Source organism: Talpa europaea (assembly GCF_964194135.1).
Source record: "Talpa europaea genome assembly, chromosome: 12".
NCBI lineage: Eukaryota > Metazoa > Chordata > Mammalia > Eulipotyphla > Talpidae > Talpa > Talpa europaea.
In genome coordinates this window covers 17,878,023-17,950,111 of record NC_140079.1, presented here as the reverse complement: position 1 = coordinate 17,950,111, position 72,089 = coordinate 17,878,023, and the positions used below count along the sequence as shown (strand labels likewise).

Here is a 72,089-nt window from a genome sequence, read left to right as displayed (position 1 = left end):
CGCCCAAAATTACCCATCCCCTCATGGGTAAAAGTCCACCCAAGCAGGATTGGCCCAAAGCAAGGCCCCAAAGCCTGCCCCAAGTTTAAAGCATCTTCCAGTGGGGACCCACAGAAAAGGATCAGAAACAACCAGACAATTCTGGAGGGAAAAGAGCAAAATCAAAATCAAGACAAAAACCGCCATTGTCACCTCCCCATGGGTCTGTCACCCACATCTGTTTCAACCAGTCCACGATCAAAAGGCAAGTGTAGTTTTTTCATGTGTCTCTCGGGTCCATGTGCCTCCTCCTGGTCTCCTTCTGGCTCTCCATCCTGCCTCCTTCCTTCCTCAGCCTCCTCTACAGCGTCTTCTCTGTCTGCTCAGCTCTACCCTCCTTTGGGTGGGACAGGAAACCTGGAACCTCCCCCTTTCCTGGGGACCACCCTGTTACAGTATGATTAGCATCAGCTGAGCAATGCACTCGTTATCAACTATCAATCCATTGAGCCTTTAATAAACAAAAGAAAAGTGAACGTAAGGTAATGGAGAAACCCACCCCACCCCCCAAATTTTAAAAACCGTCTCACCTGTGCTCCAATTGCAACAACAAGCACCTGACCAGAAGTTAAGAAAGCTAATTTCTACTGTCCTCTTTTCATCAGAGTAGGGCTCAGTTTGCATGTTTGCAAGATGGGGATAAAAGTGGGCCTCCCCGGTGGCGCAGCGGTTGAGCGCTGGGTTGCGAAGCTGCCCCGCGGCCTCTGCGGCGCCGGTTCGATCCCCGGCTGCTCCCCGGCCACTGGAGGAGGGTCCCACATGGCGCGCAGACCTCTCCTGCCGCCCGCTGCTCCCCTCAGCAGTGTACTTCGGTCCTTCTGCCTGCTCTGCTCCCCGCTCTGGCTCTGGTGAATTCTCTCACCCTCCCGCGCTTCTGACTGTACCCAGTGCATGTATAAACAAAACAAACAAACCAGCAAACAAATAAATAAAGCATGCCTCTATAAAAAAAAAAAAAAAAAAAAAAAAAAAAAAAAGATGGGGATAAAAGTGTCTGTCACAACTATTTCAAAGAAGTTGTTTAAGAAGAGAATGTGGGGCCTCCCTGTTGGCACAAGGGGTTAATACGCAGCCTATGAACCTATCCACAGCCTCTACAGAATGAGTTCGATCCCCAGCCAGGGAGCAACCCACATGGTGTTGCAGACCTCCTCTGACTCGCCCGCTGCTCCCCTCAGCAGTGTACTTTGGTCAATCTGCCTGTTCTGTTCCCCACTCTGTCTCTTGTGAGTCCTCTCACCCGCCACACCTCTGGCCTGTACCCCAGCTCTTGTATGCATAAATAAATCTTTTTAAAAAAAGAAGAAAGTGATAGCATGTAGCCCCTTTCAGCCCCTCCATACGCTTTGTCTAGCAGAAAGGTTGCTACTAATATAAATTCAAAGACTTGAGCTTTGCTTAAACAGAGGGCAACTCTTTCTTTCTCATGTCCTCAACCTCTTTTCTCTAAGAGAGAAGTTAAGAAGGGCAAAGATAACTGTGGCCATCACATCAATGGGGAAGACCAAAAGTGAAGAACTTTGCTAGTTGAAGGGAAGAATGGAGCACCTGGGGCAGCTCCTGATAAGTTCTGTTGTGGAGTGTATCTGGCTCAAACTAACTCTCCAAACTAGCCTCCAAACCAGTCCACCCAGGAACTGACCCCACAATGAGGAATGCAGGTCCTGAAGATCTCAAACCAGATATCCACAATGCATTTCTCATGTTTAACTTCAAATCTTTGTGTGTCAGTTCTGCCTATACTTCCTTTAGTATGCCCACAGAAGACAAATCATCACGCCCCCTTCCTCTCCACTCAGAAGTCTCACAGAGGGCCAGAGGGATTACTAGGTAGGGTCTCTAAGGGAAGTTCGTCCCCCACCCCCACCCAGACCTTGCGAGAGCAGAGATTCAAAGAACCATTTGGAGACTTGGTCTCTATAGCCCAAGAACTTACAATCAATCTGTGAATTTAATTGTCATCAAAATTCTTTTGTCCCTTTTCTCTTATGGAGTTAATTAATTAAGAGTAACTGTGGAATTAGTGGAATTACTCCACACAAATAAACAATTTGCATTTTATCCGGTTTCCTGTAGGTGTTTACTCAGAAGTAAAAACCAACTTACAAAATGCCCTTAGGCAAACATAATTTAGAAAGTGATTTTTGAGGAAAAAAATAACAAAAATGACATACCAATTGATAGGTCAGTAATATACCCGATGAGTAAAGCAGAGAGATTGAGAATTTTACACATTGTAGGTTATCTTCTATAGTTAGGGATGAATATTTAGAAGTGATTTTTTAAAGCGGGAAGGGGGAGGGATAGGAAAAAAATCAATCATAGATTTTATGTCCTGTTATTGGGACCATGACTATTCATTTGGAAGGAAAGAAAATTCAACCCCTTTGGTTCCAAGTAGGGCATAAAATTCTGCTGTTGGAACTTTTTCTTCTTTTATACTTCATACAGAAAATTACCCTCATAATAAGATACTGTTTTTAAAGTATATAAAGATATAAAATATTCCATTATTCTTTCAATCCACCCTATTTAAAATTGCAAACTGCACTTCTATCTCCCTTCTGTTTTATTTTTCCCCACAGCACATATCAACATCTAAAATTCTACATATTTTAGTTTTTTTATTGTCTGTCTCCCTGTATTAGAATATGAGCTGTATAAGGACAAGAATTTTGTTTATTTTATTCATTGCAGTAACCTCAATGCCTAAAACAGTGGTTAGCATACCACTGCGGCACTCAACATACATTTGCGAAATGAATGAATGAATGAGTAAACTGTAGGAAGGAATGAATCCCACACTTCAGAGGAAACTCCTGTCAACATTTTGGTTCCTGTCTTCCAGACTTTTTAGTGCTTATGCAGATGTAAGTTTATATAAATGCAATATGTGTATGCTTTTTAATTTTTATACAAATTAAATAATGCACATTTTGTCTTACAAAGTCTTAAGCATTAATATGTCTTAAGCATTTATCAATTAATATGTGTTAAGCATTTCTTATGATGAGTTCATTGAAAGGCTCTTTTTTTTAAAGATTTATTTATGCATACAAGAGCTGGGGTTTAGGCCAGAGGTGGTGGGGTGTGGGATGAGAGGATTCACCAGAGACAGAGTCCAGAGTCGGGAGCAGAATAGGCAGATCTACTGAAAATACACTGCTGGGGGGAGCAGTGGGCGAGACAGGAGAGGTCTGCTGCTGCGCCATGTGGGTCGCCTCCCTGGCCAGGGATTGAACTTGTGCTGCAGAGGCTGCCGATAGCTTCATAGTGCTATGACTTAACCCGTTGCACCACCACAGAGGCCCCCTCTCCATTATTTATAATAGTTTTATAGGACTCCATTGAATGAATGTCCCTTTCCCCTGTTGATAATCACATATTTTGTTTCCAAAGTTTTGATATTGTATATAATGCTGAAATACTGGTGTGGTGTTTTGTTTTGTTTTTTTTGGATAGGAATCTAGAAGTGACATTGCTCTAAGAGTTCACATTTTTTTTTACATTGTAATAGACATTGTCAAATTTCTGTCTAAAATGGAATGATTTACCATCCAACCAACACCTTGCCAATACCTAATGTTACCATTGTGAGAGGCAATAACATAATGATAATGGTATCTAAAGATCATTTTCATTGTATTCTTTCACTCTTAATGAAGTTGAACTTTTTTCATGTGTTTATTGACAATTTGAATTTCTTCCATAATTAATTACCTGTTCATATTCTTTATTCATTTTTCTACAAGGTTATTGGAGGTTTTATTGACTTGTAGAGATTCTTCGTATATTAGAGACATTAACCTTTTGCCTCTATTGTATGACAAATGTTGATTCCTTAACTAATCTATGACTTATCTTTCAACTTTGTGAATACCATTTTTCTCAGTACTTACAGTAGTAATACTAATAGTTAACCTTTATTGAGCATTCACAACATGAAAGGCATTATTCTATGTGCTTTACATGGATTAGTTCATTTAATTCTTACATTATGGGGTCATTATCCACTTTTGTTTTTAAAGATTTATTTATTTATTTGTACAAGAACCGGGGTACAGGCCAGATGTGCGGGAAGGTGAGAAGATTCACCAGAAACAGAGTGGGGAGCAGAACAGGCAGACTGACGAAATACACTGCTGAGGGGAGCAGCTGGCGAGACAGGAGAGGTCTGCCGCGCCACGCCATGTGGGACCCTGGCTGGCCGGCTGGGATCGAACCAGTGCTGCAGAGGCTGCGGACAGCCTCACAGAGTGGTGCTCAACTGCCTGTGCCACCAGGGGAGGCCCACATTATCCACTTTTACAAGTGAGAAAGATGAGACATAGAAAGGATAAGTAACTAGCATGGGCTCTCTTGGTTAAGTGACAGAACCAGAATTGGAATACTAGAAGCCTGATACTAGAGAAGTTTTAAAAATTTAAGTTCTTAAGAGTGTTCCGGATTTTGTTAGAGATAACTTTTTAACATAGGATTGTTAACATTCTTCTATTTTTTCTTGTAGTTTTATTTTTAAAATTAATGATCTAGAGTTTATTTTTAGGTAAGGTGGGGACTTAATTTCCTTTCCTTCCAAATGTGTAGCCAATCTTCCCAACAACAGTTATTGAATAATGCTTCTATTTCCCTTTGAATGGCATCTTTACCATACACAAATTCCTATAACATATAGTGCTTTGTTGATTTTGATTTTTTATTGTTTAACTTGTATTAAATCACCTAATTGGTTAAAATTTTCTACCCATATAATAGAATCTAAAATAGTGATTCCTTTGCTTTCCACTATTTGTAGCACATGTTCCAATCTCTCACCTTATACCTTATTAAACTAGCTAGAATGATCTAAACTATGTGGGGTAAAGGGAGTGATGACTTTTCCCTTCCTTAACCTGGCTTTAATGGAAATAACTTTAGCCTGTTACTACTATATTTTCTATGATTTTCTGTTGTCTTGTTTTAGGCATTTCGCCTTAATTTTTATCACAAGTAATAAATTTTACCAACAGCTTTCAACATCTGATAAATATGTTAATACAATCACGTGGCTTTTCTCCTTTGAAGTTATCAGAAACTAATGCTTTTGTTTTTAAGCTCTTACCAGTTAATACAGATTCTTCATAGGTGACAACGCTTTAGACTTGATAACAGCCATTTATCCTTGGTCTAACTGACAGAACAGAAATCAGGAGGGTCTTCAAGATTCACAGCATCTAGAGTGGAGGTGAGAGCAGGAAGAGCATCAAAGGCACAAAAAGATTCAGAGAGAAAAGATTCAACTGGTGCTCACCTGCCCCCCGATTGCAGGCTCCAGTGAGGACTGACTGGCCCTGCATTTTCCCTTTTGGACGTTGCTTATGCAGTTGGACCCCTAGAAGGCCTTTCCATCCCCTTTATTCTTGCTCCCCAATCTCTGCTCATGGAATTTCTAACCATTCTTGAGGGCTTAAATTAAATACCAGATTGAGTCTTCCTAGATCCCCCAGATGTGTCTCAAATCCCTACTCCTTAATGTCACATCATTGTCTATGGTGCCTGTGCATTTTATTTCTCTCTGGAGCACCAGTGACTAGCAGAATGCCTGACATACAGTGTACAGAATAAAAGAGCGACAGAATGAGAGGTCGGCCACCACTCTATCCCTATGGCCCTTCCCGCCCTGCAGAGCCCAGGAAACCTTTCCTGCCAGGATGCTGCAGGGTGGACTCCGTCTCGGCAGAGGGCATCGCAGACCCCTCACCAGCCCCGGAAGCTGGGCTGCCTGCCATGGGAAGACTACACTTCCCAGCGATCCCAGGGAAAAGTGAAAACCCTTTGGCTTTGACAGCAGCCGCCACAAGTCTTTCCGCCTCCCCAGCCTGCCTGGGAGCTGGGAGCTGGATTATGGTGGCCTGACCAGCAAACGCAGCCGCAGGAGCCCGGAGCCCCAGCCCCTGCCCCCTGCCGATTTGCCGGGAGGATCGGGACACCGGCTGACCTGCCATGCCTGCCCCTCCCAGCCCTGGGGAGGCTCTGAGTCGGCCTCTTCCAGAACGCTGCTGAGGCTGGTCGCTAGCGGCCAGATGTAGCCCGGCTTCGGATTCCTCTCTTCACCTTCTCTCTCTGCGGATTTCTCCTGCCTGCTACCCACAGCCAGAACAGGGGCTGGCCGAGGGGCCTGCAGGCTCTGGAGCCCTGATGCCTCGCAGCTCACTCCCCTGAGAAGCTACCACCAGCACCAGAGTTGGGGGCAGGCAACAGGACGGACGTGGGCCAGAGGGCTTAAAGGCCGGGGCCCACCATGGCCCAAGCACTGCCCTGGCTCCTGCTGTGGATGGGCTCCGGCATGCTGCCTGCCCACTGCACCCAGCCTGGCATCCGACTGCCCCTGCGAAGCGGGCTTGGGGGGGCCCTCCTGGGGCTGCGACTACCCCGGGAGACCGACGAGGAGCAGGAGGAGCCCAGCCGGAGAGGCAGCTTTGTGGAGATGGTGGACAACCTGAGGGGCAAGTCCGGCCAGGGCTACTATGTGGAGATGACCGTGGGCAGCCCCCCACAGACGGTAAGGTCACCAGGCCAGCACTACCCTCCTCTGTGCATGAGCAGGGGGGAGACCTGCTGGGGATGCAGTATGCAGGCCCTTGCTACTGTGGGCTAGATGGGGGTGGGGGTGGGAAGAGAGGACTTCCCCACAAACCTTTCCCCTGGGATCATATTGGTGACAGTCAATATGATCCGTTTTCCCTCCTCCCTTCCCCTTTAAATCTTCCCAAAACCTTCCACCCCGCCCCCAGCCTCCCTCCCCTCCTCTCACTCCCACTTTCACAGTTACCCCTCCGTAAGAACTTGGGGCAAAAGAGATACTTCACTGGGGGAGCCCAACCTGGGGAAGGGTCCAAGCCATGGGGCTCTGTGAACAGGTGTCAGCCCTAGGCAAACCTGCATCTCCCAAAGCCCTCCACACCATCTCGGTCACTCAACCCTCACTCCGTTGATGATCCAGAAATCTGGTATCTGACCATCATTCCCAGCACCTTGAGGGATCCCCCACAAGCTGGATCAACCCCTTTCCCCACTGTCTGGGCTCCACAGGGACAGCCCAGCATGGTTTCCCCACAACTTCTGAGCTCTACTCTAGCCAGAAGCCCAGGACAGACTCCTGGCCCCTCCAGGTGCCTCCTCCCCTCCCCCTTGCATTCTGCATGCCGGCCCCTCCCCCACACCATGCCTCCCGCGCTCTGGCCAGGGGGGACTGCCTGGGGGAAAGGAAACCATGAGGGCTAAGGAGACTCCTTCCATGAACTGATAGGTGCTGCTGAGAAGGGGCATATGGCAGCTAAGGAGAAAACAGTACCACTCTCCCCATCCTTCCTAACAGTCCTCCAAGGGACCTCCAAGCTGGCTGGTGGAGTGTACTCTTTGGGCCTCTGGATGGGTGGGAGCATGGGCATGAGCAGCCTTGGGTGGCTGTGCTGACCTCTGCGTATTTCCTCCTCTGTGGGTGAGCCTGGCACGGTGGCAGGACAGTTCTGTAAGTGTTCGTGTATGTCACCTTGAATCTGAGTCTGCACTTCTGGGAGTCCTCCGCACACACCCCCAACTATGCCAATGCATATTTGTCTGGGAGGCCTATCCTTGGGAGGGTCTATGAAGGTGGGAGTGTGTTTATGTGGAGAGGGAACAGTCACACCCAACTTCTCCTTAAGCTATTACACTGGGTCTGGGAGAAACTCAAACCTCCCAACTACCTGACTGAAGCAATCCTGAGATTTGTCTGGCTCAGGCCTATGTCTGGCTGACCCATGACTCTGCTCTCCCTCCCACTTACTCTTCCTCTTCCTGGTGCACTATAACCTCCCCTGAAACAGTCAGAACTGTGTATGAGACAGTGTGGCTCCAACCTCCAGCAGCCTATGCCAGCAGAATGCCACATAACCTCAGGGAGCAGGGGGTATGGATACCTGGGACTTAATGGTTTCTGCTGATGATGTGCACTGCAAGCTGAGCACAGACCCTGTGACAAGGACGAAGAGCAGGGCTGTGGCACCAACAAGGGCTTTGGGGTCAGACAGACCAGGAAGTCTGGCTCTACAGACCAGTTTTTCTTTTTCCCAGCTGTGTGGCATTGGGCAAATTATATAACCTCTCTGAAGCAATTTTCCTGCCTTTAAGATGGGTGAAATGAGGTCTACTTTGGAGGCTAATGGTGAGGAATGAGACTATGTAGGTGAAAAACGTCTGGACACATAATGGGCCTCCAATACATATAAAGTCGCTTTCTCCCAATTTGTCTGGCCATTGCTGCCTCTTCTGTGCTATGCAATTGACCACAAAAAATTGGGTGCCAGGTCCTCTGTATTCGACACATGTAGAACTAGGGGCCAATTACTGTACTTCTCCAGACCCCTGAGAACTATGTGTACACCCCCCAGTCCAAAAATTGCAGAGAAATTGCTCAGTAAATGTTAGTCCCTTCCTAGGAGAAGGGGAAAGTGGGTTTAAAATCATTATGACCCAAAGAACCAGAGAACCAGTCCCAGGGAGGCCATGTTTAGAGTGACCCTGCCAATGGCCCCACAGCTTCCCACCCAAGTGGGCACCAGCCACTCTCAGCTCTGGTGACTTTCTCTCCTGATCATTCTGCAAGAAAGGCCCTCTCTCCCTTCCTGGTAGGGCTGTTGTCAGCACCAAGTGAGAACATAGATAGTAGAGTCCTCTAAATGAATAAAAGTGAAATTTGGGGAGCACTTTATGTGCCAGGCTATCAAATCCTGGCTTTTGGGGGGTGATCCACAAAGAGACAGAAGTAGGTTTTCTGCCCACAAAGACTTAGAAGTGGAAGTATAAGTACTAGTACAAGATAATCCATAGTGGTGGTATCAAAGGGAAGTCTCCAGATCCTTGTCATCAGAGCCTCTTAGACTTGTCAATTCTCTGGCCCTCTCCCAGATCTACTGAGTCAAAATCTCATGAGCTAAGTCCCAGGTTTAAGAAGCACTGATGAGTGAGTGCTATAAAGGAGAAGGTAAAATCAGGGAAGACCTCCAGGAGGAGATGTGCTGTGAGCATGGTACTGAAGGGTGGCTGAGAGGGGAAGCCTACTCCCAGTGGGTGAAATGGCATCTGTCTCACGAAACTGTAATTGCACTTCTTATATGGATGTCCACTCCTTCCCACCCTCTCCCCCTCAGGTTTGGAGAGGCCAGAAAATGAGTTATGTGTGTTGTTGGACTTAAACAGTCTGTTCTGGAGACACCCTAACCATTTCACGTTACAGGTTTGGATAAAGGGTCAAATTTCCCAGAGCCATACCTGCCAAACTATAAGGTTTGGACTTTGGCTTGTAGGAATAAGGAGGAAATTTAATTTATTTGTGCAGTGGCAAGACATAAAGAATGCCATCTTTTAGGAAGAGACATCTGAGATTTAGAAAGAAAGGAGCTGAGAGAGACAGGCAGCAGAGGCTGTCACAACAGCCCAAGTGTGAGGCACTATGACAAGGATGGCATGAGGCTGTGATGAGATGGAAAAGGAAGAGGAAAAACAGGATGCAAGGAATAAGGTGACAAGGCAGACAGACAGGACTTGGTGACACTGGTGTGAAGGGTGAAGAAGAACACATCGAAGATGGTTTTGAGATTCTGATTCTGACTTGGGCTGAACTGGGGGCTAACAGGACCATTTGTGGGTATAGGAAAGTTGGGGGGATGGCTTCGTAGTACAATATACAGGCATAAATGTATATTTATCATTGTAGTTTACATATAGCTTGAAAATACATTCTGCATAAATTACTTTGTTCTTTACAGTCATTCTTGCCATACTAAGGTCTTATCGCTTGCAGCTTCTACCAGAACAAATGGGCACTGAAGGTTTAACAACTGGCCAGGTGGCAAGCCAGGAAGCTTAGGGCCCTGTGTCCCTGCTGTGTCTCCTCCACTCCACCTATGCATATCTGGGGGAGAAGAAGAGAGAGTTTATTGTGAATGTCTCTCTTCCATTTTCCCATGGCACCTTTCATATCTCCTCAATACACTTACTGGAACATATAACTTTTTGTGCGTGTTTCTCTCATAAAACTTCAAGCTCTTAAGAACATTATTTTTTAAAATAATATTTTTGCATGTTATTATTTCTCTTTCTATCTAATATCTCTGACAGAGCCAGATTCAGAACATGCACCTAAAAGTATTGAATAAATAAACTGTGAGACTATGTAATGGAACTGTTGCTGGGCAATTGTAAGTGCGGAACTGGAGCTCGTAGAGAAAATATTTCTATTCTTTTCCCTTAAATAAAAGGATGTCACCTCATTATAGTGGTGTAAGCATCACTGTTCAGACACAGGATAAATTCAATTGTTAAGATCGAAATGTGGTGATAGTTCAATTTAACAAATACTTCTTGACCACCTACTATGTGCAGCAGAGAAAAATAACATCATGATCTTAGCCCATATTAGAGAGTACACAATTTGGTGTGAGACAGACACAGCCACACCTAAATAGCCTACAAGACCATGTGTGTTTGGCACAAAGAGAACAGTGAGTCTTGGAAGTGCAGAGAAAGAAATGACTACTTCTGACAGGGTGTTGGGACAGGCTTGTGGAAAAGGTACCATTGAATATGACCTAGAAAGATGAAAAAACTTAGCTACATGGAGAGTGGTGGGGAGAAACATACCTGGAGAGAGGCAGGTGCTATGCTTAGAAGCAGAAAGTTATGGTAGTGATGCTGAGAGCTGAGTGGCGTTTGGGTTTTATTCTGGTGACATGAGAGTCCTCGCAAGTGTAATAGTAGAAGTGTAATAATAGAAGAAGAATAGTCTAGTGTAATTTGGGTTCTAGGAAAACAATTTCAGTGTGGAGAATAACTTGGGAAGACTAGAGCCTAAGACAAGGATCTACGTTAGAATACAAGGGCCTGAAAGAGGGAGGCGGCACTGAGGAGAGAAAGGAGCAGAGATGCCCAAGCACTATCTTCACTTGTGGTTCAACCAGGTGTTCTCTGCCCCTGTGAGGAAGAGGAGACAGGTTCCCCTCCTTTGAACCTCTCTTTGTTCGTGTCAGGAAACAGCGAAAGGAGCACATTTTAAAAGCACACTATATACAGTTCACCAAGTTCCATGTTGATTATTCTACCTTATACAAGGGATAGGTATCAGCATGCCCATTTGGGGAAATGAGGAAACTGAGTTATAGATTTAGTGGTGTGCCCAAAGTTTCTCAGATAAAGAACAGAGTTCGGATTCAAGTCCAGGTCTTTGGGGTTCTTTCCAGTGCTCCACAGTCTGAGACATGCTGGTTGACTTTTGAGATGCCAGTGGACCAGTCCTGTGGATATATGTAGCAGTCAGCTATGAAGGAGGGATCTAGATACCAGGAGAGAAGTTAGGGCTGGACAAGTCAACTGGTGGGTATGGAAGCCCCATTAGCAAACAGACTTGCTCTTTGAGAGAATGTAGAGCAAAGAGGAAGGGCCTCCCTGGTGGCCTAGGGGTATAGTCTCAGCACTATCACCACCACAGCCTGAGTTTGATCTCCAGCCAGGGAGCTGACCCACATATAATGCGGCAGATCTCTCCTGTCTTGCCCACTGCTCCTACCCTAGCAGTGTATTTCAGTAAATCCACTTGCTCTGCTCCCCTGTCACTGTCTCTGGTGAATTTTTCTCTGCCCCCCCACCCCCACACCTCTAGCCTAAACCCCAGTCCTTCTATGCAAAAATAAAATCTTTCCCAAAAAAAGAGAAAAAAACAATTAGGGGAAGTATTTTGTGTGTAGATGAGGATCGAGGGAATAAGAGAAAATGATCAAAGAAGTAAATAACTATAAGGGTTCAGAGTCTCAAAAGCCAAGGACCAAGTGCTTTCAAACTATGATGTGGGTCATCCTGTAAAGGAACTTCTACACTGAGAGAAAGTGTTAGGAGAGAGTTAAGCAGACAAGACCCTGGTCCTTCCACCTTTTCCATCACCAAGTCCTCTCAGCTCCACCTGCTCCCACATCTCCTGGCCCTCCCAGAATAGCTTTTATTGTTTCCATACAGTGAAATTCAGGGTCTTTAAGAGTTCTGGCATCAAAAATATTGAGGGTGGAATCAAAGAACCACCCTCCTAATTAGGAAAGCTGTGTGAGAAAGGTCCGGGTTCTATATGTTGCCTTCCCAGTCCTAAGGCCACAGCTGCCTGGATTGGGGTTGGGCTTCATGTTGTACCTCAGCCTTTCCTAGAACCCTCATACTGTCATCTCATCCTCCTCTGCCTCCCGGGTCAGTAAAGACAGAGTTCAGCTGGGGGTGGGGGTGGGGAGCTGGTGAGAAAGAGGGTGCCCTCTCATTAAAGTTCTCTTAGGGAAGCCCCTATACCTGACAACTATTTTCACTGTGTTCTGGGAGCCAACTCTCTCCTGGGGTCTGAGCAGTGGAGAGTTCTGGGAAGCAGCCAGACCGTCTTCCTGGTCCTAGAGCTGCACTGAGCTTCCCTGGCAGCATGGACCCAGATGGCTGGGAGTGCTCACTGTTGCCCGTCTGCCACTTCCGTGTGCTGTGTATGGCCAGTGGTTCCTGAGAGGGGGAGGTATATCCTCGGAGAACAAAGAATTAATAGTCTTAGGGGCTGACATGGAGAAGGCACGAGGCCTACCTCTGTTTCCTTACAGACTCTGAGAAAGCCACAGAGCAAACTGGCTCAGCCCCTCCCTGCCTCTCCCACACCAGCCTCTCCTCTTTGAACAGATCTCCTGAACTGTTACCCTGTACCCACTGCCACACACTGTAGCCCCACCATATCCGGGCAGGATGTCTCCCTGATGGGCCTCTAGGCTCAGTGAACACCACCAGTGAGTCTTTCCCAATAGCTGAGGAGTTTTTCCCAAGTAGTACAGGGAGTGAGCCCTGGCATCTCCCAATGACCCTAGCAAACAAGCTGTGTGTGAGCATCACCCAGCTGCCATGGGCATTTTCAACTGAGGACAGACCAGGAGAGGACTGAAGCCACTGTCACCTGTGGGTGGGACAAAGTTAGCTAACAGAAAGGACTCACTGTCTGACAATGAAAAACAGGTAGCTAACAGTGACTGGGTTACGTCCAATAGGTTCCAGGGAGGCTGATGCTGGAGAGATGCCTCTAGAGCCACCACAGGGAAGGCAAAGACAGGATATATTTGGTTTTTTTCCTCTTTGGTACACTGGGTTCCTGCATAAGATTTGAAAAGGGTTCTGTGTGAATACCAGTCTTAGATTTGTTCTTTAAGAACAGACATATGAAATTTTGAGCATTCACACCCATCTCACTTCAATAGGAAGCACTGATAAGTATTCACTGGGCTGGGTTTGAGACTGGGGGGACATGAAGCGCCCGGTCTAAAAGGGGAAGGGTGCATGAGATAAAGTTTGGAGTGGCCCAATTCCCTTGGGATTAAAATTAAAACAACAGCCCAAGATGGAGTAAGTGGCACCAGGGAGCCTGCCTGCTCCCAGGTATTGAGTACCAGCTTCAGCCTGGAGAGTGGAGTGGAAGGCAGAGGACATGCCCAGGGAAAAGGAGGCCATTTTCATTGAGTCAGCTTCTTTGGTGAAGGTGGGAGAGGTGTGGACAGGCCCCAGTCACTGCATCAGTGTGAGGCAGGCTTGGTACACTCTGTTGGCCTCAGCACCTGCCTGCTGATGATTTTAGGCTCCTCATGTCCTTCTTTACCCCATTCTCTCAGCCTTGGGTAAGCTCAGGTCTGGAAATGTAGGGAAGCTTCTGAAGCTGACTCAGAAGGCTCTGGGACCAAGGAGCCCTGAAGCACTACAACTGTTCTATAGACCAAAGGACCCTGTGGGGTATTTGGTCAATGATGCATGGGGCTGGTAGGCGCCATTGTCACTGTCACCATGTACAACGGCCATGAAAATTGCACCTTCAAGGACCCTCAGACTGAGGAGGAATAGCAAGAGTCTGTAGGGTCACAGAGAACCACAGGAGATGAGGCAAATATTGTCACCTTTTTTTTTAACAATCACGTACCAACTCAGAACTAGATGCAAATTAGATAGTAAAAATACAAACATACTCCGTACACTTATGGAGCTCAGTGGGACAAACATTAAATAAGTGATTAAAAGCTTGATGAATGGCATACAAAGAAGCACAGGTGTCATGAGCACCTGCAAGAAGAGGAATTAATCTTGGCTGGGGGTCTCAGGGCAAGACTTTTCAAATGTTTTAACTGTGATTTAAAAGTTGAATAGAAGTTACACAGAAGGAAGAGAATATTTCAGGTAGAGAAAACAGCATACACATAGGTGTAGAGGTGAGAGACTTCACAGAAGCATGGCGAGGAAGAATAGCAACTAGACATTCACTGGCATTGACCAAGGGTTGATTCAATACCGTGAGAGTCAAGGATCCAAGGACTTAATTCAGATAGGTTTGTCATTCGTCTGATGCTATGTAACAAACTGCTCCAAAACACAGTGGCTGAAAATGAGCCTTTTTGTTTTCTAGGATTCTGTTGGTTGGGTATGTTCTTCTACAAGCCTTATCTGGACTCACTGTGTGGTTGCAGTTTAAGGGTCAGCTGGAGCGGGGAATAAGCTGAGCCTCAGAGCAGCATTGCATGAGGGCAACCCCCAATGCACTAGCAGTTATCAAGCCTCTGGTTTGCTTAAGTCATATTAGCCAACACAAGTCATATGGCCAACCCCGTGTCAATATCAGAAAGGATCACACAGGGCTTGAAAAAGGTGGGGGCGAATTTACTAGTGTATCAATCTACCAAATACTTCCCCTCCAAAGGAGAAAAGAAAGTCAAGTAGATAAAAGACTAGACTTGGGGTTATTCAGAACCAATGGCTTCTTGTCCTCACTGAGTGGTTTATTATGTAAGATGAATCGCTTACTTACTCTAGGTCTCAGTTTCCTCTTCTGTGAAATGGAAGAAAGGTTTCTACATCGGTGGCTTAATTAAAAGGCATGTTGTACAAGAATATAAGTGCTTTTCACCCACCAACTCTGAGGCCCACACAGAAACAGACTTCCCCTTTAGTAGGAAGGGTTTGAGGTAAGCCCCCTTCAGGAGACTTGCAAAAGGTTGTAGTAGCTGCCAAGAAAGGTTCTTGCCTTTTATAACGGGAGCTCTTTCAGAATTGGAACGAGCCTCCATCTCTCCAGGCTGATGGATGGATGACCACTGAAGGTTCTTTTCTTCCTGAAGAATCAGAGCTCTCTCTGTCTGCTAGTGACAGTTGGGGCAAGACAGGTGGGCTTTAGGAACAAAGAACTTATCCTAAACTCACCAGTTCCATACCAACCTCATTACCTGCTATAAAATGGAAGCTGAAAGCTCTGGTGGAGCTGTCTGCAGAGTGGAACTGGCAGGTGTGGCTTTCCCTGTGGGGCTTGTTAGCACTTCCCATGAAGCTGCCATCCCTCCAAGGCCACCAGGGGCACATTTGTTTGTTAAGTGATTGGCGCTGACCGAGCCCTGACCCTAGGTTGCCATCCCCTGAGCATCTAAAGGCAATGGCTACAGATACTCCTGAGTCAGCCTGCCACCTGAGAGATGGGGAGGAGGTAAGATGGCGCCAGGTGCCCAGGCTGCCTGAAGACAGAGCCATGCAGTGTCACCCCAGCGGGCCTGGTGAAGGAAAGGCAGGTCTGAGATAGAGCCACCCCACTATCCTGAAAATACCCACAGTTTGGGAGCCACTGCAGAGTCCTTCCCCCCTTCCCTTTCTCTAGCCATTATTAATGAATTAAAGAAATAATTATTACCAGACACTGTGATACCCACTAGGAACACAATAGGGATTTTAAAAAATTATATACACAGGGAAGTAAGATTCAACGTGAGATAAGAGAGTGGCAAGTTCTATGGAAGAATTTTTTTTGGTGGGGAGCAGGGATACAATTTTCACATTTTATTCAGCTTACATTGAAGTTTTACAATTAAATTCTGAGCGTAAGTGTATGTTAACCTTATGTCCAGATAACTGAAATGTAGAGACAAAAGAGCAGATAGCTTAAAGGGTAAGGTGTGATATATTAGGTATTATATAGAGAGTATATTAAGCAAATCTAGAAGCTAGGTGGTGATGAAATTCTATCTCTATATTCTGACATATTTAGTATTATAAGTAAACTCTATAGGGACAGGAGGACATGCAAAACTTCAGGTTGCAATTAGAGAAAAAACCTTTTCAGGACTGAACTGACAGATCCTTGTGGGAGCATTTTAATAAGAGAATATGACCCGGTCTTTCTCCCCTGGGAAGTCCCTTTTGAGCTCGGACTGAAGACTGATAGGGGGTGAGTAGACAAAAATGCAGGTGTTGAGGAGGACTGTCTAGGCAGAGTCACCAATGCAACAGCTTTTGGGGGAGGGACAGGGCTGATCTGAGGACTATAGATGAGGCAGCATGGTTGCTAGGGAGAGGTCTTGAGGGAGAATGGGTTAAGCTAAGCTGGGCGGACCATGAAGGGCCCTTGTCAATCTTAAAGTTTAAATTTTTATTTTTTACATTGTATAAGGACATGTTTATTAGGAAAAGAAGAAAGAAAAAGAAAGGCACCTGCATAGTTACAGGTAGGCAGGAGAGCTAAGTTTTTATTTTAATAGCAAAGGGAAACTACTGACATTGGAGGGTGACATGGTCAACTTTGCACTCAGAACAGATTACTCTAGACACAGTGTAAAACAGGGTGGGGAGCTCAGAGGTGGATGTGCCAAGACCAGTTGAGAAGCTACTGGGATATTCCAGGATGACATGAGGATAGCTTTGCCTAGGGGTGGGGAAGCAGATGACAAGGAAAGACTAAATCCAAGAGACTTTTAAGAAGGCAAATTGACAGGACTTGATGCCTGGGTTAGAGATGTGAAAAAGAGGAAAGTGCTAGGATGTCTCTGAGTGCTTATGGAACAGATGGATGGCGACACCACTCATTAATATAGGGAACACTGGGGAGAGACAGATGGACAAGACCGTGTGAGATCCACTTTGGACACCCTGATTTGAGATATCACTGAGGCAGCTTGCTTCTGGAGCCCCGTGGGGAGAAGGCTGGGCCTACACGCTTAGGAGTCAATGGGATAGAGGTGATGGTGACAGCCACTCTGTGGGTGAGATCTAATGAGAGAGGAGGGGGGCCAAAGGCCAAGCCTTGCAAAGTGAGCCTGCAAAGTAGACAGATAGGGTCTCCCTGGTGGCACAAGGGGTTAAGCACCGCACCATGAAGCAATCCGCAGCCTCTGCAGCATGAGTTCAATCCCCGGCCATCCAGGGAGCTACCCACATGGCGCAGCAGACCTCTCCTGACTCACCCGCTGCTCCTCTCAGTAGCGTATTTCAGTCAATCTGCCTGTTCTATTCCCCACTCTGTCTCTGGTGAATCCTCTCACCCCCCTCATCTCTGGCCTGTACCCCAGCTCTTGTATGCATAAATAAATAAATCTTAAAAAAAAAAAAAAAGTAGACAGATAGGAGCAGAGGTAGGATAGGGTGTCAGGGAAGGGTGTTTCAGGAGGGAGAAGTGTTGACTGCTCCAGAGAAATCAAGTAAGATGAGGACTAATGTGAAAAGTGTCAGTGTATTTGGCAACATGAAATCATTGGTAACAGTAGTAAGAGCTGTTTTATAGTGGAGGGAGGGATAGAAATGAAACTCGGTTTTAGAATGGGTTGAGGGATGAGTGGGAGGTGAAGAAGTGAAGACAGCTTGGCTGAGAACCTTGGTTGTGAAGTAGAGAGTGGGTGGCTGGAGGCAGATGTGAGATTAAGATATTTTTTAATGAAGAGACTCAAGAATTTGTAAATACCAGTAGCAAGAATCCAGATTTGTGGGTGGGGGTATGATGGTTGAATTTACCTGAGGAAAGGGGATCATAAATAAGGTAGAGCAGGCCATTAGCTATTAGCTATTCTGATGAATGAAAATTAAGATAGGTTATAGAACCAAGTTATTTTAAAAGATGAAAACAAATGATACATTACAGCATACACATTCTCAAAGGGATAACATTTATCTACAGGTAGAGAAAGATGTAAAAAAAAAAAAAAAATAGGGTCAGTGTACCTAGGAGGGGAGGAAGGAATTGGCTCTCAAGGTGCGGTGGAGTCCACCCACGCCTGACTTGGAGGTTCAACTGACAGGAAGGACTGGCCGGTACAGCCACAGTTGAAATGGCTGGTGGTGGGAGAGGAGCGTGGTCCCACTTGAGAGCTCCCATTTGGTGAAAAAAGAGTTGAGGGCATCTGCTTAGAAGGTTGGGCTGCGTGCACCCCATTCCCACTTTTTTCCCCCTCATGGGCTGCGCTCCACTATCCTGTTTCATAATGAGTACCTGGCTCAGTTTATGACGCCCCCGGCTCCGGTTCTTTCAGGGAACTAGAAGGGGAGAAAGGCCAAACTGATGGCAGGGGTGGGGGGGAAACAGTGAAAGGCAGGAGCAGAAATCACTCCTCCCAGAAACAAGGTCACAGGCAGAGGGCAAACATACAGACATTTGCTCAGAGGGAATCTTAACTACTTATTTTGGTCCCACTCTTTTTCTGTGGCGGGGCAGGGTGGGGAAAGAGAGAGCAGTGGTGGCCAGAATTCCTGGTAGGGGAGTAGAGTGAGGGAGAAGGGAGTGGAGACATCACGCTACTTGGACTTTGACCCCCTTTGAGGTAGAAGGGGTAGCCACTTCCTCAAGTGATGGGGGACTGGAATCTGAGGCCTCCAGGCTGGGGAGGGAGTGGCTTGCAGCTGAGGGGCGTGGGGAGACTGGCAGGGGCCTGTTATAGGTAGGCCTGGAGATTCCAGATAAAGCCCCATTTCAGTGTATAAGTGGTCACGTTTTTCTACAGCAGCCACGCACGCACATCCCTGGTAGTCCTGTGCCAAGCTCTGGCAACCTGTGGTGTGGAGGAAACTCTTCCTTGGGGTCCAGTGATGACGGGGATCCCTGTAAATAAGAAGCCAGGCTGGGGCTAGGAGCAGAGTCCTGGTGCAAGGGGGAGGGTAGGAGGAAGCAGCCTTTTTAATCATTAACCTGGTTGATTGAAACCTGAACTGCTGTGCTCTGGCTCTATTGATTCACTGAAAGCTCAGCATCTGGAGCTGGTGGCTTCTCAGAGACCCTGGAGAGGACCAGGGAAGTAGAGGGAAATAGGAGCCAGGCCAAGAGTTAGGGCTGGGAAGGAGGGCAGAGGCAGGGTCACAGGGCTGGGGCAGCAGTGGGGAGGCCAGGAGACCAAAGTGGGCCTGGGGCAGGTGCAGTCACAGGGTACTACTAAGCAGAAAGGGCCCCAGGCGGGAAAGAATCTAGCAGAGAGCAGGAAACTGAAGCCCAGAGAAGCAGTGACTGCCCAAGATGATGTCAGAGCCTGCACCAAATCCTGAACCAGCTGACTTCACTGCACTGAAAGAGGCTCTAGAAATGAAGGGTCCTGAGGTCGGGGAGAAGCTGAGGTGGTAGATGTGGTTTTTGCTCACAGATTATCATGAGACGGGGCCTTTCATCATTTAGCCTGTGAGGTTATAATCAGCATCCAAAACATGGTGCTGAACTAAGGGAGGGAGGGTCAGCATCAGAAGGGGGATGAAGGACAAGAAGAGATGCTAGAAGGAGCGGCATAGCAAGGAGCACCAAGAAGATGCCTGCCCACATTCACTAAGCCAAAGGCCAAGAGCCCAGGACATCATACTGGGCTCCTGGCTCCCCACTATTTCTGGCAGGATTCACAGGCCTGTGTCACCTCTGAGGCAGAAGGGGACCCCTGCTTAGGGAGCCACATTCTGGCAGGCAGGGTCAGAAACATGTGGGCCCCATAGGCTGTCGTGGTCCTCACAGTTCCCCTTGCCAGTGCCAGCTCCAAGAATAGCTCTTCTCTGAGCTGGAGGGGAATGAGCCAGCTGCCTGCTGGGTGATATGCAGCCTAGGAGAAACAGCAGAGGAGGGGAAGGGGCAAGAGCTGAGGTGGAATCAAATAGAAACACAAGTAAGGGCAATCAGATGGTAGAGAAAAATAGGAATGAGCGCACACAGACACACACACACACATTCACACACACCCAGATAATGTGGCTGATGGCACAAGAAAACACTGAGATTCTGCAGAGAAGACAGCAGACACAGGCTGCTGAGCCTAGTATGGGCTTGCAATAGGACCCCATGCTCTGTCACCATACTAGCAGGTGTCAGCCTGTCCAATCCTATATCATGGAACCCTAATCCTGGATACTACAGGCGATGTGGCCGGTGGGGTGAAGGACAATGAGGGTGGGGAGTCCAGAGTCTCCAGGGGATAACGTCTCTCTCCCTTTTCTCTTAACAGCTTAACATCCTGGTGGATACAGGCAGCAGTAATTTTGCAGTGGGGGCTGCGCCCCACCCTTTCCTGCATCGCTACTACCAGCGGCAGCTGTGAGTCCCTTCCCCGAGCACACGGGGCCTGGAAGGGCGAGGGGGGAGGGCTGCAGGAGGACTAGCGCTTCAGATCCTTTCTTCCTGCTGGGGACGGGAAGGGCAAAGCAGGTGACAGTGACAGGAGAGGTGAGTGGAGAGGGGGTCTGAGGAGGTACACTCCGGGGAAAGGTAAGTGGAGGGGAGTGGGCTGAGCTTCAGTACTGAGCCAGGGCAGCTTCCCGTGGGAGGGAAAGAAGGAAGAGGAGCGACACCAAAACTCTGAGCAATCTCGGGGTCTCATTCCCTGAGCGGAGAGGCAAGGGGCATTCATCCCACACCTTCTCAGTGATTCTGCTTTCTGACCACAGCAAGTCTCGGTGAGCAGGCAGCAAGGGCAGCTCCCTGCGCGGTGTTCTCACCCAGGGGCTACTGCTGGTGGTTTTGCATAGTTCAAGGAAGTGAAGGAAGAGCCTTATATGAACCTACTACCTGCACCAGTGTCTGGGTCTGAAAGCTAAAATGTCTCCACCCTGTGCCACTCTGGGTTGCAGCAGCTGGATTTCGCTAACTGGTGGAAGGGAGGTTATTTAAGGGAGAAGCAGCAGTGAGGGATAACCTGGGAGCCTCTCAGCATGAAAGCAGGCAATGGTGAGAGGGCATCTCATGTCCAAGGCATCTCCATGTGAGAAAACACAAGTAGAGGTTTAAATCCCATTCTTAGACTTGCAGGCATGTGGAAAGCCACCTCCACCCCTCCCATGTTCTTAGTCCTCTTCTTTTCAACTTTCCTATCAGAAGAAAGCAGTCAGGGGGTAAGCTATGGTCAGGGGCAGAGAAAGAGTTTTCATTCCAGGTCCTTGTCCTGGTTCCACCTCTGCCCCCATCTCACAAGCCCTGGTTGGTTCCTGATTAAATACAGGTGGAGTGTGGTGTGTTGATGAGCGTGTTTCACACCATGTGTACCTACCTGCTCTGCTGAGATGCTTGTGCAACTCCCTCTCTGGAAGAACTTGCTGTGGACGTGCCACATTCACTCCGCCTGGCACTTTCATACTGCTCAGACGGTACCACCAGGTACCAAGGCAGCAAGAGTCAATGGTTTCCTTTTTCTGGGAGCTTGATAGAGCCAGGGGGAGGAAGAGATGCCCGCTAGCTGTCCTGTCGGCAGCGGCAGCAGCAGAAACAGGCACAATGCACAAAGCCTAAGCTTGTTCTTTGTAGGGCCTGAGTGAAGATCTAGGAATATGAGCTATGGAGACAGGAGAGCAAACCCCAGCAACGGCTCCCCTTCTCTATTTGCAAGATCACTTTATATTCTGTTTTGGGTCTAGGGATTTTCTGTCCAGTAACCTGAAAGCCTCTCTTGTAAGATACCCCTGAAATAAGGTCAGGCACTTTTGAGTAGATTTGATGTATCCCTACACTAGTTGCTGTGGTTGTGCAAACACATCTCTCTTCCTCCTTCCACAGGTCCAGCACCTACCGGGACCTGCGAAAGGGCGTGTATGTGCCCTACACCCAGGGCAAGTGGGAGGGGGAGCTGGGCACCGACCTGGTGAGCATCCCCCATGGTCCCAATGTCACCGTGCGTGCCAACATCGCTGCCATCACTGAATCAGACAAGTTCTTCATCAATGGCTCCAACTGGGAGGGCATCCTGGGGTTGGCCTATGCTGAGATCGCCAGGGTGAGAACAAAGCGTAGCCCCCGAGGTGATATGTGCACACTGCACACTGCATGCTACACAGAGACAAAGCTGGGAGAAAGGGGGGAGGGAAATAAGGGGGAGAAACAAATCAGCTTAAAGAATTATTTAACAGGGGGGCAGGGCTGCAGTCTGAATTTCATCTCTATAGAGAACAGAAATACAGACACTGTTAGAGGTACGGGAATAGGCTGTGGTTTCTATTTACTTTCATGAGAATAAGAGGGGGCCTCATAAATCTGAGTAAGATAGTTGCATGGTGATCAAAGATCTTATAGAGCTCTGGATCCATCAGAACTTTCCTACTTACATTGCCAAAGCCACTTGTTAACCTCTCTCCACCAACTCTCTGTACCTTAAGATGGTTTTTCCCAAGGACTATCCCCCAAATTTTTGCTTTTGCCTTCCACTTTAGGCAGGAAGCTGGCCTCCTTCCATTTGGGCCCTCCGTGTGAGTTTTTTTCTCTTTGTCTCTGCCACAGCCTGATGACTCCCTGGAGCCTTTCTTTGACTCCTTGGTAAAGCAGACCCACGTTCCCAACCTCTTCTCCCTGCAGCTCTGTGGTGCTGGCTTTCCCTTCAACCAGTCAGAAGCACTGGCCTCAGTTGGAGGGAGCATGGTGAGTAAGTCCAAGGAGGGGCAATCCTAACATTGATAGAGAGAAGGGAGCCACCTACCTCACCCCCTTAAGCTTATACCATAGTCTTGGGCTCCATATTTAGGATCAAAAGAAAACATCTTCATATTCCCCAACCCCACTTTTCTTTTTCCATCCTTTTCTTCCTTGCATTGTCCCAGAAAGGACTCCAGGTATCTATGATAAACTTGGAAAGAATCAATGATTAGGAAAATATTCAAAGAAATGAAAATAAGCCCTATCAAATTTAGATTATTTAGTCTGATGATCAGAAGGCCAAGATGTAAGGAGTTTAAAAGTCTATTTATTGATTAATCCGGACAACTGGTGAATGATTCTCCATCACCAAAAAGTGGAGAAAATAAAACTTATGAAACAAATAATCACTCATCCAACATTTATTGTGCCAGTTTAGGTTTAAGTAACTTTATATCACGGGGTGTGACTCTGAAACAAATAATTAAAAATCCCGGAAACTCTCTTCTCCTGAACACATTTCAAAAACTAAATCACTTTGGGGCATCATTTGATGAGAAGCAGAAAGATGAGAAAGGCGCTCTGTAGGGGGCCTTGCCACCCTCAGAAGTTAGCACTGCTTGCTCTTTCTGTGCCCGGACACTGGTACCTGCCTTTTTCTCCCTAGATCATTGGGGGCATCGACCACTCGCTGTACACAGGCAGTCTCTGGTACACACCCATCCGGCGGGAGTGGTATTATGAGGTGATCATTGTGCGGGTGGAGATCAACGGACAGGATCTGAAAATGGACTGCAAGGAGGTAACAGATCAAGGAGGAAGGGGGGATGGCTGGTCTGCGGTAGTGACAAAGTGAGGTCAGCCCCTGGGGTATGAGGTTAGGTGAAGGCAGAGACGTAGGACCTGAGGATAGGGGCCAGAGGCTGGCAGAGCACTTTCACAGAGACATGACTTAATGCAATGAAAAAAGCACATCTGGACCCTCGCTGCCTCACTTTATGGCCTTGAGCAAATGGTTTGTAGGGGGATATGAGAAAGTACAAGAGTCTAGCTTGGAATCAGAAAGACCTGGGCCTCTGCTTCTGCCATTTACTATTATGTGTCCTTGGGCAATTTACTTTTTAGCGTTTCAGTTTCCTCAACTGCAAAACAGAGGTAAAGGTAGTTTTTCCAAAGATTATGGTGAAAACAAAGAAAATGAATAAAATGTTTCTCCCAGTGCCTAACACACAGCAATATGCAATAAATGGCAGCTAAGCCATTATTACTAAGGTAGGTCTTCCTACCTACCTAGATTCTGCATGTATTATTATGTTAAATTAGAATCAAGTACTATGAAAAGTTAAAAGCCTTACACAAGATATTTTTAAGATTCAATCCTTGCACGCCCAAGATAATACAAACTTTTACTGAGTGTTCTCTATGTGCTAGACACCATTCTAAGCACTTCAAACATATTAGCTAATCCTTATAGTAACTCTTTGAGGTAGGTAGTGTTGTTATCCTCATTTTAAAGATGAAGAAACTGAGGCACAGTGGTTAAATAACTTGCCCAAGGAAAACCCCTAAGAAATGGCAAATCCAGAATGTCAGTTCAGGCAGGACCCCAAGCAGTCAGACTCACTCCTCCAATTCTGGTCAAGCCCTGGCATCAAAAATGGTTTTTGACAATTTTAACTGTCTCTTCTCCCTCTTAGTACAACTATGACAAGAGCATTGTGGACAGTGGTACCACCAACCTGCGTCTGCCCAAGAAAGTGTTTGAAGCTGCTGTCAAATCCATCAAGGCTGCCTCCTCGGTCAGTGGGACTAAGAACAGGGGTACAGGAGACAACAGAAGGTCCGAGGAAGTCTCTGAAGTCACATTCCTCAACAAGCACCAAGCGATCTACCCTCAGATCTTTCTGCTCAGATCCCTTAAAAACTGTATCACACAATCCCCCTGCTATAAATTTCTGGCCTCTGTTGTCCGCACTCTTCCTCTATCCCTTGGGTTGCACTTCACCTTTTCCCAGTTTGGATATTCCTCAGAAAAGCAAATAGAGGGTCCAGTAAATGTCTTCTGAAAATGGGAGAGGTGGGGTGATGAAAGAGATTGTTTTCTCATTGTGATCCCTTTCTTCCCAACACAGACGGAGAAGTTTCCAGACGGTTTCTGGCTCGGGGAGCAGCTGGTGTGCTGGCAAGCAGGCACCACCCCTTGGAACATTTTCCCAGTCATCTCCCTCTACCTAATGGGTGAAGTCACCAATCAGTCCTTCCGCATCACCATCCTTCCACAGGTATGACTCTAACCTGAGTTGGTGGGATGCCAGGAAGGGAACAAAGTCCATATGGGGAGACAGTGAGCAGGCAAGCCTTTCTAGAAGTTGGAAGACAAAACAGATGAGTGTCCAGTGGTAAAAAGCTCTTAGAAAACCCACTCCTCAGAGCTCAGGATGGCAAAGGGAAGAGTGGTCTAAAAGCATAGAAGGCAGCAATGGGTAAAGGATGGAGTGAGGGAGACATGCTCTCACTCTTCGATTGCTTATCCTTAGCAATACCTTCGGCCAGTGGAAGATGTGGCCACATCCCAAGATGACTGTTACAAATTCGCCATCTCACAGTCCTCCACGGGCACTGTTATGGGAGCTGTTATCATGGAGGGCTTCTACGTGGTCTTTGATCGGGCCCGAAAACGAATTGGCTTTGCCGTCAGCGCTTGCCATGGTGAGAGTACCAGAAATGAGGGTGTGGGGTCAGTCCATGTTCTCCCTGTCCAGCAGTTACCGAGTGGAGGGCGGGGGTGTCAGTCTGGGGAGTAGTAACAGTTGCCTCAACTCAGTCAACATATTGTGCAAAGCTAGGATCAGCACTTGTGCTTTTTTTTTTTTTTTAATAGAGGCATGCTTTATTTATTTGTTTGCTGGCTTGTTTGTTTGTTTTTTTGTTTTATACATGCACTGGGTACAGTCAGAAGCGCGGGAGGGTGAGAGAATTCACCAGAGCCAGAGCGGGGAGCAGAGCAGGCAGAAGGACTGAAGTACACTGCTGAGGGGAGCAGCGGGCGGCAGGAGAGGGCTGCGCGCCATGTGGGACCCTCCTCCGGTGGCCGGGGAGCAGCCGGGGATCGAACCGGCGCCGCAGAGGCCGCGGGCAGCTTCGCAACCCAGCGCTCAACTGCTGCGCCACCGGGGAGGCCCAGCACTTGTGCTTTTTTTGTATTGTCTGAGATGGTGACCCCTGTCTGGACTGCAACCTCTGTTGGAGATCCAGGGCAGCAAGAGCTGCCTTGGCACCTGTGGGAGCTCTATATTCAAGAGCAGGCAGCCAGCTGAGTTTATAGTGACCCTGTCAGCTTCCCTTTGGTTAGGCTGAATGCTACTTCAGAATGGTGGCAGGGTCTTGCAGCTGGATTTCAGCAGTAGCAGGTGAGTTTACTTGGGTTTATGGGGCTGGTTTTTTGGTTAACTCAGAGTGACAGGTATCATTTCTGCTGGACAAGTAGACAGGAAAGAGTTGTTGCTCCCAAATAGCCTGGGAGGAGAGCCATGCCTCCATCTAGCAATGGCTCACTGTCCTGCTCCCAGATATCTCCAAGCAAGGAGACTACAGGCTCCACAGGGGCCAATTTCAAGGACTCACTATCAGGAAGTTCTTTCTGTGGTTTAATCCAAACTGCTAGATGACAATGAGAGTTGCCCATTCACATTTGCCCTTTCCCCAGTACACGATGAATTCAGGACGGCAGCAGTGGAAGGTCCTTTTGTCACTCCGGACATGGAAGACTGTGGCTACAACATTCCCCAGACAGATGAATCCACCCTCATGACCATTGCCTATGTCATGGCTGCCATCTGCGCCCTCTTCATGCTGCCACTCTGCCTCATGGTGTGTCAGTGGCGCTGCCTCCGCTGCCTCCGCCATCAACACGATGACTTTGCTGATGACATCTCCCTGCTGAAGTGAGGAGGCACACAGGCAGAAGATCGAGATTCCCCAGACCACATCTGGGTGGTTCACTTTCACTTTGGTCACAAGTAGGAGACACAGGTGGCACCTGTGACCAAAGCACCTCAAGACCCTCACTCACCTGCCAAATGCCTCTGTCTTGACAGAAATGAAGGAAAGCTGGCAAGGTGGGTTGCAGGGATTGCGCCTGTAGCAAACAGTAGAGGGAAGAAAGCAGCACTCTGGTGGCGGGAATACTCTTAGTCAGTTCAAACTTGAGTTTGGAAATTCTGCTGCTTGAAACTTCAGCCCTGAACCTTTGCCCTCCATCCCTTTAGATTCTCCATCCCAAAGTATTCTTCTTTCCTGAGTTCCAGAAGCAGTGGCATCACACCCAGTGTCTGTCTCTGTAACATGCTGGCAGAGGAAGGGGCCAATCTTGTTTCTCTGCTGGCCAAAGTCAGTGGGAGCAGAGGCCCAGTTTGCTATTTGCTTTAGAGATAGGGGCTGTACAAACGAGCCTAACATTGGTGCAAAGACTGCCTCTTGAACTGAATAACAAATGACTGGATTGAATATTTGTATAAATGGGGGTGACGGGAAGAGGAGAAGGGGAGGAGGACAGAGACAGGGAACCCCTGGATGAAAGCTAGAAGGGCAGAAAAATGACCACTCGCCAGTCCCAGATTTAGATGGCATCTCCAAGACAGAATCCCATCTCAGAAGACGGGTCTTGCTTCCCAGTGCTTTCTTTTCTGTGGTGGGCAGCCTAACCAAAATGAGATGGAAAGAAGGGATTATCTAACCAAAAAGGTTTTTTTAGCTCTCTTAAATTGAAAAGTACCCACTAAGAAATTCCATTTAACAGATGAATTTCTACCTTATTAATTCCACTTATTTGTACCCAAGCCGTTCACTCCACATATGACAGGTAGCACTGAAATGCCCCAACCCTCTGAAAGCCCCAGGAGCCCTATGGGAAAGCAAATAAAGCGGGGCTGGGCTTTGTCTTCCTGGTTTGTGTTCACCTCTTCCCCAAGTTCCCACTCCTCTAGAGCTTTGTAGCTGAGGTGCTAAGAGGAATAGTCAGAAGACCTCTCCTACCTAATTCCTGAAAGCAGAATCCTGAAGATTCATTCAGCAGGTACAGGAGTCATCACCCTATACCTCTACCTGGATTTCTTCCTGTCCGGCTTAAGAACTAATAAGATCTCTGCCTAATACTGAGCAGTGTCATTGCCTTCTCATCCTCCTTATTGTTCCCTCCATTTACTGGGCTAAGACACCCCACAGGGGCACTAGAGTATTATATCAAGAGTGTCGGAAGCACAGGGCTATATGGCTCTAGCATCATCGTCTTCAGTATCAGGGCTGCCCGGAGAAAGGATAGCAGCTTCAGGCCTTCTTTGTTTCTTTCACCACTAGAGCTGCTCACCAGAGGCCGTCCTTTCTCGCTATCCTGTTCTCCCCACTCCTAAAAGTACTTGGGTACCCAGGCTGGTTCTTGGGCTAGATAGTGGGGGCCAAGGTTATTTCCTCCCTATCGGTTCCAGCAGTCAACTCTGACACCAGTGTTAGTAGGAAGAGCTGAATTTTCCTAGTATACCCACCGGATCCTATTCCTATCTGGTCAACACACTGCTTCCAGGCACGGGGCCTGCGGAGTGTCGAACCACCTGATGAGGGAGAGGGAAACACAAGGAGGGCCTCTGGAGATCCTGGCCTCAGCCAGCTGCCCACAAGCCATAAACCAATAAACAAGAATTTTGAGTCACAGTTTTTAATCTGGGTTCTCTTCATTCCCACTGCACTCGGTGCTGCTTTGGCTGACTGGGAACACCCCCTAAACCACAGACTGACAGGAAGAATGGAGACTGTCCACTTCCAGCTCGGAACTGACTGTGTAAATAAACTTCCAGAATTGCTACCGTGAAATGAAAATGCCACATTCTGCTTTATAATTTTACTCATTAGGGAAAACTGGCTTTTCCTAGCTCTTTCCAGAGCATAAAATTTGACCCTTTCATTAGAACATCCCATTGTTTTATTTTTCAAAGAGAAAACTTGTAATTATTTTTCCTTTTACAGTTATTTACTTCCTTTCTGCCCTGAAACTATGAACTCTAAATATAAAAAAGAAAATCTTGACAACAGATTCTTGCTTGTAAAAATATGTATCATATATCTCTATTTTTAAATTCTACTCCATAAAATTGACTGTCCCATCTCTGCTCACTGCATGCAGAGCCTTTCCCATTGGCCTGCCTGGCTTTTACTTACATGGCAGTGGACAAAGTTGGAAAAGGGAGAACAAGGGTGGCCAAAACTGAAGTGTTACTTTGTGACTGATGCTGAACAAGAAAAAGAGCAAAGAGAGGCCCCTGCTCCCATGCACATCTCTTCTAAACACTTGTCCTTCTGCTGTAGTTGGCTTTCCCCCGCTTCTCCTAGGAAGCAGTGAAGCCCCCTTACTTCATCCTCCCTCTCTCTACTCCTTTATTTGCAAAGATTTTGTGGGGGAGGAGGGAGAACCCAGAATACACTTTATACCCATTTCTAATTTCTAAGTTTTCAGGGGACACTGAAAAATTACTGCAAGTAGCCCAAAGGCTGTTGCAAAATTCAGGGGAGAGAAAATCTTAAGATTAAAGGATAAAAAAAATGAATACCCCACCCCAAGGAAAAGAACAAAGGAACTGGTCTTCCACTTTGCCATATTTCCTGTTCAAGACAGCTACCAAACTGGAGATTTTATTTCATTAACCAAAGAAAGCAGACCACGTGACCTCTACAGAAGGGAGGACTCCAGCCATTTCAATTGCCCAACAAGATGCCAAGGAGGGCCAGGAAGTCCAGCTCCTATAACTTACGCTAGTCAATGACCCGCACAAGTGAGACAAGAGAAGAGAAAAGAAAACATCCTGAGCTGGTAGGCAAGGATGAAAAGACAAAGAAGGAAAATAGTAACAAAACAAAACAAACTGGATCTGAAAGGAAAAGTCTTTCCTATCCTGGTAAGTACTGCAGTATTGCTAACACCGGTAAGCATTTTGGGAATGCTCCCAGGTCGGGAAAAGTTCAATTATTAGTAATATGAGTTGTCCTTCCCCTGAAGCTAATTTTTTTTTTTAATTAACACTTAGTTTTCACTTGTTTGATTCCAAAGGAGAAGGGAGTTGAAGCCATTTGCTGCAGGAGTTAGGTAGAATAGAATAGATGCAAAACACTAAAAGAATCACAGCTTTCCCGGATATAAACCTAAAAGCCTGAAGTGCTCAAGAGGCCGAGGTGGAAAATTATCCAACCTCCAGACAGCTATCTATATAAAACAAAATGACTTACAAACTTGAACTCCAACCTCCCCGCTTCCTATCACTATGGTCTCCATTTTTCCCAGGACAGGATACATGTCCCCCAGTTTTCTTGTTTCAAACATTAAAACCCAACATCCCAAGGTCATTCTGAAAGTAACTTTGCACAGACATCTCTTCACCCCAGTGCCTGCCTGGAGCTCACCCAAGGTCACCAAACAACTTGGTTGTGAACCAACTGCCTTAACCTTCAGGGGGGAGGGGGGGTTAGCTAGACTAGGAGACTAGACGTAAAGAAGAGGTGAGGATTTCACAGGGTGGTCTGTCACAGCTTGATCAGAAGCCAAGTCAGTGATGGCAAGGGATGGCTTGGCCCAGGAAAGACCTCAGGTTGTGCTAGGTTCTAAAGAGATGACTATCCAGGATGTAGAGTAGACAGAAGTTTGTGGGGGGTGTGGGGGAAGTGGGACCTGGTTATGTTGTTATTCTTGGACTGTGAATTTTGCCGATGTAAAACAGAATATTCTGTAAACCTAATGTCTATGTACAAACAATGAGTGTTAACACAGTAAAATATTCAATGAAAGTCAAACTGTTAGGGCTACATTTTTTCCCCTCAATCAACCTTATTTTATCCATTTGGAGCACAGTGGCTAAAACAACACTGAGGCTTCTGGAAGCTTTCAGTAAGCAAGGCATCTGGTTTGACAGCAGGTGAGCACCAGGGTTCAAATCTGCATACATGAGCCTTAAGAAAATGGACTAGAGGCTGAGCCAAATCAAAGCATGATGGCCTTAGAGCAACAGCAGCTTCCTAGATGGTTTTTATATTGTATTTAAAAACAGCCCGAGGCAAGAATATCATAACTTCAAGGGCAAACTAAACATCTTACCTACAATCTGTATCCCCCAAAGGAATTGCAAGATGAGGGGGACAGACCATTTCTGCATTATATACATACTTTCATTTACCAACATTTGAATACAGACTTTCTATACACACATTACCTATATAATAGAAATGTACATGGCATGAGTATATGTCACTGTATAAATATAAAGTTTTAGAAATCTTGAACCCGCGCTTCCTGTTCACATCAGTTTCTCCTCTTCCTCCCCAGTCAGGTCCGTCATTTAAGAGTCGGACAAAAAGGACAAGCGTCATTTGTGTTGGTCTGGGCCCAGAATTTGATACACTAGAAAGAAAGAAAGACACATCTCAGGGTTAGCTGGAATGCTGGAGGGAAGAGAGTGTCACGAAGCATTCAATAGGTTTAAGTGTAGACTAAGTCAGGATAGCTCTTACCATGGGCGATTAGAAAGGTTATTTCATTGGCTCTTCAGAGCAGGTAAACCTGTTCCTTTGTATAGGCAACATTAACCACTGGCTAATCAAGACTGTGATGCTTTCTGTTGAGTATCCAGTGCAGCTTGAGTTTCCATTTTTGAATACCCATCACCCTCAAATCTCATTTAGGATTTTCCCTCACCAAGAATTTACATGTAAATTCAGTTTTTACCTCTTGGAAGAACAAAATGAACATAACAAAGACTAAAGAAGAAACCATCCCTGCTGCTAAGTCTTAACTCTGCCTGGTAACATAATAAGACAAATAGGAGTAACCTGGCAGTTGGTGAAGATAATTTCTAATAGGCAGATCTTTAAGCTGTTTTGTTAATGGAGTTACTTATCTCATATTCAGGTTCCCTATTCTCATCTAAGCAAAGTCTCTTGATAATGCTATATTTGAAACAACGGATATATACATCTTATGGTTTATTTTCCAAGAAAGTGACCTATCAGTGTTCTAGTATGTAATGTTTATGTTGCGCCCTACAGGAAATGAGATAAAAGGAAGCTGGGAGATCTCAGCTGCCAGTATTCTGAATTCTGCTGATGTTTTAGCCACAATTTACAGAAGGCCTTCCTTGTTTAGATTTTAATGATGAGCTTCAGCACAGTAAAGCAGCTCAACAAAATTAAATTATCTCAGCTGTAAGAAAAGAGAGTAGAAAATTAGGAAGCTATGTAGCACCAACCTCCTTGTGTAACACATGGGTACATGTCATTGGATGGAGCTCACTGGGCTGGACAAGTTTCTGGCACATTAGACACAGCTTACAGGTGGCTGGAGCCTGCAGAGCAAAGGAAGAAAAGTCAAATGAGTAAGGAACCTCTGTGTCCCCTTGCTTTTCATGCCCATGATTGCATCCACTCATTCCATGTAGCAAAAAGATTTTACACCAAAAGAAATAAAGTTCAAATATAGATCCTTGCCAAAAGTACTTGCATTTTCCCATTTAGGGCTGTCAACAACCCAGCTGATGAGATGACAGTTTCTTCCTGCACCACTTATCAACCCACTCCCTCCTCACCCCCCAGACTCAACGAACATGCCAGTTTTCAAAGAAAAGAAGTCTTACATGTGAAGACCGTCCAGGATATGAAACTTGGGCAGAAGGCAAGAACATTGGAGTGTTGATTTGGGCCAATGGAGCAGGGAACAAGGCCCGGATCCGACCAAGTGGCTGTAGGCAGAAAGACTGTCAGAATAAGGGAAGAGCCAGCATAACAGAATATGTAATACAACGGAATCAATTGTTTCCCAGTCCAGCAAAGGAAAAAAGAGAATAGGCACCTAAACACCCATGGCTGCAATGCTGCTTCCCAGCCCAAATTCTTCTGAAATCTGCCTTTCCCGACATCTCAGCAGGTCTAAGCACCTCCCCCCATACTAAACTCCCCCCACACCTTTTTTTACCTGAGTACTTGCTGCCATCCGCTCATGTTCTGCCAATCGTGCAGCTACCAACTGGATCAGCTCCTCCATGGTTAGGCCTGCCATGGTGGTTCGTGCTGTCTTGATTTGCTGAAGAATATTGGTCATTTGTGCCCTAAGAAAGAAAAATGTTGAGAAAGACTCTGTGCTATACTCATGGGGAATATCCATGGAACCACCCATTTTTAACCCGTATACATTTCAAATGAATATTTTTTTAAATGGATCTTAAAAAATACTTACTTATTGCATTGTGGGAACCGTGTCAGCAGCTTCTCCAGGATTTTCTCCAGTTTGTCTACTGGTTGGGGCCGGGGAGTTTCAGTAGAAGCCTTAACACCGCCCAAGCCTGGGGGAGGCGGGATGGAGGCGGCAGGGGGCACGTGTGGACCATGGGGGCCAACAAGGGAACCCAAGCCAGGGCTATTTCTCCCATGGGTGCCAGGAAGGGGTGGGGAAGGTTGGTTGGGCTGGGAAAGGGAAGGGTTCAGGATTGGGAAAGACAAGGAACGGGGATCTGCACTGGGCATAACCATGGGCATTGTGACCTGCCCAATGGAGAAGGGCATCCGAGGAGCCAGAGAGGGGCTGGGCTGAAACACCTGAAGCATGAAGTCTGTCTGCAGAAGAGAAGAGATGGTGGGCACGAGAAAGGGAGAAAAATCTAAGTTTAGGAAATTGGAGCAGGAATCAATGAGCAACTCTTGCACCAAGTATCCAATATCATTATATAAAGAAGTGAAAGACTCTAGGCTCTTGCCACCACCACAGAAAGGAGTTTCCCCAAAGGTGCCACCTACCTCTGATGGGGGTGGAGGCAAAGTGGGAGTAGGGATTTGAGGAAGACTGCTCAACTTGGCTCCATTCCTTACTAGCTGAATATGACTATTAAATTGGTCCTGAAAAAGAGTGAAAGGAAAGGAATACTATTTACTGCTAAGTTGAATGAGCCGCTCTATAAAGGGAGCACCATCTAGTATCAGGAAACAAGGGAAATAGAAGGACAGGCCCTAAGTGGAAATGTAATAAATTCCTCCTGTCACCACAACTGTTTAAGCACAGATCAACTCTGACTCAATGATTGCCTAGTACCACACTTACCCGAACATTCTTTTTCATTATCCGAACTCCGTTCAGTCTTGTCTCCCACTCCTGTTTTGAACGAACAGTCTCTAGCGTTGGGGGAGTTGACCTTTTAAGAAATGAACAGTAATTGATAGAATTAAAGAAAGCCTAATTTCTAACTCTCTGAAGTAGGAGAACAGTGGTTGGCTAATGGGTCTGGAAAGAAGAGTTGAGAGCAGGTTCAGAAGGCCAAGGTTCTAAGCTTTGCCTCATTTTTTTTTTTTTTTAATAGAGGCATGTTTTATTTATTTATTTGTTTGTTTTGTTTTTGTTTTGTTTATACATGCACTGGGTACAGTCAGAAGCACGGGAGGGTGAGAGAATTCACCAGAGCCAGAGCGGGGAGCAGAGCAGGCAGAAGGACTGAAGTACACTGCTGAGGGGAGCAGCGGGCGGCAGGAGAGGTCTGCGCGCCATGTGGGATCCTCCTCCGGTGGCCGGGGAGCAGCCAGGGATCGAACCGGCGCCGCAGAGGCTGCGGGCAGCTTCGCAACCCAGCGCTCAACCGCTGCGCCACTGGGGAGGCCCGCTTTGCCTCATTTTAATTCCACCATTTTTTAAGTCAAATACTGGAGAAAAAGGACCAATCACAGAGAGAGAGCACGTTCTTGCCTGCCTGAAAATGCCATAGGAGTCCTCCAGATACATGGTAGAAAAAGGTAAAAAACAAATCTCCTAAGATATTTGTTATGCTTTGATACATAAAAGATACTGTTTATACAAATAAGTAGAAAACAATAAACTGTAAAGGGGAAGAGTTAGAGTGAGGAAGTTTAGAATTCAGGAAGAGAAATCACTGAACAATTACTACTGCACAGAGATGGCCCTGAAATTTCTGTGAAGATAAAGTGCCAGACTAGCTAGCCTAGAGTTTCAAAAACCTAAACTAAAACAAACAAAAACCCCACAAAACTGCAAGACCATAAAAAATCTAGAATGGAAATGTACTTACTTAAGGTAAGTAAGGTGCAGTTCTGCCTCTTTTTCTGCTTCTTCTAATTTCAATACCAGCAATTCTTTCCGACTCTCTAGTGATAAGATCTAAAGAAACCACATACATATGCAAATACTTTATTAATTTTACACACATGGAGTTACCCACAGATAAATGTTCTATGGCTATTTGGTATATTTGTATGGCTTAGTTGTATATGAAACCAAAAGTATGTATCATTTGGAAGCCCTAAATCAAGGCCTTCAACATATCAGCTCTTCTCACCTCTGCCTTCCAGGCCCGCTCTGTCTCTTCCATAATGTTCCTATTAATTTCACCATCCTGATTCTTGAGTCTATCCAGTTCCATTTCCCACACTTCTCTGTAAGATAAGAAACCAAGAACAAATCTAAGCGGAGAAAGGAGTTTTCTAAGGGACACCAAGACAAAAGTAAAGCCCAAAATTGGCCTGCCAGTGTGTAATGGGACGTCATAGTCTAAGTGTTCACTTTAGATAGAGACATAATGTTGAAAATCATCAGTAATTACATAAAGACCAATATTTTAAAAATAAAAATGTTTACATCTCCACTTGTTAAAATAAAGTCACCTAGAGCAGGAACCAAAACCTACTAAAGGCAAAATGTTCTTTCTGTGTTGAAGGACAGTTCAGAATCATTACAGTATTCCATTTATTTCCCAACTTGTCTTTTAGTATGGGTATTGAAGAATGCAGGATCAAACATGGAAGTCCATTTAATACTTATCTCTAAAGTAGCTGTCACCAATTCACTACTAAGCACATAGTTTATGGGTTTACAGATTTTCACATTTCCTCAGCTGTAGTAAACAATCTTCAAAAGGAAAAAGTATTCTCTTCACACCTCAGGACTTCTCATTCTCATCAGTTTTCTCCATTCTTATGCCCCACCCTGGTCCTATCCTTAGACTGTAATATACACACACTCAAGATTGGGGTGACCAATTGTCCCAGCTTGCCCAGTACTAGGGGATTCCCCAGGATGTGGGCCAGTCACCTACCTAAGGATTAAAGATGTCAATAAAGGAACAGAACCAGCAAAAGAATTTTCTTGTATTACACTTGATAATAGCAAGTTACCTGGCTGAAAGCAGCATGATTAACCCCAGATCAGTGAGCAGAAGAGTATGAAAGTATTTAAATTCTTTTCACTAGATTTTAAAAAAAAGATTTATTTATTTATGATAAGAACTGGGGTGTAGACCACAGATGCAAGGGGTGAGAGGTTTCACCAGAGAGTGGGGAGCAGAACAGGCAGGCTGAATGGAATACACTGCTGACGGGAGCAGCAGACAAGACGAGAGATCTGCTGCGCCATGTGGGCTAGCTCCCTGGCCAGGCGGGGATCGAACTTGGTGCTGCAGTGGCAGGCGACAGCTTGATAGCACTGTCTTTAATCCCTGCATCACTGGGGAGGCCCTCTTTTCATTCGATTTTTAAAAGCAAAAATAAGAAGAAAAGGTTGGGAAGAGGCCTCTCCGGTGGCACGGGAGTTAAAGTCTTAGTGCTATCAAGCTATTGCCAGCCACTGTGGCATGAGTCTGATCCCCAGCCAGGGAACTAACACACATGGTGCAGCAGCCCTCTCTTGTCTCACCTGCTGCTCCCCTCAGCAGTGTATTTCAGTAGATCTGCCTGTTCTGCCCTCCCTCCTTGTCTCTGGTGAATCCTCTCAACCCTCGCACTTCTGGCCTACACTCCAGTTCTTGTATGCATAAATAAATCTTTAAAAAAAAGGTTGGGAAGATTTGTATCTTAAAATAAATGTTCCCACTTTTCTTCAGTGACAGAAACATTATTGTTTTCTCTCAGTAACTTTACACATATCTGAAAGGGAATGATTCACTTAACATGGCCTTCTTTCATTTGATCCATTTATCCATACATTGCTGTTCTCTAGTTCACAAAGTATAGGTGTGTATGCATGTGACACACACATTCGGTGATTCACTAACATTAGTGTTCTCTATTGACATGGTCTATTTGAGTAACAGAAATGATGAGATGAGCAGGAAGAGCACAAGGGACTATGGTGATGGTGCACAGGTACATTGGTAGTGGAAATTCTATGGGGACTACACCTGAGAAAAGAAAGCAAACACTGTAAAAAAAAAAAATGAACAATGATAAATGTAAAATGTAAAATAAATGTAAATGCAATAAAGTAAAATGTAAAAAATATATAAATAATTTTAAAAAATGATGAGGTAGGCATTTCTTCATTAATCTGTATGTGTTGTCTTCCCAAATTAATTTCCTCCCAGAGGAAGAAGTCTCAAGTAGCTTTTAGACAAAAGTTTTATAGGTAACTGTGTTTTCCTTCTACAACACTGAAAGTGTGTAGAGAGAATTACTGAGTCCCTAAATTAGCTATTGCAAAACAGCTAATTTAAAAAGGAGTCAGAATCCTCTTACCATGAGAATATATTGGATAGCCGTATGGGCTTAATTAATAATCCGTTTAGCCGATGAAGTCAATTTTGACACTGGAATAATTATGAGAAAACATAACAGCTGTCTTCTGTTATCAATGTTATTCCTGAAGACTGTGTATGCTCACTATCTCTAACTTTCTGAAATATAGTTGTCAACTATAGATACACTCTTTTTTTTTTTTTAAAGATTTATTTATACAAGCACTGGGTACAGTCAGAAGCACGGAGGGTAAGAGAATTCACCAGAGCCAGAGCGGGGAGCAAAGCAGGCAGAAGGACCGAAGTACACTGCTGAGGGGAGCAGCGGGCTGCAGGAGAGGTCTGTGCACCATGCAGGACCCTCCTGCAGTGGCCGGGGAGCAGCCGGGGATCGAACCAGTGCCTCAGAGGCCGCGGGCAGCTTCGCAACCCAGCGGTCAACCACTGAGCCACCGGGGAGGCCCTATAGATACACTCTTATACTAGAAAAAGTCTCTCTCCACGCCCATAGGGGACAGTCTATACATTTTCACACAAAGAAATCTTTTCATTTGAGCATTTAATCATATTTATCTCACTGGCATATAACAAAACTCATGGAACTACTTGCAACCACAACAAAAATGGATAAGGAATTCTTAATCATAAAAATGCTAGGCCTTATCATATGCTAATTAACCTGTAACATATATATCATATTTCACTTCATTAAAGAGTAATAGCTGCAATCCATGCTGGAGGAAAAAAGTCAGTTCTCCATAGTAAATGGTCAACAAAAAAAAATCCTTGACAAACTAGAAAACACTCAGTATATTTTAACATTTTCAAATGCTTGGTTTAGTGTCTTTCAAGTCCCATACTTCCGCTGTTTTGCAATAGCTAATTTAGGGACTCAATAATTCAAATTAATAAATCCTATCAGATTGTATCAGTCTGATTTGTTGTAGGTCCCAATATGCTTGCTTAATTTAACATTTTAATTTTGTTTTTGATTATGTAAATATAAATCATAAAAAGTTTAGGAGAAATAAACCAAAAAGTGTTAAATATACAGATGCTAGTTCTTCTACTTAGTGTTTATATTGACCCTAGACAAGTTACTTAATTTTTCTAGGCTTCAGTTTCTTCACTTGAAAAGTGAGTAGGACCCACATCATGGAGCTGATGGGAAAGTTTACCAAGAAAATACACATATAGAATTTAATATAGTACCTAGACCGGGGGAGGCATCCAAAATTTTTAATTGTTTCTTAAATTTGATTTCCTATAGTTGCACTACTCAAAAAGAATCAGTATTAACTTCTAGACTTTTAAAATAAATGTGTATTTATGAATGTATAAGTAACACCCAAACCCATTATATATGCTTTTGAACAAAAACTGGTTTTCTCCTTACTTTTTCAATGTAATGTATTTTCCAGATCATTAAGTAGTCTTCAAAAAGGTGACTTTTATTTATTTATTTTTAAGAGCTTATTAGCCTTATTCAACTATTCATGAATCAAGCAGTATCCATTTTAGCAGTCAGAAAAGAGATGTACAAAATGAAAGATCCTTGATGAGATGCACTAAGTAGGAATAAGGGAGTCAAACTAAGCAAAATACTGGTTATTTACAGTCACTTTCCTTTCGCGGATGGCAGCTTTTATTAAGCCAATTACGTAACTAGTGCTGAACCCTGATTCCAGATCGTTTAAGAAGCCATTTCTAGGAGAGCTGAAACTCTATAAGTTGTCTCCGTTTGGTGCTAATGACCTTAGCATAAGGAACTCCATTTGGGGCCTGTTTCTTGTTTTTAACAATAATATAAATCATATTTGAAACCATCACAAAATTTATAAAGAAAAAATTCATAATCTTACTTCACCCCTTCAAATTCATGTTTAAACGTTAGAAAAAATATTAATAGTTTGCTGTAAAATGTGATTTAAAAATAACTATCCATTGTACATATATGCCATTATTTAAGTTTCTCTTAAATTATTTTCAATTTCATGATTACAAATCACACTACAATGAGCATCCGTGCATATGTACAAAACATAAGTTGATGATAAAAGTAATGTATATTTGAGAGGAAGCTACTTACAGTAGTTAAGAGAACAGCCTCTGGAGCCAAGCTAAGCTCTGATTTCAAATCCAGACTCTTACTCTACGTAACCTTTGGCAAGTTACTTAACCTTTCTGCGCCTTGTTTTCCTAAAGTAAAATGGGGATAATAAAAGAAGCTACCTCACATAGAGCCATTATGCACATTAAATGAGTTATTATCAGTAACACTTAGAATACTCTGGTATATACCAAGAACTTAATAATAAAGTTAGTTATCATATAGATGTTAGAACATTTTCTCTCACAGAAACTAAAATATATGAATACACTTTTTCACCACAAGTGGTGGTGGAAATCAGGTGATATTTAACGGAGAGAAGCAGATGCTACATGTCTTGTGAAATACACTCAACAGTAAAAAACAAACTAAAAGTTATGATATAGAGTTTTCAGTCAACATATCTTCCTTTTAGAATATATTATATTCTAGGCTGGGCAAAAGAAAATAAACCAAACAAGCCAAAAACTATTGCATTAATTTATAGGAGCTTTCTGTCCTGAATTTGGGGTTGGTTATAAAATCTTTTTTCCCTGAACTGAAGAAAATACAAACCAATGTAGACTGAATGAGATCAGACATAAACAGAAAAAATTTACCCTCGGACAAACTGCAAACTTATTATGAGTCTAGAATTCTTCCTTGACTCAATTCAATTCAACAAAATCTGTGGGCTAGGCACCCTGCAGATATAAAGATATCTAGTTCCTACACAAGAAGCTCTAGTAGTTTACCAGGTGAACAAAATGTACAAAGAAATTCTGGGCAGATCAAATAACATGTGCACCAAGTTAAGGAAGTGGTCTGGGTAGGAGAGCAGGCAATGGATGTAAAAGTCAAAAAAAGTCCAACACTTGATAGTGTTGTCAGATGAGAGTACCACAGCATAGAAAAAAAAACTCGAGGCATGGAAGAAGTAATCTAAAACAGCAGTTTACAAAACACAGTCCACTGTCCCCAAATACCTTTGAGGGCCTGCACTATGAGGCAAAAATGAATTTCATATTAACACTAAAATTATTTGCCAAAATCCACTCTCATTCTTTCATGAATCTACAATGGACTTTTCCTAAGGCTACATGACATGTGATAATACCATCACTCTGATGGCTAATGGAATACAATAAGTCTTGACTCAGTGTCATCCATAAGTTCTTGGAAATTGCAGCTTTAAGTAAAATGAACTATATTGAAATCAGGTCCTCAAGTAATGTCATTTTGTTCAAAGTCAACTAGGATTTTTTTTTTCCTGTCAACATTGTAATGAGACCTTATTCTGGGATCTCCTAAATATGCTTTAGTATTCTTATGCTTTCTAGCATTTTCTCAGGTAGGGTATGGGTTATGCTCTCAATGACCTTCCCTCTTGGCACTTGTCCTGTGCACTTGCTAGCTACCTTTACTTATCCTAGTGATAATTTCTATAAACCCATTATTGTCCCATAAACTATTACTGCAAAATTTCAATCTAGGTAAAAACAGGTACTTTTGTTATTTAGTTTTGCAATAAAACTTTTTAAGTTTTTCTCAATTTTTAAGATACATCTAAAATTAGTTTTTGGGTTTTTTTTTTTATGATTCAGAAAGATTTGGGGTTTATTTGGAATAAAAACATACTAGAAAAAATATTTCTCTGATTTCTCTGACTCCAAATTCCCAAACCACCACCAATTTTAGATGGATTTGCTATGCAGGAGAAAATCAAAGGTAAGGCATTAAGAGTATCACAGATGCTTGCTGGTAGAGCACAGTGACTAATCAAATTTGACACTAAATTATCCAAGAAATTTTATTATCCACTTTGTATATATCTGTCTTCTATAGATGAGCATCATTTTAATCTGATATGGTATGCACAGTGCAGAATTGTATTTTGTATTTAAAATTTAAGAAACTATATTTAAAAATTAAGACTTATATTTATATGACTGATTACAAGGAAAATTAGAAACCAAACAGATGGTAATTTATATATTAAAAAAAAACTGTTATTCTGGGAAGGATTTAAAGTTACAAGCCCTTTCCATCTCCTTTGAAAAGCAGGAACATAGAATTACTTTAAGAATAATTCTATTTTTTCCCAATTGCACTCCAGATTATGTCAAAAGAAAAACATTCAGAAATCTTAAGACTTTTACCTCCTCAAATTTTAGATGGATTGTTTTTCAGAATTTTTCTAATCTACATTATATGAACTCTTTTAGCTGATAAAGCATCCTTCTCAAGAGTTGAGTAATACAGATCATATTTCAGTATGTACCACACTGAACAGAAAAGGAATAATTAATTTTCATATACCATACACCATATTTATGATATCCATATACCATACAAATATGCATTAAAACACCGACAGTATTGTAGATTCCATGTTATGATTAAGTCCAAGAACACAAATTTCTGCCTCTTCAGTGAAAGGTGCATTCTTCAGTTGTAACAACATCCTCAATGAGTTTTCAGTTTATCTTTATCTTGTTCCTTTTGACTGCAAAGTGCAAAAGATTCCTGAACAAATTGCCTGCACATTGGGCACTGCTGAAAATACTTAACACAGGCATCACACAAGCACGTGTGTCTACATGGCAAGAGTACCCAGTTCACAGTTTCATTTTGGCAAACAACACAGTCCTTGGTGTTCTCCTCAGGAGGCTCTACCTCACTTTCAGATAGTCCAGCTTTTTCTAACAAACTCTGGTCTATGTTTCTTTCTTCTTGTGAGGAATTGTTGGAGGGAGTGGAATTATTATTTGCAGACATGAAACGTTGCTTAAGGTCATGAAATTGACCTTGAGCCAGGAGTAAATATTGATATAATATTCTGCAGGAAAGTTTGTAAGTCTTATCAGGAATATGAATTACTGACACCATGGAAATAATATCAAATTTCTTGGCCATCCTCATCTGCTAAGGTCAACAGAGCTACCTACCAATGGATAGCGTGATCTGGGCACTGTACCAAAGTCTTCAATTTTAGTATCTCTTGGTAAGTGGCAATATATTTCTTCTTTGCTGTCCTTTTTAATAAAATACTGTTCTTGATAGAGATATTCGCTATATAGCGCATCTTCCAATGCTTGTGGAGTGCTTATTTGGAAGCAATAAAAGTGCTTCTGTAGAGCTTCATATAATTTTTGAACACTGCATCCCCAGTAGGATGTCAGGAAGCTATCTTCAAGGCAATCTGTTGTCAAAGTTATGCCAGTTGTAAGAAGCTGAAGATGGATTAGTGATCTCTAAGCAGAAAGGATTCTTGACTTGTCTCATTTGCTTTTTGAAAACTCTTGTATTGAACTAGATCTCTTCTGAATTTCTCAGAATTACTGGAACATCCCAACCAAATCATCCCAAGACCAGGCCAGTGGTCAGGACAAAGCAAATAAAGATCATTGCGATGCAGAAAAGCGGCAAATACTCATAGAGCGTTACTAGAAACACTGCATCCATCAGGGACTCCCAGGCTGAGCTGGGCTCAGCAGCCCAGCTCAACCTAAGCCTTAAAATAATTTTTTTTTCTAAAAAAAATTTCTTATAATTTTCTCTTATACTTAAGAATGAATTATTGGCTGAAAAAAGGGGGAGATTAGAAGACTCATTTTCTCAACCCAAAGCTGCAATGTATATATATCTAAAGGTACTAAAAAAGATGCAACTGACCTAGAGCTATCTGACCTAGAGCTAAATTATTCATGGAAATAATTTAATCCAAAGAAACTGGGTAGAACTGTAAACAAGAAATCAAAGTATGACAAGAGCCACTTTCTCTTGACTTTATAGATGTTAATAATTTAACTGTCTCTTAAGCAGAGAGTATTTTCTAATTATATTGTGACAGTTAAAATCATTGTGAAATTCTGAGACAACCATTTGGAATTTTTTAAAAAAGGAAGTGAATATTTTAAATGGAGATGTAATAAATTCTTAAAACTTGTTAAAGCCTTTCAAACTAGAAAGGTGAAAGGCAGGGTAAGTTACTATACTACATTAACTTGAGAAACAACCTCATACAGCTGACATAGCCACATGCCCGCCGGATGAAAAGTGTGTAAATCATGGCAGTGCAAATTTCTAATCATATAGTAATTTATCAAGTTAAATATGCTGCAAATCTGAAGACTCAGTTAAGATCTCATCTGTGGAATGATGACTTTACAAATAGATGAATATGTAGAAATGGCTAAACCAGCTATTTTGTATATATTCACCTCTGACACCAACTAAACATCAAAGATGATGCAAAGTGAAATGTTAGCAAAAAAACAAGAAACATTCATATAATCCAAGTTGAATCTCATGGTTTATTGCATAACAACTGTGTTGACATTTATACTGTGCTTATAGCATGAAAACTATAATGGGCAAAAATAATGGCACCAAATCTTAAGATCGTTAAACACGTATATTTTTAATATTCTTTTTGATGAAATGCACATGCCAAAGTACAATGGCTGTCTAAAGGAAAAGCACTTGTGAGAGTGTTTGAGTTGTGAACTGAACTAGTCTCCTTTTGCATGTAACATTTTTACTTAAAGAATAACTAAGAAACTATGGTTATTTGAACTTAAGTATTTAGCAAACACATTCTTAGAATGAATGAGTACTATTATATTAAAAAAAAAGACATGATTTATTGCCAACATAAGACTCAAGCTTTCAAGCAAAAATTAGAATTGAAAATATTTATTGGCCACTGGGAAATTAAAGGCTTCCCATTATTGTAACACTATTTTAATGAGATCAATAGTGATGTGAACAAATAATACTTCTAAATATTATATAATAAAACATCAACATTTGGAAGATTCACATAACTCAGTTGTAGTTTCCAAATTATTAATGCATTGTGTCACCAAATCAACTGTGGGAACCATTTGGAACCCCCGAGTTGGTCTAGAGATTTTTTTTTATTTAAATATTTTATTTTATATAATTCTTCCATCTTTTTTCATCTTTGCACAATGTATGCATTTTCATTTTGGTTATATTCCCCATACAATTGCACCCCCTTATTTTGACTCTAGTCCTTTCTTTCCCCACCCCCCCCACCCCCCTCTCCGCTGGTCTAGAGATTATTTTAAGCTTCAGACATTTAGACTCAACAGATGAGGGGAAAAGCCTGCTCAGAGTTTCCCTTAACTACAGCAGCAACTTCTGGGAATAAAGGACATCACAAATTCCTTTGCAGGGCAAATATACTCCCAGAAGAGAGAATTCAATTAAAACCTAACCTAAATCCTTTCTCCAGGAGAGTTTTATGGGCTTGAAAGAGAAAAAAAAAAGTCATTCAAACCTATACAGATATTTTCACAAACTTTTAATCTCCTTTTTGTTCTCCTGAAAACCCATTTATTTTTAAGAGCCCCATAAGTGCACTTTCTCCTTCCTTCTACGAAGTCATTTGCTTTTTCCTAAGTATTTTTCTCCCCCTCTCCTCTACCTATTTAGATAGAAGTCCAAATTTTAACCACTCCTTTGAGTTACTCATCATTGAATTTGTCCATATAAAAGCACATTATAAATGTAAACTTTGTTTTCCCCTCCAGTTAATCTTACTTTTGTCAGTTTAATTCATAGTTGTAAGACACTGAAACTAATATGGGAAGCAAATATTTTTTAAAAATGAACAATCATGTAAAAAAATTTTTAAAAGTTCATATGGGGCCTCCCCAGTGGCGCAGCGGTTGAGCACTGGGTTGCGAAGCTGCCCGCAGCCTCTGCAGCGCTGGTTTGATCCCCGACTGCCAGGCGAGGGTCCCACATGGCACACAGATCTCTCCTGCCGCCTGCTGCTCCCCTCAGCAGTGTACTTCATCGGTCTCCCTGTTCTGCTCTCCACTCTGGCTCTGGTGAATTCTCTCACCCTCCTGCGCTTCTGACTGTACCCAGTGCTTATATAAATAAATTAATTTTAAAAAATAAATATAAAAAAAAAGATCCATTCATGGTGGTGAATATTTGAGGAGGTATGAACCAATCATACACAGTATTGTAAATCAACATTATTTCAATAAAAATTTAAAAATCCATTCAAAGTGAAAGATAAGCCCATGGATTTTATTTTACTATTTTTTTAAAGATTTATTTTATATGTGCAAGAAAGGACTGGGGTATAGGCCAGAGGTGTGGGGGTGACAGGATTCACCAGAGACAGAGTAGGGAGCAGAACAGGTAGATCTACTGAAATACACGGCTTAGGGGAGCAGCAGGTAAGACAAGAGAGGTCTGCTGTGCCATGTGGATTAGCTCCCTGGCTGATGATCAAACTCATGCAGCTGTGGCTGGCAATAGCTGATAGTGCTGAGACTTTAACCCCTGTGCCACCAGAAAGGCCTATGCCAAAGGATTTTAATGTAACAATTCACTGAAGTGATTTCAAAACCATATTGCAACTAACGTTGAAGAAACTATCATTTGTGAAATTTTAGAGATTTATTAAAAAATATCCACAATTATCTAAAAGGGCTATTAAAATACCCCTTAATTTTTCCAACTACATATTTATATATGTAGTTTTCGGATTTTCCTCACATGTTAATCAAAACAACATACTGCAATAGATTAAATAGAGAAGTAGACAAAATTGTTTCTTTCATTAAAGAGACTTACAAAAATGTAGAGGGTATCATTTTTCTAATTGATTTTTGCTTTGGATTAGGCAAAGATTTCTTGGGACCCAAAATACTTATAAAGAACACAAGAAAAAATACAAACTGGACTTCATCAAAATTTAAACTTTTGCATTTCAAAAGATACTGTTAGAAAATGCAACAGCAAGTTACAGACTGGGAGAAAATATCTGTAAAACATTTATCTGATAAAATAACTTCCACTGAAAATATTCAATAAGAAAACAATGTCCCTTTTAAAAATGGACAAACAGCTATGTTTAAAAATGGACAAACAGCAAATATTCAAACAGCTATGTCACCAGAAAAGATGCTCAACATTACTGGTCATTAAGGAAATGCAATTGAAAACCACCATATTAAAACCATTCTAGTAAGTGTTCAGGTATTACTAAACACTTACTAAATTGGCTAAATCTACAAAGACTGATAATACAGAGTATTGGTGAAGATATGGAGTCATATTACTCAGTAATTAAGAGAAATAAGCTATTGACACAACATGAATCAATCATAAAAAGCTTACCCTACATAAGGAAAAGACCTAAAAGGCTATACATTGAGTGACTCTATGTACATTAAGTTCTGGAAAAGGCAAATGTTGAGTGAGAGAAAACAGACAAGTAGTTGCCAGTGGCTAAGGTGGAAAAGGGAATGGACTCCAGAGTCATGAAGGTACTTCCTGGAGTAATAGGAATATTTTATGATTATGTTGGTGATCAAACAATCATATACGTGTGACAAAACACATCACTTAAAATGGGTGAATTTTATCATACACAGTCATCCCTTGGTCTCTATGGGGGATTGGTTCCAGGACACAACTCCCCATTCCCCTATTGATACCAATATCATAGGATGCTCAAGTCTCTTATATATGTGTATAGGGGCCTCCCTAGTGGTGCAAGGGGTCAAGTCGCAGCACTTGAAGTAATCCACAGCCATTGCAGCCCAAGTTTGATCCCTGGCGAGGGAAGTGACCCACATGGAGCAGCAGACCTGTCCTGTCTCGCCCGCAGCTCCCCTCAGCAGTATATTTCATCAGTCTGCCTGTTCTGTTCTCCGCTCTGTCTCAGGTGAATCCTCTCACCCTCCTGCGAATCTGGCCTGTACCCTGGTTCTTGTATAAATAAATAAATAAATCTTTTAAAAAATTAAAAATCAAAAAAATTTTAAAAAATATGTGTAGTACCTATATAACCTATACATTTCCTCCCATATACTTTATTTTTTTTTAAAGATTTATTTATTTTATTTATACAAGCACTGCATACAGTCAGAAGCGTGGGAGGGTGAGAGAATTTACCAGAGCCGAGCGGGGAACAGAACAGGCAGACTGACGAAATATGTTGCTAAGGGGAGCAGCGGGCACAGCAGGAGAGGTCTGTGCGCCATGTGAGACCCTCGCTGCAGAGGCTGCAGGCAGCTTCACAGCCCAGCGCTCAACCACTGCACCAACAGGGGAGGCCCTCCTCCCATATACTTTAAATCACCTTTAGATTATACCATAGATTATACCATAATGCAATGTAAACATTATATAAATAGTTGTTACACTGTACTATATAGGGACTAATGACAAGAAAAAAAGTCTTATATGTTCACTATAGATACAACCATTGTAAGTCTAACTACATAGTACATATTTTTTCACAGTGATTAGTTGAACATGCAGATACACAACCATGGACATAAAGGACTGACTATGTAAAGTATACCTCCATTAAGAGTTAGCATAAGAAAAGAATTTACAACTTGCACCCCCAAAGCCATAAACCTGCTCTAGTTTCATTATTCTCCATCTCTACCATTCCAAATATCTCTATCCTTACTCTTCTCTTTATAACAGTCCACAAATCTCATTATTCCTGCCTCAGAATACCTCTCATTTCGGTTCCTTTGCCACATAAATCATGCCCTCATTTTATCTTGCTGAAACTATGTCTTACTGACATCAGTTTAGGTTGTAAATTCCGTCTAACTGACCCTTTAGCCCAACTTAATGCAGTCAGCATTATCCTTCTAAATGTTAAAATTCTACTTCCACTAAGGGCAGAGTGACTCCTAACAGATCAAAAACTATAAATTGTAAACACAATGTTAAAAAAAAGAGTGCCTGTTTGAACACTAGAGAACAAACAAGCACCAGACATAAACTGAAAAACCGACAATTGGCAAAAGTGAATATTACTGTTGTTTCCTGTTTTTTTTATGGTTATTAATCTAATGGCAAACGCCAGCCAGCTCTGTGCTGATGGCTAAAACCTAGAGAGAAACACTGCAGCCTTACTAGTCTAAAATCTAAAGGACAAAATTGGGAGCTACCATAACAGCTGGAAAATGAGAAGTAAATCCCCAAAGGGAAAGTGTCACTGATGGGGAACTCCAAACTGCATATAAATCTGCCTAAATCCTTGGATGATCCATGAACCATTTGTGCACAGAAACAACTCTAAGGAGTCCAGCTACAGTTAAATGAAATGAACACAGATGACAGAAGCCACCACCAAACAAGAGAATGATTTTTAAGGCCACCCAGGAAAACTGCCTGATAAAGCAATTAAAAAAAAAAAATCAAGGGGCCTCCCTGGTGGTGCAAGGGGTTAAGCAACGCACAATGAAGCAATCCGCAGCCTCTGCAGCATGAGTTTGATTCCTGGCTGGCCAGGGAGAAACCCACATGGCGAGGAAGACCTCTCCTATCTCACCCGCTGCTCCCCTTAGCAGTGTATTTCAGTCAGTCTGCCTGTTCTGTTCCCCACTGTCTCTGGTGAATCTTTTCACTCCCCGCATCTCTGGTCTGTACCCCAATTCTTGTATGCATAAATAAATAAATCTTAAAAAAAATCAAGACTTTTTGGAGGAATATAACATATAATCTACAATGTATTAATCACAATACTCAGGATTAAGCCCCAAATTACCAACTATGAAGAACATGTTCCATATTGAAGAGGAAGGATTAGCAAACTACAGACTGTGGTTCAAGTTCAGGCAGCCACCTAGTTCTATAAATAAAGTTTTTAAGGAACAAAACCACAATCATTTTGTTTACATAATGTCTATGGCTGCTTCCATTCTACAACAACAGAATTGAGTTGCTGTGACAGAGACTGTATAATTTGCAGGCCTAAAATATTTACTAGTTGTCAGTCAATCCCTTCCCCCTCCACCCTGAGCCACTGGCAACCACTAATTTGTTTTCTCTCACTATAATTTTGGCTTTTCTAGAATTTCATGTAGATAAAAACATGAAATTTTCTACAATGGTTTAACAGCTGAATGGAAATGATACAAGAAAGAGTGAGTGAATTTGAAGATATGTCAATGAAATTATCCAATAAAAAGAAGAGTTTAAAAGGTTGGAAAGGGTGAACAGTCTCCAATAAGCTAGAGGAAATTATCAAAAAGTTAAACAGGTGAAAATAGAGTCCCAGAAGGAAGAAAAATCTTTGAAAATTAAGTTAGAAAATTTCACATTATTGGTGAAAGACATAACTACAGATTAAGAAGCTCAAGAAACCCTAAATAGGGTTTCTTCAAAACCACAGTTGAGTAAATCAAAGTCAAACTGCTGAAAAGCAAAGATAGAGAAAATCTGGAAAGAAGCCATAGGAAAAAAAAAATTACACGCTATAAAGCATGAAACAACAATGTCAACTATCACCAATTTCTTATCAGAAACAACAGGAGTCAGTTTATGTTAGTACAACATCTTCATCTGTGTAAACAAATTGTGAAATATTCATATAATGGACTACTACTCATGATCATGAAGGAATGAATTTCTATATCTATTAAAGAAATTTAATCAGTAAGTAATAATAGCCCAAAATAGAACTCAGAGGTCCAAAATGGATATGATACAAGACACAATTTCTTTGGTAAATTCTACCAAACATTTAAGGAAGAAATTATACCAACTCTCTTTAAATACTTTCAGAAGACAGAAGGAGAACAGAAACAGGCTAATTCAGTACATGAGTCCAATGTTACCCTAATACCTTAACCAGATAAAGAAAATAGAAGAGGCCTCCCTGGTGGTGCAAGAGGTTAAGACGCAACCTATGAAGCAATCCGCAGCCTCTGTAGCACGAGTTTGATCCCGGCCAGGGAGCAACCCACATGGCGCAACAGACCTCTCCTGACTCGCCCCCTGCTCCCCTCAGCAGTGTATTTCAGTAGATCTGCCTGTTCTGCTCCCCACGCTGTCTCTGGTGAATCCTCTCACCCTCCCCATCTCTGGCCTGCACCCAGCTCTTGTATGCATACAAATAAAATAAATCTTAAAAAAAAAATATAGAAGAAAACTACAGACCACTATTATGAAGAGATACAAAAATCCTCACAAAATATTAGTAAATCAAATCCAAATAATTAGAAAAAGATTTACATAATGACCAAGTGAGATTATCCTAGAAATGCTAGGCTAGTTCAGTACTCAAGAAATTAATTAATATAATCCAGGACATCAAGACACTAAAAAAAAAAAAAATCACACAATCATATTAATAGAAGCAGAAAAGGCACTTGACAAAATCCAACATCCATTCATGATAAAAACTTTCAGATAACTAGAAATGGATCAGAACTTTCTCAACTTGATAAAAATCAACTGCAAAAAAGCGCTTAAGGCATCATATTGAATGGTAAAAACCTCAAAGCTTTCACAGCAGGTTTAAGACAAGGAGGTCCCTTCTCACCATTCCTTTTTAACATCATACTGGAAGTCCTTGTTAACGCAGTAAGGCAAAGAAAGGAAATATAAGGTATAAAGATTGGAAAGGAAGATATACCACTGTCTGTTTGCAGATGACATGGTTATATATGTAGAAAATAGGAAAAACAGAGAAAAAGAGTCCTTAAGTAGTAAGAAATTATAGCTAGGATGAAGGATACAAGGTTAAAATATAAAAGTCTACTGCTTTCCTTTTTGTAATTTTTGAAATTAAAAACAAAATACTATTTGCATTAGCACTCAAAAAACGAAACCTGTAGCTACAAATCTAACAAAATATGTACAAGATCTTTATGAGAAAACTTCACAACTCTGCTGAACAAAGAACAACTAAATGAATAGGTATTTCCTGCTCATGGACAGGAAGACTCAATACAGTCAAGATATCAGTTCTTCCCAACATGATCTACACATTCAATGCAATCCCAATTCCAGCAAGTTAATTTACAGATATTAACAACTAATGATCCTAAAGTTTATACGAAAGGCAAAGGACCCAGAACAGCCATCACAATACTGAGGAAAAAAATTGGAGTATTAATGCTACCTGAGTTCAAGACTTACTGTAGAGCTACAGTAATCAAGACAGTGTGGCACTGACAAACAGATCAATGAGAATGGAACAGAGGCCAGAAACAGACCTACATAAATATAGCTAGCTGAATTCTGACAAAGTAGTGAAGGCAATAAAATGGAGCAGAGTCTCTTCAACAAATGGTGCTGGAACAATTGAATATACACATTAAAAAAAAAAAATCTAAATACAGAGCTTCTATTTTTCACAAAAACTAGCTCAAAATGGATCACAGACCTAAATACAAAATGCAAAAAATCCTAGAAGATAACAGGCAAAAACTTAGTTGAACCTGGGTATGGTTATGCCCAAAGACATGATTTATGAAAGTGATTACTGAAAGTCAGACTTCATTAAAATTAAAAATGTCTGCTCTTTGAAAGGCAGTATCAACAGAATTAAAAGACAAGCAAGCCACATAGTGGGATAAAATATTTGTAAAAGACATCTGAGGGAGAACTGTCATCCAAAATATATAAAGAATTCTTAAAACTCAACAGTAACGACCTGATTAATAATGGGTCAAAGACTTTAAAAGACACACCTCACCAAAGAAGATATTATGGCAAATGAAAATATGAAAATACGGTCTACATCATTTGTCATAAGGAAAATTCAAATTAAGACAACAATGAGCTACCACTACATACCTATTAGTACAGCCGAAATCCAGAACACTGGTAACACCAAAGGTTGGTGATAATAACTGGTACATTGCTGGTGGGAATGCAAAGCAGTACAGCCACTTTGGAAGATAGTTTGGTGGTATCTTACAAAACTACACATACTCTTACCGTGCAGTTCAACAACTACACTCTTTGGCATTTATTTGAAGGAATTTAAAACTTAGGTCCACACAAAACCAAGACATGGATGTTTATAGCAGTTTTACTCATAATTGCCAAAACTTGGAAGTAGCCAATATGTCCTTCAGTAGATAAATGGATTAAAAAAACAAACTGTGGTACATCTAAACAATAGGGTATTTATTTAGCACTAAAAAGAAATGAGCTATCAAGTCATGAAAAGATATGGAGAGAGCCTCCCGGGTGGCAGAAAGGGTTAAACACAGCACTTATGGAACAATCTGCAGCCTCTGCAGCACGAGTTGGATCCCCAGCCAGCCAGGGAGGACCACATATGGTGCAGCAGACTCTCCTGTCTCCCCCGCTGCTCCCCTCAGCAATGTATTTCAGTCAGCCTGCCTGTTCTGTTCCCCACTCTGTCTCTGGTGAATCCTCTAACCAACCCCCCCACCTCTGGCCTGTACCCCAGCTCTTGTATGCATAAATAAATAAATCTTAAAAAAAAAAGATATGGAGAAAACTCAAATGTATATTTCTCTTTTTTTTAAGATTTATTTATTTATACACACAAAAACTGGGGTACAGGCCAGAGGTGGGGGGGGTGGAAAGGATTCACCAGAGACAGAGTGGGGAGCAGAACAGGCAGACAGACTGAAATACACTGCTGAGGGAAGCAGCGGGTGAGACAGAAGAGGCCTGCTGCGCCATGTGGGTCACCTCCTTGGCCTGGGATTGAACTCGTGCTGCAGTAGCTGTGGACGGCTTCATAGTGCTGACGCTTAACCCCTTGCGCGAGTCACAGTTCTTGCACTTTTTTTCACATTTAAGTTAACTTTCTCTCTGAACCATCTGAAAGTTACAGACATCATAACACTTCTAAAATATATCTCAAACACAAAAATAACCTTCTACCTATCACACAATATCATAATCACACCCAAAATATTTAACAGTAATACAGTATGACCTTCCAATTATTCTAAAACATTCTTTATAATTTAATTCAGGATCATACACTGTATTGGGTGGTCATGTTCTCCTCTGAGATCCCTCTCTAATTCCCCCTACCCGATCTGGGTTATATGCCTCTTCTATGTTGTTTCATATCAAAACGATCAATGTATCATTATGGTATTTTGTACTTATCTTTTTAATTATCTATTTCCCTATTAAATATAAGTTCCTTAAGGAAGTTTTGTTCTCCAGGCTCATATTGTCTGGCTCAAAGTAGGTAATAAATGTTGGCTGAATGAATGAATGAAAGAGCTATGAACATGAAATATGATCATTAAAGACTGGACTATGTCCCCACAAAATTTCATATGTTGAAGCCCTAACCTGCAATGTCACTACATGTGGCAATAAGGCCCTTAAAGTTTAAGGTCATAAGGACAGGGCTTTACTTCAATAGGACTGGTGTCCTTACAGGAAGAGGAGACACACCATGAGTGCACACTCACAGAGGATAGGCCATGTGAAGACACAGCAAGAAGGCAGCCAAGAGAGGCCTACTAGAAACTGAACCCACCACGGTCTGGATCTTAGACATTCCCTAGAGCTGTGAGAAAATGAATATCTGTTGTACCAAGTCACCCAGTCTGTGGTGCACTACTATGGCTAACTGAACATACTGATACAATGCCCAACATCTTTGTGCCCACGGTTCCTATGGATGATGAAAGGTGAAAAAAAACAAAATACAAAAAAAACAAAAAATATACACAGAAAACATCTTTTCCCCTGCTTCTGGAAAAAATGAAACCTATGTCTAAGAGAAAGTCAGAAAGCCTACTTCTGACACTCACGACAAACCAAAAGAAAAAACAAATTGAGTCTTTAAGACTAAGCAGCAAAATGTTAGTATCAATCACCATTTGTATATCCAATCAAATGGTAAGGAAAATAGAATTAAGAGTGTAAAGAGCACACATCAAAAAGAAATCTTTCGTGGAGCTTAGAATAAAATTCCAGACTCACTTTCCCAATGTCTGCTCATCTGCTCTTTAAGATATCTGCTGCCAAGATGCTTACATGTACACATCTATGCTTCATCTTCCCCACATAGACTCTGAAGATAATGGCAGAGGACATGCTGCTGGGAGGTGGTGGGAGCCATTTTGACGGCTAACAATGCCTGGTAGAGTATTTTACTCCCAGTGGACTCTATAGTTACTAGAGTATTGTAGTCAATTGACACACCTTCTAATCATTATCAATAGATTCTCAACAGAACAACTGATGAGAACAACTGTCTCAAACATTCTTTCACGAGTTGACCTTTCAGTTATCATCTTTCAACCCTCAGAAAATGATTCAGCAAATGAATTTGCTACTTTTTCTTTAGCTCTCTGAAACATTTGCAAGCCAAGATTTTCTTGATAAATAAAAATGCATTTTAGAATTTAAATAAAATCATCCAAACAGCACACATTGAGAAACTTGGAAAACTTAAAAATCTGACCAGATTCTATGCCTTTCATGCTCTTGCTGCAGTACCCAGAGAGAAAGAGATTCACTGAATATTTCTTCTAAAGAGCTTATATCATTAGTATTTAGAATTTGCTCTTGGTGCTAAATAACAGAAATATAGTGAAAGTATTCTTATAATCCATACTTAACAAAAATTCAGTTAAAAAGCAAACAAGAGAGGTGCTTGATGCATATCAAAATCTTGATCACACTTGAGACTCAACAATAAGTTTCTATTATTTCAAGGTAGTAATGAATCTCTGAATTTTTTTTTTAAATTAAATCTCACAATGGATGGTGAAAAAACTAAAATCATTGAAGGATATTTATTTGTGCACTTGGTTTTCAAATGAAAATTAGATCTAAAGAAATCATAAACACAGTTAAGGCTGGCCCTTTTGCACAAACATACATATACACAGGTGGTTTTATTTTTAATAGAATCATTTACCTTCTGCCCTTCTCACAAAGCTTCTCGATTTCGGCTTTCAAATCTTGCTCCTTCTGCAAAAACTCCTTCTTTTCTTTCTCTATCTTCTTCTTTGTTTCTTCTCTCTTTATTGTTACATCCTGGATAGCCTTTAATATTTCCTGAATCCCACACAATTACAATCACACACACAAAAAAAGGAAATTAATTAGTTCTTGTGGTCCAAAGGTTATTTTCCACTATCACAAATTAACATATTGACTTGAGTAAATTAAATTGAATTGAAGGAATCTGGTTGATGAGTAGCTCCAGAAATCAGTATTTAGATACAAGGGAGAAAGTTACAATAAAGCAGATTTTAATTCAATAGGACAAAGAAGTCCTAACAATCACAATGTTCAGAAATGGACCCAACGGCCTTGGGAAGCAAGAAGCTCTCCATTACTGTGTTCCACAGGAAGGACACCTGTCGAGAATGCTGAGAAAGGCATTCTTGCACAGGGTGGGAGTTTCTGCTTCCAACAAATATGGTCTTGTTTTGTTTTGCTATGGTACTAATTTATTATTGGTGAGGTTATTTTTTGCTCTATTTTTTACCACTCACATATATTTGATATATAAATACATACACATATATTTATACTATGAAGTAAAATAATAAAAAATGATAAAGTTAAGTCAACCCCAATTCACACTATCGCCACCCATCAAGGAATCAATGTGTTAACTGTTTTGTACCATCTTTCGCCAACCTCAAACAATGTAAATTCACACATGTATTTCTTTGGTTTTTCTAAATGAGATCATTTTAGACACATTATTCTGCATTCTGTTTTTTTCACGTGACATCAACATACTGTCAGCAAATACAGCTCTTACTCAAAAATAGCTGCATAACATGATATATTATGAATATAAACAATTTATCCAACTATTCTCTATTAAAAGTCCATCAAGTTGATTCCAGTTTTTTTGTAACTATAAACAATATTATAATAAACACTCTTTATTTCTACACTTTCATACAAAAACTTTTATTTCTGTACAAGACACTTATGAATAAGATTGTTAGGTCATAACATACGTATATTTTACATTTTAACTGACAATTCCTAATAACTTTGCCCAAAGTGATGTAATAAGTTCATAACCCTACCAATCTATGAAAAGAGCTCATTTGTCCTCATTCTTGACAACTTATTTCACGTTTGTCAGACTCATAGAGGAGGAAGAGCAACTAATAATTTTAATGAGCTTTCCCCTAAGTCCCATTCTTTACTGTTTTTACTGCCTGGCTCCTCCAACAAGAATGAGCATTCAGTGACAGCAGAGACTATGTTTTATTTGCCACTAAATCTTCAGAGTGCAGACAGAAACTCAAAAAAATATTTGCTGAATGAATGAATACTATGAGGCTGACTTCTTTTCATATATATATTTCCCATTTGCTTTTCCTCTTCTGTGAATTACTATTTTCAATTGTTGTTGATAAAATAATAGCCCCTTCCCCCTAAATTTATCCATTATCTTAACCCCTGGAACCTTCCCATGGAAAAAGGTACTTTGCAGATGCGATGAAAGTAAAGACCTAGAGATGGGGAGATAATCTAGGATTTTCTGAGTGGGTCAAATCCAATTCAATCACAACACAGGTCTTTAAAAGTGGAGACCCGGGGCCTCCCTGGTGGTGCAAGAGGTTAAACACCGCACTATGAAGCAAGCTGCAGCCTCTGCAGCATGAGTTCGATCCCCGGCCTCGATCCCTGGCCTGCCAGGGAGCAACCCACATGACGCAGAAGACCTCTCCTGACTCACCCATTGCTCCCCTCAGCAGTGTATTTCAGTCAGTCTGCCTGTTCTGTTCCCCACTCTGTCTCTGGTGGATCCTCTCACCACCACCACACCACCCGCATCTCTGACCTGTATGTACCCCAGCTCTTGTATGCATAAATATATAAATCTTTAAAAAACAAAAAACAAAATAAAAAAAGTGGAGACCCTGTAGGGTAAAGAAAATGTCAGGCTTTTCTGCCCTTCCGCCATCAGGATAGATGATGGATCCTTGTCCTGAATGCATGCCTGATGGCGGGCACCTGGAATAGGGTGTGGGCATAGGTAGATGGGATTCAGCTGAGCTAAGACTGTGCTTTTTTAAGGGCGGCGTCACGGGGACACCAGGAGCAGCAGTAGAAGCCGAAAGAGAAGCCGAAAGAGAAGCCGAGAAGCAGCAGAACGAACGCTAGAGAGTCCAGATACAGTGAAGACTTGCTGGGGGCTGGGAGGCCTGCCAGCCTCCCAGCCCCCCAGCCAGCACCCCTGCCTGCCATATGCCTGGTGAACCCCAATAAAAAACCTGCAAAACCACTGAGGACTCTGACTCCTCCTTTACCCGGTCTGCATGGGATCAGAGAACCTGCGCTGTGGCCATTCCTGCCTTTACAGACCCTTTCCCAGTTATGCTTAGAGAAGGACAACATTAGAGAAGAATAACCAGAGATGCAATGTTGCTGACTCTGAAAATGGAGAAGGGGGCCACAAGGCAAGCGCTTAGAAGCTGGAAATGCAGATACACATTTTCTTTCCAAAAGTCCCCAGAAAGGAATGCAACTCTGCCAATACCCTGATTTTAGACATTCATGTTGAACTTCTGACCTACAGAACTGTAAGATAGTAAATTTGTGTTGTGTTAAGTCGCTAAATCCACAGTAACTTGTTAAGGTAGCAACAGAAAACTATCACCTTTCCTGAGTTTTCTCCAGTCTGTTTGCTTTTGACATGAATTTGTAGGAATCTCAGTATGGCATGGCTGTTCAATCCTTCGTCAAATGTGCTACAAATACTCTCTCTCGGTTAACACTTTTGACACTTTTGTGTTATTTGCCATATCAAAAGTTAAATCAAATCATGTGCCATATCAAAAGTTGCTAAAAATGACCTCTTGCAACTTGAGGTTTTATAAATATTCTTCTAACTTAAAATTTATTTGTAGTTTTTATATGTAGGTTTTTAATCTACCTGAAGTGTGCTATAAAATATAATGTTGAGATAAATCTCATTAACCAGGTAGTTAATTAAGTCAACAAAATATAATCATTTTTCTCTCTGAATTAAAATAGAAGTGAGGGCTTTGAAAAGATGCCCTCAAAGGTTATTTTTATCCTTAAAATACTATGATAACCATTAAAAAGAGTAAAACTACTTTTTTGTTTCTACTTCTGTTATTTATAAAACATATATGTTTGGTCCTCACAGCTCCCAAAAATCTTGGCATTTCCTAAGCACTGAGCTTGGTAAAGGTGTTTCGTGTTAAGCTAATGTACCTTTGGAAAAACAACACAAATAGAGGGCTCCTGGCTCCCAGGAGAGGGGCTGGGATTTAAACTCGATTGCCAATGGGCAATTATTTAATCAGTTATATCTGTATAAAGAAGCCTCCAGGGCCTCCCCGGTGGCGCAGCGGTTGAGCGCTGGGTTGCGAAGCTGCCCGCAGCCTCTGCGGCACCGGTTCCATCCCGGGCTGCTCCCCAGCCACCGGAGGAGGGTCCCACATGGCGCGCAGACCTCTCCTGCCGCCCGCTGCTCCCCTCAGCAGTGTACTTCGGTCCTTCTGCCTGCTCTGCTCCCCGCTCTGGCTCAGTGAATTCTCTCACCCTCCCGCGCTTCTGACTATACTCAGTGATTGTATAAATAAATAAATAAATCTAAAAAAAAAAGTCTCCATAAAAGCCCCCAAAAGGAAGGCTTTCAGAGCGCTTCCAGATAGGTGAATATGGGAGATCTGAGGGGTGTGGCAAGCCTGGAGAGGGCACTGGAGCTCTGCTCCCTTTCCCCATAACTAGCCCTATGTACCTCTACCACCTGGCTAGCATTATCTGAGTTATATCCCTCGTAATAAATCTAGAGAGTAAACAGGTTGCCTAAGTTCTATGAGCGGCTGTAGTAAAAATAGCTGAACTTGAGGAGGGGTCCAGGGAACCTCTGATATCCAGCCAGTTGGTCAGAAGCACACATATTAACCTGGGCTTGCACTGGCAACTGAAGTCAAAGGAGAGGAGGTTGTGGGGACATCTGATTTGTACTCTTGGTCATATGCAAAGGCAACAGCTTGGGCTTGTGGCTGGCATCTGAGTAAAAGGCGGTTCTTGGGAGACTGAGTACTTAATCCATGAAATCAGCTATCTCTGGGCATATAGCGCCAGAATTGAGCTGAATTAAGTTGAATCCCCAGACACCCTGCTGGGTGTTTAAGAATTGCTTGTTGGTGTGTGAAAGCCTTCATACATCCACTTTGGAAACTGGGTCCAGGAACACTATACATTTTCTATTAATTTGGAAACAAAATTAAAGTGTGATTACAGATTACAGCTTGACTTATTGACTATTTTAATATAAGCAGAGCACCTGGTGATTCTTCATTTCTTCCTCTCTCCTTTGCTGAAGTTGCTTTAATTGCACTTGGAGCTGATTCTCCACTTGCCTCTGCTTGTCCAGGACCTCCTGGTAACGCTCTTTCAACAAGGTTCTCTCTGTCATCATTTTATCCTATTGATAACAAAAGAAAAGTTTTAATTCATCAATTTAATTACAAGAAATATTCACAAGTGTCTGTTCAAGGTGTTGTGCATAGCTCTATGACTGCAAGGTATAAGATTGTAGCTACTAGCCAAAGGTGGCTATGTAAATTTAAATTAATTAAAATAAGAAAATTTTAAAATCTGACCTCTCAGCCACCTCGTTACATTGCAAGTGCTCGTAGCCACATGTGACCAGTGGCTACCATACTAGATAACACAGATAACATTTCAATCATTACAGAAAATTCTACTGTACAATACTGCCCAAAGGCAGGAGTTGATAACATTCAGTCTATGGGCCAAATCCAGTTATCAGCTGTTTTTATAAATAAAAGTTCTATAGGAACACAGCCACATCCAATGATTTACACAGGCTGTTTTCACATTACAGTGAGACAGTGGAGTGGTTACTTAGAGCCACAAGGCCTAAGATATTTACTATCTGACCCTTTACAGAAAAAAAAATGCCAATCTCCACTCTAGAGAATGAGAGGACAGAGGCATTTTATTATCCATCCAAGAGAAAAAGAAAAGAATGGGCAAAAATAAAGAACAGATCACCTACTCACAACGCGTCCAGAAGCTGGAATTCTTAGCTGGTCATTAGCAGTGAAACCTGCCAAATCCACTAAGAAGGTCTGGGAATTTGGTATTCAGATTTTGAACAATTTGGCAAGTTCTTATACAAAGTAGGAAGTAGAAAGCTTTTTTTTTTAAAAAGAACTTTATTTTTTATTTTTTTAAAGATTTGTTTAGTGATGCCAGAAGTGGGGGGGGGGGGCAAGAGGATTCATCAGAGACAGAGTGGGGAACATAATAGGCAAATGTACTGAAATACACTGCTGAGGGGAGCAGCGGGCGAGTCAGGAGAGGTCTGTACGCCATATGGGTCACCCTCCTGGCCAGGGATCAAACTCGTGCTGCAGTGGCTGCGGATAGCTTCATAAATTGTGTCTTAAACCCTTGCGCCACTAGGGAGGCCCCCAGAAGTAGAAAGCTTTTGAGGACTTAACAAGTTAAATTTGGCCTCCTCCATATCAGTAAATCAAGAAAAGCAATGGCTACCTTTCAAAAGGATACTAGCATGTTGAAGATCAATTCAAAACACATCTGATGTGTGGTACATATACACCATGGAATATTACTCAGCATTCAAAAAAGATAAACACATGCCATTTGCAGCAACATGGATGGCGCTGGAAGGGATCATGCTCAGCGAAATAAGCCAGAAAGAAAAAGAAAAATACCGGATGGTCTCACTCATAGCAGGAATCTAGAAAACTTAAATAAGGGACCAGGAAAATGAATAACTATAAGAAAGAAAATATCAAAATCAACAAACAACTATGAACCAGAGACACTCTATGGGGCGTGGGGGGCGTGGGATTGGGGTCAAAATAAGGAGGTTGTAATTGTATGGGGAATATAAAAATAAAATTTAAATTAAAAAAATAAAAAATAAATAAAACACATCTGATGTAAAGCAGCCCAGGAAAAATTTACAGAGAGCATTAAGCTAAGTTTGTTCATTAAAAGATAACTATTTTCGGGCCTCCCTGGTGGCGCAGCGGTTGAGCGCTGGGTTGCGAAACTGCGCGCGGCCTCTGCGGCGCCGGTTCGATCCCCGGCTGCTCCCCGGCCACCAGAGGAGGGTCCCACATGGCGTGCAGACCTCTCCTGCCGCCCGCTGCTCCCTTCAGCAGTGTATTTCGGTCCTTCTGCCTGCTCTGCTCCCCGCTCTGGCTCTGGTGAATTCTCTCACCCTCCCGCACTTCTGACTGTACCCAGTGCATGTATAAACAAAACAAGCAAACAAATAAATAAAGCATCCCTCTATTTAAAAAAAAAAAATGGTTTGTAAAAGATAACTATTTTCAAAGCAAACAAAGGTTTGAGAAATAAATGGGAGAATATTTATCACATTATGATTGAAAAAAAAAAAAAGCTCTCAAGAAGGACCTTTAGTTTTAGGATATCCAGTGTCAGTTCATGTACTGCAATATGACTAAGGTTCCCTAAATCAACTCCTGAGCACAACATTTTACAGGGATTCTGAACCTGGGGTCTACCAATGGGTCTCAGGGATCTCTGAAGTTTTTTTTTTTTAATTTTATTTATTTATGCATACAGGAGCTGTGGTGCAGGTCAGAGGTGCAGGGGGTGAGAGGATCCACCAGAGACTGAGTGGAAGCAAAACAGGTGGAACCACTGAAACACACTGCTGAGGGGAGCAGCGGGCAAGACAGGAAAGGTCTGCTGAGCCCTGTGGGTCAGCTCCCAGGCTGGGAATCAAACTCTGCTGCAGTGGCTGCGGATAGCTTCATAGGTTGTCTTAACCCCTTGCGCCACCAGGGAGACCCACCTTTTGAAGTTTCTTAAATTGGTATGTGTGCAAATATTTTTGAGAAATCAGTTTCAAAAGATTCTGAAAGAGGACCTTAACTCAAGAAAAGTTAGATCGCTATGAACCAATAGATGAAATTAGATTAGCAGATTCTTTCTTTGTAACCACAGCTCGTCTTTACTTCCCTATGGAACCTTCTCTGTGATACATCTTTAGAAAAACATAGGATGGGTGGAGAAAAAATCCAGTCTCATAGAGAGCATCTCCAGATACATTCTAGCAGTACCAAGATGAATTTAAAGATACACAGTAAGTCGCTTTATCCAAGTGATCACATCTTAACAAGTCAAAGAGTTGTTACACATTGTTACCTTGTTTCTTCAGAGGCTAACTGGTCCAGAGAGTCAGGAGTCATAGTTTCAAATGTGGGCAGTGGGAAATTACAGTACATTCACAAGAACCATGACAATTAAAACAGGAACCAAGTTTCATATAATGCCACCAAGTTTAACACCTGGCTAGCTCACTGCTTTCTTTTAAGAATTATTTATTTATTTATTTTATTTATTTAAGATTTATTTATTTATTCATACAAGCACTGGATACAGTCAGAAGCGCGGGAGGGTGAGAGAATTCACCTGAGCCAGCGCGGCAGATTGACGAAGTACACTGCTGAGGGGAGCAGAGGGTGGCAGGAGAGGTTTGCGCACCATGTGGGACCCTCACCAGGCGGCCTGGGATCTAATCGGTGCTGCTGAGGCTGCGCGCAGCTTTTCAGTCCAGCGCTGAACCACTGTGCCACCAGGGGAGGCCCAAGCTCACTGCTTTTTAAAAGCAAGTGGGCCACATGCCCCTCAAAAGAATACAGCCAAACAAAAAATCCAACCCTGGGCTGTTTTTGAACCACTGGATTACCACTGGAGCTTCCTCTAACTTTTTAGTTGGTCCCTTCAACTAGAAAAATGTCATCTTAACCTCACCTTACAACTGTGGGAACAAAATAAAAACTCTGTGTAAAATGCTTAGAGTAAGTGCCCAAGAAAAAGTGACCTCACCTTCTGTCCTTGGAGAGTCAACAATCCTGGTTTTCACCCAGCACCTCTCCACAGGTCTCTCATCTCTAGGATCTTCTTACCTGTCTGTCAGTTCTACCTGTCCTGAATTTCATTGGCTTCATCTGGTCAATGTGTCCAATGACTTACTTCTTTTGACTGTAAGTTGCACCACTTACCTACTTTCTAATCTGGCTGCTACAGGCTTTTCCCACCCACTCAATTAGTGTATCTTACCCTAAACACCTCTTCCTGATCCTGGAGTAGCTTTCCCAGCACGCCCATCCTTCCTCTAGAGCAATATATATTTCAGTATCCACACGCTTAAAGGCTGGAAGTTTTTGCCACAAAATGCCAGGAGTAGTTTCAGGAGACCATTTTAATAAAAACAAATGTGATGTTCTTCATATAAGTTTTAAAAGCCAATTACATAGGAATAAAATAGATAGTTGAATAACACATGAGGTCAATTGTATTGTGAATTGATTATAATGCATCTGTATTATAATAAGTGCTCAGGATCACATTTTGAAAGAAATATTGATAAAATGGCACATGTCTAGGTGAAAAAGTAACCAGGATAATGAAAGGGTTGAAAATGATAAGGGTTGAAGGGTTGAAGAAAAGTAGTAAAACACCTGTGGCTTTTTTACCTGGAAAAGGTTCTGACTTAAGGGGGGAACAGGAAGTATCATTTAAAAACTTGAAGTAGATGTAGGGCTCACAAAAGTATTTGGATTTACACTCCATAGCTCAAAAGAAAACTAAAGTTTTTGAGGTTCTGTTCTTTCTTAAAAAAAAAAAAAAATTATTTATTTATGCATATGAGAACTGGGGCACAGGCCAGAGGCACGGGGGCGGGAGGCGTGTGTGTGAAAAAATTCACCAGAGACAGAGTGGGGAACAGAACAGGCGAATCTACTGAAATAAACTGCGGAGGGGAGCCTTGGGCAACTCAGGTCTGCTGTGCCATGTGGGTCAGCTCTCTGGCCAGCCAGAGATCGAACTCATGCAGTGCTGCAGTGGCTGTAGATAGCTTCATAGGGCTGTGACTTAACCCCTTGTACCACCAAGGAGGCCCAAGATTCTGTTCTTACCTCCGAATAAGCTCCAACAATAAACTATCTGTGAATAAATGTCTCATGTTTACAAGTGATCAAACAGAAGTTAACTGACCACCAGCCACAAATTTTATAGAGATGCCGGTGTCTTTTCAGCTGAGATGATGTCACTCTAGACCTTCTGCAATAATGGTTCTATGTATCAACGAGCATAAGTACTTACCAGATTCTTTTCAATATCTTGATCTGTGTTTACCTCTGAATCAGCCGTCTTAAAGTCAGTCTATAAAGAAAGAAACAATAACATTCAGAATTGCTCACAGACATTTTAAAAGGTAGACTTACTCTAATACTTTCACCTAGAAATCTGCCACAAGTAACTAGGAAGCTAACTTTTGACTCTCTCCCTTTATCAGCTTCATAGCATGGTGATTCTGGCAAATGACCGGCACCCATACTGCACTAAGCATTTACCCCACAAGATAACCTGAACAAGACCCAACACTGACAGTCTTGAGTCCAAGATAAGAATTTTGCCCCCTACAACCTATTGTGCGCATCCTTGCTCCTACAACAAAGCACATTCGTTGCTAGAAGGCAGGATACACTGTACTTCTTAAGATGTAGGTCAGAGACTTAACAAGTATTACTCCTGCAAGAACACAGATGGGAAGGATGAATACGAATGACCTACACACATCAATTACTCAGCGAAAGAGAGTACATGTAAATCATAAAGTAAGGCATATAGCTCCTATTCCCTGCATTTAGACAGGGACTAGTCCCTGCGTTTAGGCTCCTGGCTTTATTATTTATTGAACCCAAGAATGAAGTCATTGCACAGCGCGGTATGAAAAGTGTATGAGAGTTGCCAGTGAAAAATAGAGACTGAGTAATTCTCCACCAAGTGTGGAGAAATCTCGCACACCCTCGAAATAAATAAATAAAAAGCCCCAATTCCATTTTAGTAGTAGAAACTTGATACTTGACCTGTACGGCAATGTTCTGAGAAAGCTTCAGGGAAGAGCTATCCTGATCATCATCCTGATCCACTCTGACTCCTTCAACCCCATTTGCTGGAGGTACTACAGGTCGGAAATCCAAGCCTGTGTCCCTGCTACCTTCCTTTAGGATGGAGGCTTGTGGGGATTTCTCTTCAGAACAATTCCCGGAGGCCAGCTGCTTTGTGTGGCAACCTGCCTTAAGAGTGACTGGATGGAGGCTCTCCCGCAGGCGCGTGTCCCCCTCCTCTCCTGCTTTGTTGGCCACGTCCTTCAAATCAGACTGAGACCCACCGCCAGAAAGACCAAGGGCTGTGGCTATCAAGTTTTCTCCTAAAACCGCCCGGTGCGTTGCTGAAGTGTCACCTGCTGATGAACCAGGATTCTGCTCTGGGTGTTCCAAATGGGCATTTCTGTTATTCTCCTTGGTTATCGTTTGGCTACTTACACTCGACAGAGGAGAGTTCTTGTGCTTCTGTGCAGGGTCTTTGGGGCTATCAAAAACATAAAATAAAAAGTTTCTCTCTTCACCCAATCTTAAAGTGTATGAAATGTATGACTTAACACTTTAAACTTAACCACTAGAAAAACAAAAAAACGCTAGACTATAAAAGCCCTCCAAATTAGCAAAATGAAAAGGAACTGTGTGGAGATTAAGAACCAGAGTTCTGGGTCTCCAGAACTTTATAGTAAATGACAAAATACAAATGTTTCTAAAGAGCAAAAGTACTTTTGAGGGCCAATTTGAAAAAATGAGAATGAAACAGCCTAATGTTAGAATATTTAATTTAATTACACATATTAACTTAGTTACACATATTTCAACAAGTAAAAAAACTACTTTAGACATTTTGTTTTTAATTCTTTCACATTTTACAAAATCTTTCTTCATTGAAACTCATTATATAAATCTTTGACCAAAACCACTTTTTAAATACAGCAAGTTTTCCAGAGCGTAACACCTTCACTTCAGTTGTCTAAAGTACAAACAGTTTGAATCCAAAATTAAAACTGTCAGTAGAAATTTTATCCCAGACGACAAATGTAACATGTATAACATTGGGATAGTTACATATATATATATTTTTTTTTTTTTTTGCCATTAACTTACTGCTTTCTAAAGAAATATTTAAAACCTATTTGCATCAACATCCAATCTTTACATCTATAAATCTTTCACCAGGAATAATGACTAAATCTATGTTAATTTTTTTTGCCCTTTAAACTAACTCTGTCAAGTAATACCCTTACGTAATGCCCCAAATTAGCACTGACTGGGCTTCAGACCAATGTGTCTTTTCCCCTCAACTGTACTTGTTCGAAATAAAACAATTAAGAGAGCATCCTGTGACAAGAGTATTACTGATTCCTTGCTGGGGTTAAATGAGGTGGAAGGGGTATTTAATTATAAATTTGGACATACACAGTGCTTCGGTGGGAATCCTGAGTACCTTTTACTAGTGGTTTAACTCTGGGCACTTAATTCGCTTCACTTGTAAAAGAGAGGTAATATTACCCACATAATAGGATTGCTGTGAAGACTGTGTAAGATAATGCAATGAAGTAGACTGTAATGGTATAAAGTAAACACTCGAAAAAACTCACTGCCATTATTACTACTAGTTGTATATGGCTGATTCTATTTATAAAATGAAGACCCAAGTTTATAGTTAGACTAACTTTAACATTTTCCCCATTACCCATTCACTAACCAACCTCCCGTCAATTAAACAAATATTTAGTAAGTACTGTGAAGTCTGACAAGCCAGTTTAAACCCTGATTCTAAGATAGCTTGGCAACCATGGGCAAGTTACTAACCTCTCTGTGTCTCAGTTTCCTCACCTGTAAATGGGAATGATAATATTAGCACCTAACTCCGTGGACTGTTGTAATGGTTAAATGTATGAATATATACAAAGCTGTTAGTACAACATTATGTATTGTATTAAGGCGTAGATACTCTAGAAAAAGAGTTGAAGTAGAATATATAATCTCAATTTAGTACAGCATTGTATATAACAATGTGTTCACCACTGTAAAATGCAGGTTTGGACAATTATAATTCCTACCCTCAAGAGTTTAGGTAGAAAGTATCCAGTAAATCATAATATCAAAGATATATTTATTTATCTGTGGATATAGATATATAAATACACAAACGTGTGTAGATGCATCTATATACATATATCTATATAATATAGTACAATACATATACACACAAACACACAGAGGTATGATACATAAACATGTAATTAAATGAACATAAGTCCATGTAGGATAGCGTGGGGAAATATTTGCATTTTGGGATGTCTGACCTCCTGTTTTCTCATCTATTTATCCAACAAACATTCAGCATGCCTGCTAAGTGTCAGGGCTGTTTTGGATGCCAGAAATACAACTACAGATCAGATGGTCCCTACCTTTAAAGCTTTATCTAGTGCAGTGCCACTAGAGCCCCAAACAGGAAGGACCAGCTACCCTTCCATTAACCCATCTCGAAAGCCCTTTACCCACATGAAATATACCCGATCAAGAATTCACACATTACCTTAGACCATCTGGGAGACTGTCATCTGATTTGGAAGCACATAAACTAGAAGAGGATTCCGGAGGATTGGGGGCATTAGCCACAACACCAGCTACCTCAGATGCTGCCATCATGCTCTGTACATTCAGAAAGAAATTGCAGGTTACAGGTTTCAAATTTTTTTAACAAATGTATCTTGCCCCCCTCAGCATGTCCTTACAACAGAGTTGTTGCAGGAAAGAAACAGAGAAAAAGTTGGGCTCCAGAAGAAAATACTTGAGCATCCTTTAGAAGGGTATTAGTAAGAGGCATTGCATGCAATAGGTCCCAGTACATGAAATCCTAGGAGTCACCACAATTAGATAAACATGCAGAAGTAGGTACAAAAGTTTTGGTGTCCACTTTTGGCAGAAATGCAGTCATTTAAAACAGACTATAGTCTGGCGCTGGGCCTCTGCGGCGCCGGTTCAATCCCCGGCTGCTCCCCGGCCACCAGAGGAGGGTCCCACATGGCGTGCAGACCTCTCCTGCCGCCCACTGCTCCCCTCAGCAGTGTACTTCGGTCCTTCTGCCTGCTCTGCTCCCCGCTCTGGCTGGTGAATTTTCTCACCCTCCCGCGCTTCTGACTGTACCCAGTGCATGTATAAACAAACAAATAAAAAATAAATAAAATACATGCCTCTTTAAAAAAAAAAAAAACAGACTATAGTCTGTAAGAATCTTCCAAATGGCTCACAGACCTAGTCTACTATCATAGATAAAGCTTGTATGGTGGGGTATATCAGTAATATTTTGTTTCATGTTACATTAAAAGCAATCTCTCCATTAATTTAAGTCAAGTTTTTTGGAGGTGTTTGCATGTGAGAAAAAGCAATACTCTATTGAACCATCCCAGTTATCTTTTCCTCCATCACAGTGTTCCCCACAAATGGGAAAAGTTTGATAAACCACCAAGTGAGGTAAGTACAGATTTTTCAGAGTCACTACAGGGGCGCAAGAGTATGAAAATAAGCTGAAAAACAGGGTAACTCAAGGAAGGGAAGCAAGACAATACTTTTCTTAGATCAAAGAATCATCCTTTATATTGCAGGAAAAAATTCAAGGCCCTCTATGGTGCAGAGATAAAGGGGGCAAAGGATAGTTTGGGCGGTGGTGGGGCAGTAACAGTGAATTCACTTTAAATTCATTTTTATTTTAACAGCATCACAGTTCAGCCCCAGAACCTTGAAGCACACATAGCACAGGCATAGAGACCAGGCTATGTCAACACTCCAGTCACAGGCCAAAGACCCTCTGTGCCTCAGTTTCCCCTACTACACAAAGCTGGTGAGAAAACGGGCCCCCGATCGTCATTCCTGCTGCCTCAGGTGCACACTTCCTGGCCCAAATGAGCCCCGGCTCGGGGGTCCTGGCGCCCAGTAAAGGACACCCCAGGGTGCGAGTCACGCAACTCCGCGGCTGCACTGCCCAAGGTGGAGCAGGACAGGTACATCTGGCCGGAGGCTGCAGTGTGGGGTGCAGAGTGGGCTACACCCCGGGATCCCCGCGCCGCAGGCCGGCGGCGACCACCAGCCAGGTGCCCAGAGCGACGGGTCCTCGGGGGAGCAGGGGCGACAGTGGCCAAGGGGACAATGGGGGGAAGCAGCGCGGGGTGTCCGCGGCCACCCTCCACAGGGGGTGTCTCCACGGACCGCTTCCTGGGCCGGAGCCCTGCACCCCGCCGCCCCCGCCCCCCGCCCGCGGACAGCCCCGGGGCCACCCCTAGGCCGGGACCCCCGCCCCGTCCTCGCAGCACCCTCCACGCCCCCAACCTCACCCCCTCCCCCGCCCTCGCCCCCGCCCCTCGCGCCGCAGCCCCCTCCCCGCGCGCCGCCCCGCACACACCTCCCGCGCCGCGCCCCCGGGAGGGAAGTGGGGGGAGGGACGGGACGCACCTGAGCGGGAGGAGCGGGGGGAGGGGGCGGCCGGGCCTCGGGGGGGAGGGGTCGAGCGCCTGCCCGCGCGCGACACCTCCCACTTCCGGCGGCGCGAGCGGAGGGGGCGGGGCTCGGCCGGGAGAGGAGAGGCCGCGGGTGGCGCCGCGCCGCCCCCGACGGCGCCCTCTGGCGGCGAGAGCCGGCATCGTCGCGCGGGCGCCGGCGCGGCCGCGGCCCCCTGAGGTACACGTGGGCTCTCCGGGGCGCCCGGAGGAACCGCGGCGCGAGCGCGAGAAGGAGGAAAGCCCGAGGGAAGGAAGGAAGGAGCCCCCCGGGAGGGGAACACGGACTGTCGGGGCCGTGGCTGGCCGCGGGCAAGGAGGAGCGAGGGGGTTTTAGAGATCGTAACCGAGAGGCCCCTTTCAGAGGACGCCATGCAGGAGGAGACGGTCCCGGCGGGGAGGACCCCTCTGGAAGATGCCGAGCACGCGGGGCCGCGCGGCCCGCGGGGGGAGCCCGCCGCCGCCGCACGCCCCTCTCCGGCCCGGGAGCCCCGGGAGGCGGCCCCCTGGCGCCGCGGCTGCGGGCCGGGCCGCCCGGCCGAGGGCGCGCGCTGATTGGCTGCGCCGCCGGGCGGAAGTGACGCGCCTGTCACCGGCTCCTGGGGCTCCCGGGAAGCCGCGAGTTTCCGCAGGGGGGCGGCGGCAGCAGCTGCGGCCCGGCCGGTGAGTTGGGAAGTCGGCAGGGACGGGGCTTTGGAAGTCGGGGTGGCCTGAAACGGGGGGGAGCCGGTGTCTGAGGATGAGGAAGCTGCACAGAGGGCGCCTTCAGCCCCGGCCCGGGGAGCCCAGGGACCCCGAGCACCGGTTCTGAGAGTCCGGGGCGGTGTGGGTCCCTGCAGGGAGAGGGGCGCGATGCATGCGGCTGTTTGACCCGAGAGGGGGAAATCGAGGACACCGACCCCTGTAGGCAGCCTGGGTTGTAGGAACAGGGTGCAGAGGCTGCGAGGGGGACAGGCTCTTTGGGAGCAGAAGCTCAAGAGCCTGGACTGCCCATCTGATTCCTCCTTCCTTGGCACCTAAAAATGCCTGCCAGTTGGGATGAGATGGAAATCTGCTCTCAGAGGGCATTTGAAGTTCCTGTCCCCAATCCTGGGAGGTTGGGGTGGGAGTCTGGTGCTGTTCTTGCCAGGGAGGGAAGGAGGAAGCGGTGATCTGGTTTCACTCCTCTTCTGGAAATCCCTGGGTTCTACTGAGAGGGAAGAAGCCTGCTTAGGTGCTTCACTATCTGGCAATCTTACAAGATTTTGTTTTAGTTAGAAAGGTGTGCAGACTGGCAAAGATCGAGGGTCAGAGTGGGACCATTGAGGATGCTGGAGGGTAGGAGGAATTTGAGAGAGAATATGCCTGGGAATATGCCTGAGGACCTAAGAGAAAAAGAAAGGAGGAGGTGTGGAATGCATTTTAGAAGGAAATGTCAGACGGAGTAAAGTTCCCTTCTTCCTTTCCAAAGAGACGTGGGTCAAATACCCATTTTTCTGTAATGTTTTGAGTCAAATCCAATTGGATATGTGTGGGGGGATTACTCTAGAAGCAGGTACCCCTGGAGGAGCCCAGCCACCGATGAACATGCAGTATATACATGTTCTGCCTCCCGTTCACCTGTCCCTGTGCCCATGGCTGCCTGCTATTTCTAACATGGCACTTCTGTCAAATCATGGGTGGCAGTCCCAAATTTGGAATCTGATTCCTCATGTGCAAGCCACCCAGCTGAGCCAATGCTAAGGCACCCTCTGCTGCTGAAGTCAGTCATTTCTTCCCTTCCACTGGCCCTCGTGTCCTTGAGACCTGTTCCCTTTCTCTTGCGTTCTGGGACTTTCCCTGTTTCCCCTGTCTTCTGTCTGCTCTTGCTTCCCCCTGGCAGCCTGCAGCTATACACAAACCCAGAAGTTAGCTCCCACTGGACTTCTCTTTTCTCAAGAGAAGTCTTGGGTCACAGTTGAAGCCCCCTTCCAGGTGTCTCAGAGGAAAAGAAAGGAGCGTGGTATCAGTGTCAGGACAAGTAGGGTTTCTGGGTTTTGTCCTGATTTGACATTTCTGTGCCAGTCTGTGATCTATTTGAGGTCCTTGGAAATGATACTTGATCGTTGGCTACTGTCTTTGGTCCCAAGCCCTGGGGTTCATGGTTAGCCTTGGCTTGTTCCGCTGGGCTTAGGAGGACACCATTTCTTCTCTCCTCGGAGCCCACAGGTCTGCCGTCAGTGCTCAGAGTCAACCCTGCTGACAGTGCAAGTGATGCCTTTTCTCCACTGGCACAAAATGAGTGTGAGGTGGTTAGCCAGACCAGGAGCTCAACCTCACGGCGAGTCCAGGTGGGAATGGGGTCCCCACAGGGGGGAGTGAGCCCTAAGGACCCCTGAACTGAGAAGTCAACTTGGGAAAGATTTGTGTACCCTCTCAACTAAGGGATGGATGGTTTCTCCTATAGAACAGTCGTAATTCTGCCAGTAGTTTGCGGGAGTGATGAAACTTTAAAGCTTTTCAGTAGAAATGGCCGGAAAGAGCAGCCTGGTACCTTAGCCACTGGACATTCTGCTGAGAGGGGGAATGGCCCAGCAT

At 43.3% G+C, this 72,089-nt stretch overlaps 2 protein-coding genes across 10 annotated transcripts; one reads left to right on the top strand and one right to left on the bottom strand.

Moving 5' to 3' along the window:
• Nucleotides 1-6,319: 6,319 nt before the first annotated feature.
• Nucleotides 6,320-26,659, top strand: BACE1 (beta-secretase 1; the record flags this gene model as incomplete). 6 transcript variants are annotated; one of them, XM_084249673.1, is made up of 9 exons in its annotated part: nucleotides 6,320-6,580; nucleotides 20,322-20,410; nucleotides 21,863-21,947; nucleotides 22,655-22,717; nucleotides 23,379-23,513; nucleotides 24,409-24,510; nucleotides 24,844-24,993; nucleotides 25,249-25,420; nucleotides 26,418-26,659. In XM_084249673.1, 9 exons carry the CDS (start codon nucleotides 6,320-6,322, stop codon nucleotides 26,657-26,659), a joined length of 1,299 nt encoding a protein of 432 aa, XP_084105799.1. The 6 variants fall into 6 exon arrangements, with proteins under 6 accessions (XP_084105799.1, XP_084105798.1, XP_084105796.1 ...); XM_084249672.1 differs by having other exon boundaries at nucleotides 22,580-22,717; XM_084249670.1 differs by having other exon boundaries at nucleotides 21,863-22,079.
• A 4,423-nt stretch (nucleotides 26,660-31,082) lies between these two features.
• RNF214 (ring finger protein 214) lies at nucleotides 31,083-67,701 on the bottom strand (the record flags this gene model as incomplete). 4 transcript variants are annotated; one of them, XM_084250554.1, is made up of 14 exons in its annotated part: nucleotides 31,083-31,148; nucleotides 31,993-32,088; nucleotides 32,377-32,481; nucleotides 32,715-32,847; nucleotides 32,976-33,352; nucleotides 33,533-33,631; nucleotides 33,834-33,924; nucleotides 34,810-34,898; nucleotides 35,077-35,173; nucleotides 55,017-55,156; nucleotides 59,397-59,537; nucleotides 64,250-64,309; nucleotides 65,017-65,521; nucleotides 67,577-67,701. In XM_084250554.1, 14 exons carry the CDS (start codon nucleotides 67,687-67,689, stop codon nucleotides 31,083-31,085), a joined length of 2,112 nt encoding a protein of 703 aa, XP_084106680.1. The 4 variants fall into 4 exon arrangements, with proteins under 4 accessions (XP_084106680.1, XP_084106678.1, XP_084106677.1 ...); XM_084250552.1 differs by having other exon boundaries at nucleotides 65,476-65,521; nucleotides 67,577-67,686; XM_084250551.1 differs by lacking the exon at nucleotides 32,377-32,481 and having other exon boundaries at nucleotides 67,577-67,686.
• Between the last annotated feature and the right edge of the window lie 4,388 nt (nucleotides 67,702-72,089).